Below are 60,948 nucleotides of genomic sequence, written 5' to 3'. Positions count from 1 at the left end.
CCCCTACACCTGCAAGCGCCAAACACAGAGGTGGCCCATGGTGCTGTGGTACAACATAATTGATATCGCCACCCTGAATGCCTACACCTTTTTCACGGCTCAGCACCCAGAATTCAAGAGCGGCATCACCAATGCACGACGGCTCTTCCTCAAAGAGCTGTCAAAGGAGCTTGTCACACCACACATGAGGAGTCGACTGGAAGGCTGCCCCCAACTGCAAACCCCGATTATTGAAGCAATGGAAAGGTGTGGGGTGACAAAAGCCACAACCCAGCCACAGGAAAGAAGCAGACAGGGCCAACCAAAGAGAAAGAGGTGTCAGATCTGCCCAAGTAACAAAGATCGCAAAGTCAACAATAGGTGTGGGAAATGCAATGTACCTGTGTGCAATGATCACAGCCAGAAACAAACTGCATACAGTGATGAGACAAGAAGGCAAAACAGGGAAAAGAGAGAGGAACTGTCAATGACTGGACAGTTACACACTTACATACACACACACACACACACACACACACACACACACACACACACACACACACACACACACACACACACACACACACACACACACACACACACACACACACACACACACACACACACACACACACACACACACACACACACACACACACACACACACACACACACACACACACACACACACACACACACACACACACACACACACACACAATGGATGTTCACATTTTTCTATTGCTGTTCTGGGTAATTTTCTTTTTCAAAAATGTTAAAAAGTGAAAAATAAAGATATTTCAAACATGAAATCATTCTTGTGTGGTCCTAAATATAACACTAAATATTATAAAAGTGATTATTCTTAACCAAATTGACAAAAATGGCATAAAAACACATTGATTCTAATATGGGTCATTTTTGACCCACTTATGGAAGAGTGTAGGGTCCAGTCACTCGTGCATCTAAGGGCTAGGGTGGGTAATAATCAGTGTCAGTGGGGGACCCAGGCCTTGTTGATAAGGCCGGTAAAAGAGGGGAAGAAAATGTTCAAGTGGTGAGAGGTTTTGGTCCTGATGAAGCGCAGCCTCCTGCCAGAGGGGAGCACTTTGAGGGGAACTAGTGCTGATGATCCGGGGGTCTGAGACGTGTTTCCCCAGTCTCAGATGCTGCTTCCTGTCAGACAGAAAGTCTGTGATCCACCTGCAGGAGGAGTTAGGCATGTGCAGCTGGGAGAGCTTGTTCTGGAGCAGAGTCGGCATGATGGTCCCTGCTGTGTCCAGGTGTTGGTAGAGGCAGTGAAGAGCCATGTTCACAGAGTTGTCTACGGACCTGTTGGCTCTGTAGGCCAACTGCAGGGATGATGGTGGAGGATTTGAAGCATGCTGGAATTTGACATGACTCCAGGTAGCTGTTAAAAATGTCTGTAAACACTGGAGACAGCTGATCAGCACAGTGCTTCAGGGCGAGGGGGAGACATTGTACGGGCCAGCAGCTTTCCCGATGTTACGTTTTTTGAAAGTCTGTTTACTTCTCTTATGGAAAGCAAACAGGGCCATATGATTTACATGCTTATAACAGACTGGAGAGCACACAGCTAATACTGAGAGTGAGTGAGTGAGTATCAGCCAATTGGTGTAAGCAGAACTGCTGCCGCAGAATGTAATGTTGATTGAACTACTAGTGGTAAACTGTAGGCACAGGAGCATTAATGACATATAGTACTGCAAGTATGAAGCATATCACAAGTGATTTAAAAACAATTATTCGGATATAGCTGAAGACAAAGATGTTACCACCCGGTAGACGAACCGCAGGCCTAGGCTTCTAAGATTGCTCAACCGTTAACTATTTATTTCTTGTTTTGGATATATATTTTTTATACTTATATAATTGCCACATACTGGTATGGATAATCGTCATGAATACTGCATACCATTATTTTTCTACCTTTGTTCTCTTTGCTAAGCTGTTATGTTTATTTTTGTTTGTTAAACTGCATGTGCACACATGGTTGGCCAATATAGCAGGTTCTGATTGTGAGGGTGCAGCAGCCATATAGAAAGTGGAATCATGGGTTTGTATTTTTTACTCAGAGTAGTTTCGATATTATAAAGAAATAAAACTGAAAGTTAACCCAAACTTCAATCGTTACTAGTTATCAGCTGGCGAATCTTACACAGCGAGAAAGATCCAAAAGTTCCAACAAGAACATTGTGTTGTGCAGTTTATTCAATGATCCAATATCATACAGTACAATGACAACGGTTCTCCTACTTTTTGCCATTTTTGCCTTTCTTGTGGCCTCCTTTTGTCTTTTCCCTGGTAAAAGTAACATATGCCCATTCAGTTGTGCTAATCCCACCTACACCAGTCTACAATATATACATAGACACCCTGTGCTCAAACCTGCCTTCAAAAAAAAGCATACTGTAAACAACTACTATATAAACTTACATAATGTCAGTAAATAAAAGGTATACATTAACAATAAACAGAATAAATGTTGAACTATTAAATAATATACATCAATGAGTAGCTCCAACACTCAGTATGGCTTCTTCTTCTTCAAAAATAAAGACTTCAACTTTAAGTCATCTTGAGAGGTAATATAATCAGAACATACGATGAGTCAGGTTAAATATGTGGCTTTAGTTTCCTTCCTAGGAAACGAAAGTCAAGGTGCAATAAGGCCATAGGATGATAACATGTTACATGGACCTGCCACGCCTCTGACGTTGGCTTTGTCAGCAGTGTGACCATTTAAAACTGCGTGCTCCTTAGCATCTCATCATTCACAGCTAAGCAGAAGCTGCAGGTCACTGACTTTATAGCAGCGAACCAAAGCCTCAAGACCAAAAACCATTCTTACATTTACAGAACTACTGAGTTGAGTAAACAGCTGAATGATGAGGTGAGTAGCTGCTTCTTCATTTAATTTCTTTATTTGAGTAATTCAAGACAATACACAAACCCAAAAAGGAGTTATTTAATGTCTTATTGAGTCAAAGGGGCCAAAAATATTAGTATTATGAATCATAAATCTAGTCAAAGACAAGATTTTCATTCCATCCTTTCTTTCTTCATTGACTTTCTTTTCTGTAACTCTGTTATTTTTCTTTCAATGAAGTCAAAGGTTCAACCTTTAAAGTTCATATATTCTCATTCTACAATTCAGGGTTCAGGGTATGGTAAATGTTAGTTGTGGTGAGGATGACTTCAAGAGTCTCACACCGAGGAGAGCAGCCCGTCTGTAGTTTGTTCGGATTTTTCAGTATCGCTTGCCAGATGGCAGCAGGATGAACACAATGTGGCTTCAATAGGTAGTGTCTTTAAAACTGTTGGGCTCTAAGCAGTCACCTTACATATATCACCAATTGGTTTGCGGTTATATCACGCATTAGGTTATAGCACACATTAGGGGATATAATCCTAGTGTTAGGAGCAGTGGGCTGCCATTATGTACGGCGCCCGGGGAGCAGTGTAGGTAACCAGTGTCTTGCTCAGGGACACCACGGTGGCACTTGGTCTTTCGGGGACTTGAACTGGTGACCTTCCAGTTCCCAGGCCAAGCCCCTATGGACTTCGCCACCACCGCCCATGATAATAACCTAAAGATGTTTTTTCTATTCTCCATCAGTGCTGCTCAGAGTCAAACACTGGTGTCCAAACTTGAAGCCCTGGAGTGCCACTTCACCTGGAATCTTGGCATCAGTAAGTCCTTACTCAATAATCGCAGAGACAACCTGGAGGACATTGGCACCAATGATGGAAATCCCTGGCTTGGTCACATTTACAACCTGCGGGGGTTCATTCAGTTCAAGCTGGGATCCAATGAAGAAGCCCAGAAGTTCTTCAACAAAGCTACTGAGTCCTTCAATAAGATGAGAAACGCAGATGAGGGCCCCTGGTTAGTGGTGAACTACGGGAACCTGGCTTGGCTGCACCATCAGCTGGAACACCAAGCAGTGAGCGAGGCTTACCTGTCTAAGGTCGACGCCATGATTAAAAAATACCCATCTCCATCCCAGAAGGAACTCCACCCAGAGACCTATGCTGAAAAAGCCTATACCCTGATGACGGTCAGTAAAGACAAAACACTTGTTACAGATTACTTCCAGAGAGCCATCGCAATGCAACCAGGCATACGAGAGTGGAAGACTAGCCATGCATTAGCTTTAATGTACAGCAGCACAGGGCTGGAAGAGGAAAATCTTGGAGAAAATGAGAATCGCCAAAGAACAGGATCCAGAGAACTTGTACCTCGCCGTTCACTACCTTGAGCAACGTGCTAAAAGAGGAGAAAGAATAGAAGCTGAAGCACGTGAATTAGCCAGAGAGGTTTTGAGAAGTCCTGTCAGCAGCTACAGTGGTTTTAAACCATTACTACGGGTTTACAAAAAATATATATCTGTTGATGAGGCCATTGATTTGGCAGAGGAGGCTCTGAAGCAGCATCCAGATGAGCGTTATCTGAAGAGATGTGCTACACTCTGCTACAAATGGAAGATCTTTGGAAACTGCAAGTACAGTCGTCCAAAGCAAGACACAATAGCCAGATCAATCACTCTCCTTGAGGAGGTGATTAAGCTTTACCCTGATTCTTCACTGGTGAAGAGAATAGACCTTGCAAACACATACACAATGTCCAAAGATGGCAAGGCAAAAGCTGATCAGCTATATGAGGAACTAATGGTAGAGAATGTGGAACCTGTAGACAAACAGATGATCTACAACAACTACGCAAGGTATTTAAAATTCCAAAAAGAAGATGCAACAAAGTCAATAAAATATCACATGAAAGCAGCAAAGATACCACACCAATCTCATTTTCGTGACAAAAGCATCACAACTCTGAAAGCGATTAGAAACAGAGGCGAGGACCCAATGGGAGAGATAAGGGAGTTTCTGGCAAACCTGCAAGAGCCATAATGTGTTTAACAACACTGGTACTAAAGTCAGAATGGAAATATAGGTATTGCAAAACATGTGTACATTCTTATTAATATCATCACCCTCACAATTGAACAAACATGTGTTTTTCTTTTGTTTTGGTAGTACACCAGCCGCAACACCCATACTTGTTGTGAACTCTTTAATGGAACGGACATTTCAACGTTAAACTAACAAAATGTGTAATTTTTTTAACTGTCTTATTTGCAGCCAGGTTTCAACTATGTTTTACACTTTAGTAGCAGATAAACGCTATTAAAAAATGCAAATGTGCTTATTGATGTGATGACAAAAGTTGACTGTTTGCATGTTTTTTAGGCTGTGTCTTAGTTGTTCAATATACAAACTATGAAATGTACATCATGTTTGCTAATGGATCCTTTGTAAACTAAAACCCTTTCAGCTACAACCACAAAAAAGTGGATACTTGTGGTGAAAATCATATACTCATCTATTTAAAAAGTGTTTATTGATTGTTTTGCCTGTAACTTTATATTATTTACAAGATTTCACAATAATTTCACAATAAGTGTTTTGGAATGAATACTTTCCGCATAACACAGGATAACAGTGGTTCCCTTAAAGGAAAAGCTAAGTTTAAACCCAAGTATTGATTCATTTATTTGTTATTGAAAACTTTATTGGAGCCATGTGTAAATAATACCTCAAAGAAAAGGTTTAGATTTTTGCATATTCATTGTCTAGTAATATGGTGAATGGTGAAAACTGAAACTTCAGCTGTACTTCAATGTGTTGTTTTACCCGAACATATTCCTATTAAATAAAATCCCAGAAGCATCAATCATAACTTTGGTCCTTCTTTTCCTCTGGGATCAAGCAAACTTCCAAAAACATACAACGAATTAAATCAGGGTTCTTAGTTCTAACAAATTCCATCCCAGAGTTTGTTGTGTGAACCACAGAGTGAGGCTGAAAGGCTGCAAATGGACTGAATAAACTGATATTGTCTGCATGCTGCTGGCACCTGGGGGCATTACCTTGATAAAAAATGATAGGCAAGGAAATAAAAGTGAGAGAAACATCACTCTTTTCATCCTCTTTGACTTTTCTTGTGACTATTGTTTGAACTCATTTGATGTTAAAAAAAACAAACTCAGTGGAAATATTTTTGAATTTCCTCAGAATAAATCACACTGAAGATGTACACTACAAAAACTGAATGTTGACTTCATTTCAACTTGATAGTATTGCTTTCAGATAACCTAACACAAGCACATGAAATCTGTTGACATAATACATTTAATTAAAGTGAACATTTCAGTTTTTTCAGTGAACCTAAAATATCTTGTTAACTCATCTCAGACAAATAAAAGGTGACAGTAAATACACATTACAAGAAACTGGTTAAAAGATACAACTTAAGAAACTCACAGTGAAATAATCTAATAAACTGAAATGTATGGAATTCGAAAAAACTAACCATGAGAATAAGAAACCAAGTTCATATCTTTGATGAAATATGGTGCAAATGTATGTATTAATGGTATATCTATCTGTGTTAGCTATCTATCTAAGTTATTGTCAATCCCTTTTTCCCTCCTCCCCGTTTCTTTTTCTCTTTCTCTAATCTTTGGATTTTTGTGTAGTTATTTAATGTATGTAAGTGCTGATTTTGTTGTGTATGCCTTGTAACCAAACACTTTCTTAACATTTAAAAAGATATACAAATAGTAATAAGGGATACTGGATGTACCCTTGTACTCCGGATGACACGTTGCCTGTCTTGATGGCACATGAGTAATCTAGATCATTAAAGTAATCTCAGTTAATGCATAACAGAGGAACTGATAATCCTGACATTAAATCTGCGCAATCACTATTATACAATACAATATTTTGGTTTCTGCGCCATAGATGGATCATTCATGGAAAAGAGTTAGGCTGACTGTCTACCTTATTAGGGTTAGGCTACAGCGAATACAATTTGAAAGACTTCAGTTTAAATTCTCAGGAACTTGATTTCTTTGATAAGATATTATATTTTTTATACTTATATAATTGCCACATACTGGTATGGATAATCGTCATGAATACTGCATACCATTATTTTTCTACCTTTGTTCTCTTTGCTAAGCTGTTATGTTTATTTTTGTTTGTTAAACTGCATGTGCACACATGGTTGGCCAATATAGCAGGTTCTGATTGTGAGGGTGCAGCAGCCATATAGAAAGTGGAATCATGGGTTTGTATTTTTTACTCAGAGTAGTTTCGATATTATAAAGAAATAAAACTGAAAGTTAACCCAAACTTCAATCGTTACTAGTTATCAGCTGGCGAATCTTACACAGCGAGAAAGATCCAAAAGTTCCAACAAGAACATTGTGTTGTGCAGTTTATTCAATGATCCAATATCATACAGTACAATGACAACGGTTCTCCTACTTCTTGCCATTTTTGCCTTTCTTGTGGCCTCCTTTTGTCTTTTCCCTGGTAAAAGTAACATATGCCCATTCAGTCGTGCTAATCCCACCTACACCTGTCTACAATATATACACAGACACCCTGTGCTCAAACCTGCCTTCAAAAAAAAGCATACTGTAAACAACTACTATATAAACTTACATAATGTCAGTAAATAAAAGGTATACATTAACAATAAACAGAATAAATGTTGAACTATTAAATAATATACATCAATGAGTAGCTCCAACACTCAGTATGGCTTCTTCTTCTTCAATAATAAAGACTTCAACTTTAAGTCATCTTGAGAGGTAATATAATCAGAACATACGATGAGTCAGGTTAAATATGTGGCTTTAGTTTCCTTCCTAGGAAACGAAAGTCAAGGTGCAATAAGGCCATAGGATGATAACATGTTACATGGACCTGCCACGCCTCTGACCTTTGCTTTGTCAGCAGTGTGACCATTTAAAACTGCGTGCTCCTTAGCATCTCATCATTCACAGCTAAGCAGAAGCTACAGGTCACTGACTTTTTAGCAGCGAACCAAAGCCTCAAGACCAAAAACCATTCTTACATTTACAGAACTACTGAGTTGAGGAAGCAGACGAATGATGAGGTGAGTAGCTGCTTCTGTTGTTTCTATCATTGTAAGAGTATTTAATGAATATCATAAAGATTGATTTATTGTATTAGTGAGTCTCAGGCAAAAAAAAATTAGCATTATGAATCCTAAAAGTCATCAGCAGAGTTTTTGTTCCCTCCCTTTCTTCTTCATTCTTAACCTTTTGACATTTAGGTCTTTTGTTTAGCAACTATTCTCGTTATGCAACCCTGTATTGCCAAATGACAATAAATGATCACAGCATCACGATGCCTTCTGGGCACATTCATTTGGAGATATCCATCCCAATTTTGATACAACTTGGGAAAGACATAGATTATCCTGCAGAAATGATATACTGCACATCAAGGAGCTGGAAATGTTGCTGGTGAGAGGGAATGGGAATAGGTTGGATGTGGTATTTTTTTTCCTTAGTAAGAGGCCGTACTTACACACTTTCGAGGTTATTGCATTAAGCTAGAGATTATGTGTTTTTTCACTTTATTTTATTTTTATTTTCTATCAGTTCTGCTCAGAGTCACACACTGGTGTCCAAACTGGAGGCCCTGCATTGCCACTTCACCTGGGATCCTGACCTCAGTAAGTCCTTACTTTTTCGTTGTAGGGACAACCTGGAGGACATTGGCACCCTGAATGGAAACCCCTGGCTTGGTCACATTTACAACCTGCGGGGGTTCATTCAGTTCAAGCTGGGCTTCAATGAAGAAGCCCAGAAGTTCTTCAACAAAGCTACTGAGTCCTTCAATAAGATGAGAAACGCAGATGAGGGCCCCTGGTTAGTGGTGAACTACGGGAACCTGGCTTGGCTGCACCATCACCTGGGAGACCAAGCAGAGAGCGAGGCTTACCTGTCTAAGGTCGACGCCCTGATAGAAAAATACCCATCTCCATCCCAGGATGAGCTCCACCCAGAGACCTTCGCTGAGAAAGCCTATACGCTGATAGCATTGAAGGGCGACATGAAACTGGCTATAGATTACTTCCAGAGAGCCATCAAGATCCAGCCGGACATGCTGGAGTGGAACAGCTGGCATGTCTTAGCGTCAGTGTATGCTTCTAAGCACAGCAGCACAGGGCTGGAAGATGAGATCTTTGAAAAAATGAGAATCGCTAAAGAACAGGATCCAGAGAACTTGTACCTCGCTGTTCACTACCTTGAGCAACGTGCTAAGAGAGGAGAAAGAATGGAAGATGAAGCACGTGAATTAGCAAGAGAGGTTTTGAGAAGTCCTGTCAGCAGCTACAGTGGTTTTAAAACAATGCTTAGGATTTTCAGAAAATATATATCTGTTGATGAGTCCATTGATTTGGCGGAGGAGGCTCTGAAGAACCATCCAGATGAGCGTTATTTGAAGAGATGCGCTGCACTCTGCTATCAAGGGAGTCTCATTTTCAGTTACAGTCGCCCAAAGAAAAGCATGCTAGACAGAGCAGTCAGTCTCCATCAGGAGGTGACTTCTCTTTACCCTGATTCCTCACTTTTGAGGAAAATAGACCTTGCTAATATATACGCACAGTCACATGATGGTCAGGCTAAAGCTGAGCAGATATATCAAGAACTGCTAGAAAGTGATCTGGAACTTGCAGATAAACAAATGCTGTACAACAACTATGCAAAATATTTAAATTTCCAAAAACAGGATCGCAAAGAGTCAATACGATATCACATGAAGGCAGCAGCGATACCGCAACAATCCTTCTTTCGTGAGAACAGCATCAAAGTTCTGGAAAAAGTCAGAGACAGAGGAAGGGACAGAATGTGCAGAGAGATAAGGGAGTTTCTGGCAAACCTGCAAGAGCCATAGTGCTCTTAACAGCACTTGTTCTAAATCCAGGAAAAAGTAGGCATCGCATTAGCAAAATAATGTGTACATCCTCATTTATTTGTTTAGTAAAAAAATAGAACATAAAAAAGTTAAAATAAATAAATTGAGAAGATTTTCACTTTGACAGAACCTTAGAAGCACACACAGTACAGTTTCCCTACATGTTTCTGATAAACGAAAGAACTGGCAGTGGCAAACACTACTGTTAAATAGAAAAATATAATGTAGTGTTCTGTGTTGTATAGGTTTTTGTTTAATTAAATGGTCTGCAAAGTATAAAATTCTAATGCTTTTGCGTTTTTTTTCAATGCAACACAACTGTATTAATCTATGCTGATGTGATTATAGGAAAGTAAAAGCATACATGAAACACCACTTTGGCCTTTAATAATATTATATTGTATTTGTATAGCACACGAGGTGCTTTAGTTCATTGGTTTCTTAGCACATGGGGAGGCATGGGCATCTCCAAGAGGAAGTAGCTGGAACTTGTGTAGGACATGTGTATTATCCCCCATGACGCCAAAGGTACTGACATGATGCCCCTAGCATGAGGCTAAACATCAGAGGGGTGATTCAGTGAACTGTGGTTTGAAAGCACTTTATTTTATTGATAATAAGTGATAGGAATCAGCATTAGAGTAAGAATACTCTCGATAAAGAAACAGTAGAAGTTTGGTAAAAAAGTTTTGGGGACATAGAAAGTTTTTGGGCTCTTGAATAAGTAGACATTTGTCAGTTTTCTGTGTTTTGGAATGCTAACTCTTATTTTCGTCAGCGTGGAAAAGGAACAAGAAGAGGGAAGTTCTGCCCCCTTGTGGGGAGCCTTTGCTGGTGTATGGTGTATCTGCTAAGACTCATTTATCTGTCGAACTAAATGTACAAAATATTAATTTGTTAAGTCAAATATGTCACCAGTTAAGTCACAAAGAAGAAGCATGTATGATAGACTTGTAACTACGGATGACAAGGACTACAAAATAAAAGGACAGAAAGGATCGGATTGGCCCAGTCAGGGCTGAATTTTAAAATAATGCCTTTTTATGGGGAATATGATCATGTATTGTTTATTTTATATTCTTATTTAATATATTTATATTTCTTAATGTTACGCTTGTTATTGTGATGTGAACTGTAAGAAATAATAATCAATATTATGTGTAAGTACAACACTGTCTTATTTTGAAAACTGTTTTATTTTGAAACAGTTTATTGTGTAACCGGATGTTGGTTTTAGCCTCAGATAGCATGTAGCTAATATTGTATTGTATATATGAGTAGAGGGAGAAGGACGTGTGGAGTTACATACTAAACACACTGCCTCTACCGCTCACTCATTGATGCTGCAATAATACTATTGCGTGTTTTGTTTTTTTTGTCAATGTATTTTGATTGAGGTTTTAAACATATACATAAACAAGCCCTTGAGAGAACACATAACAAATTGAGACAAAAATAACAGCAAATTATCAAATATAGATACACACAATCACACAACAGTACAAACACAAAAAAATATATATATATATAAAAATATATTTTTTTAAAAACCACAAAAAACATCCACAGTGATTACCCAATTACTTCACATCTCAGTCAGAGCCAAGTGGCACCGTCAGCTGTTCTACATAAGAAATAAATGGACGCCATGCTACATCAAATTTCGCCATTGATCCATTCAGTGTGTATCTCAGTTTTTCAATCTTAAGGAAAAACAGAACATCACAGATCCATCTACCAAACGAAGGCGGGCGGTCACTTTTCCAGTGTAAAAGAATGAGCCGCCTCGCTAGGAGGGAGGAGTAGGCCATACCATTTAATTGTGAACTTTGAACTGCTAGAAAGTGATCTGGAACTTGCAGATAAACAAATGCTTTATAACAACTATGCAAAATATTTATATTTCCAAAAACAGGATCGCAAAGAGTCAATACAATATCACATGAAGGCAGCAGCGACACCGCAACAATCCTTCTTTCGTGAGAACAGCATCAAAACTCTGCAGAAGATCAGAGACAGAGGCGAGGACCCAATGTGCAGAGAGATAAAGGAGTTTCTGGCAAATCTGCAAGAGCCATAAGGTCTTTAAAAGAACAGGGTAAACAATCAGAAAAAAACATGCACTATTTAAAATGATCTATACATATTAATTGATTGAAAATATATATCTAGGAGCAGTAGTACACTCGATTTTATGAAAAATGCTTTAATAACATAACAAAATATCTTCTGTTTCCATTTTCAATGTATTTTTTGTTACAAAACACTACATAACCTATAATTTGTGCTTTGCTGTTAGGTTTTATTAGTGTCATATAAAAATGTGATTGGTATTGCAATATATAATGGATGAATATTAATTCCAGATGAAACTGATTGTATGATTTTATGCCAACAGTGCCTCTATATTGTAAAGAACAATAAACATGCATTATGTAAACCAAGAAATGTACTTGTTTTTGGTTTCCTGATTGCTTTAGGGTTAATACATGCATATACTCTACACATAATTTAGCAGGACCATGCGCGTCGCCACAATAGTATTGGGGGGGGACACGTCCAAAAGTCGTTTGGACCCCCCCACATTTGCCATCAAAAATATGAGTGCATGACTGCTCTACTAGTCCAGCGTTCTTTCCATTGCTTCACAAACAAATCCGTTCCACTTTATCAGTAGGGGATTACCCATATCAACAGAAATCCACTCCGCGTTTGTTTTTTTTAACACACAGCAGCAGCAGCATCACGCTGCGTGATGCGCATATTCAAAACATTCACTGTTGAGAATCAGATCACGAGATGGACATACAGAATTTTTTTTCGAAGAAGAGGAAAGTAAGTCTGAGTTTTCCCTTGAGTTGCCAAACAGCTAAATTGCATTCTTCCATGGTCAAACACAGCCAGCTTTTCTAATAAGAATGTTAGCACCATTATGAGACATTCTCTGTCTATATTAGCAATATAATTAGCATACTAGCTAGCAATATTAGCAATATAATTAGAATACTAGCTAGTCAGTCACAAAGATCCTTCAGCGCAGCGCCCACCCACTGCACGTTGGAATCAACCAAATATGAGCTAGATATATATATATACTTTGTTCAGCTACTCAAGCTTAGAGCAGAGGGTGATGTTCTAAAGCAGGGCTATTCAATTACAAATTTAGTTGGGCCAAATTTTCAAACCAAGATATTGAGCTGGGCCAGACATTCTCGGCAGCCAGTAAGCAGCAGGTAATAACACATTTTAAAACAACACAAATGAATGTATTGAAAAACAAGTAATATTTATTCATTGTTTCCTTCTTAAATGGGGTCACATCTAACACAGGAACATCAAAAGTACATACAAAAATAAAAAAGCTATAACTACGCAAAATCTTTGGCAGTAGCAACGCTTTTTTCCACTTTTGAAATAAAAAAATAAACATTTGGTCATACCTGACCAAGGAACATCTCAAAGTGCATAAAAACAAACTAGTACACATTCGCAGTAACGTTTGTTTCCCTTTAGGAATAAAATTAAAAAATTGCTCACATCTTACCCAGGAACATGTCAAGGTACATAAAATTAAATAGTGCAAAGTATTACAAATAACACCAGTATCCATTTTGAAACAAAACAAAATATTTTGGTCATATATGCAGTGTCCGAACTACGGGGGGACTCGGGGGATCCGAGACCCCCTGAAACTGACACGAGATCCCCCGAAAACATGATTTGGGAAATGTTGGGGGGTCTCTAAAATATTGGCAAAATGTGTTTTATTGATATTGAAATCGTGTGTAACGGGAACCATTTGCATATCAGAAGTGTTGTGTTTACATCAAAGATAAAATAAACAGATATGACAACGACTGCAGTCTATCCCCATAATTTCTCACGAATTCTAGGCCTGTTTGTGTGTGGTTGTGCCTCTTTCCCATGCGCATTTTGATACAATGTATGTTGTGGGTGTGGCCGAAGTTTGAGAAAGTGTTTTTTTAATAATTCCGTCTTCAGTCAGATCGTGTAAGTGCAAGTGGTCAGCGTTAGCAATGGCTAAACGACAGCAAGGCACTCTTTCCCATTTTGGATTTTTTTTAAAAAGCAAAAGTTCTGAGGAACAAGATGTTGTTCAGTCAGCAGATGACAGTGGACAAGCGTCCGCAACCACGTGCATTACTGGAAACGCTGGACCCACGGTCAGCGTGCAGCAGGACCAACGGTCAGCATGCAGCATGCAGCAGGATCGAGCAGGCAGCGTGGAGCTATCTGCCGGTGAGTCCACGTCCGTGGCCCTCTCTCACCCGAGCATCTGGACGAGCCAGCAGTGGACAGAGTGGAAGTCTCGAAACCCCTGGCTGTATACAAAGGATGGCAAGTTGGGATGCTCTGTCTGCCGGGACACAAAAACCCTTTTATCGGAAATGGGAAGTGGCACACACCTGTCTGAGGAATGGATACACGGGGATGTAAGTAGCCAGACACAATTCGGGTTACGTAAAAAAATATACAAACATAGGGATAGCAACGCGCACAGAAGGGCAGTCGAGATAACAGAAACCAAGCAAAAGGACATTCTACCCAACAGAGTTACTGCGATTAATGCCAAAGCGACAGAAGAAACGGCACTGTCCTTTAGATCGGCCTATATGGTGGCCAAGGAAAGGCTAGCCTATCAGAAGCTACCTGCTATAATGAAATTGCAAGAGCTGAATGGGGCAAAAGTGGGTCCTGTGCACAAATCAGACAAATCATGTGCTGAAATGATTGGTCATATTGCGCAGGAAATGAGAAGAAAGTTAGTTTCAAACATAAAAGAAATGAATTCAAGAATCAGCCTAACCATTGATGAGAGCACAGTGCACGGACGTGCCTATCTCATTATTTATGTAAGATGTGACGTGAGTGGGAAAGGAGACGTGGACAATGTATTTTTGGACATTGCAGAGCTGACACAGGGCACAAATGCAGAATCCATTTTCAATAGTTTGAGACAGAGTTTGCGCCAAGCTGGGTTAGATGACGAGTTTTTGGGCCGGAACCTCACCACAGATGGTGCTGCAGTCCTCACCGGTAAAACCACTGGGCTGATTGCGAGGCTGAAACGCGATTTCCCCAACATACAGTCAATCCACTGTCTCGCCCACCGCCTTGAATTGGCTGTCCATGACTCACTCAAGGAGGTTGCTGGATGTAACCACTTTGAGATTTTCATCTCCAAGCTCTATGCTCTGTACCACCAGTCCGGAAAGAATGCACGCTTGCTTGAGGAGGCGGCTGCTGACCTCAATATGCAGGTTTTGAGAATCGGACAAATATTCACTATACGATGGGTGGCTAGTAGCTTTAACACCGTGAGAGCAGTGTGGAACAACTTCCCCGCATTAGCGCGCCACTTCAAAACAGCAAGTGAAGATCCAGGTCGAAATGACACAGAGAGAAAAAAAATCCTGGGGCTATACAAACATCTCACACACAAAGGGTTTTTAATGGATCTGGCGTGCATGAAAGATATGCTACGTGAGCTGCAGGGCCTATCATTAAAACTCCAGCGGAGAGACTTATCCCTAGTGGATGCCACTCGCCACATTCAGCAGACAGTGGATGTCCTGACAGCCATGAAAGAGAGCGGAGGGAAATCCACACTGAAGGCCGAACAACGCGCGTCCGTGGGCCTGTTTAAAGATGTGGAACTGTCCGAGAGCAGGGAGAAAATTAACCGGCGCCAGTTCTATCAGTCGGTGATTGACGGACTTAAAATGCGCATGCCAGAGTCGGACCTTGTCCAGATGTTGAAACCCCTGGAAAAGCACTTCTGGCCAAAAGACCGCAACTCGTTAATCATGTATGGAGAACATGAAGTACGGAAACTAGCGAAAACACTAGGCGAGTCGGCTAAAGAGGCAGCGGATGAGTTTCGTCGGGCAAAACACTGGAAAGTTGTGAACAGCAAGCAGGACATATCTCCCAACCTCGTCAGAGTGTGAAAGGGGGTTTTCGGCCGTCAATAATACGGACAGTAAAACCCGCAACAGACTGCGCGAGAAAAGCCTGTCATCGCTACTTTTTGTGCATTTAAATGGACCCCCACTGGAGCGTTTTGACCCAGCACCCTTCATCACATCATGGACCAAATCAGGTCATCGCATGTCCACGTCATGGGTTTCTGGACCAACAGCCAAGGAAGATGAGCCAAGGCCTTTGTGGTCTATTCTGCTTTAAAGTAAGACATGATGCATTTAATTATTCCTATATGCTGGGTTTGGAAACGCCTGATGGATTCGTTCATGTTTGTGGTGCCTATTTGTTTGTTGACGCTTGTTGCCGTGCAAGATTGGTTGCTTTATTGTGTATGCCGATGTGAACATGATTTCCAGTGATCTTTGGTGGATGTGTTGAGTAGGCCTATGTTGCCTGTGTTTTTCTTGCGTGTGGTATTATTGTTGACGCGATGTTGTTTTTGAGCATGCCAACGGACATGATTTCCCCTTATGATTGCAGACGCGATGCGTGTGTGGAGGTGTGGAGCCTGTGTGCGTAATTGCCGTAAAGCTGTGCTGTCCGCGTATGATTCTGTATGTAGGCTTGTGTTTTCGAGATCCGCGCTCTGAGTCAAGCGCAAGAGCAAGCGCCCCACCCCCGAGAGAAAAATGGGACCCCCCGAAAATCTCGGCATAGTTCGAACACTGCATATATGACCCAGGCACATCACAAAGTGCATGTAACAGAATTAAAAGGAACCATCAATTCTATCAAAGCTATCAGTGCGTAAACCCACACAAGTGATAACAGTAACTAACAGTAAATAACACATGAATACAACGTCTACTACTGCACACTGAGGGAACACGTGTGATTAGGCATGGCTTTGTTACACATCCCACATACACCGATCAGCCATAACATTATGACCAAATTAAATTATATTAATTTGGTGATTACTATTGTCTCTTTTAGGCCACCCTACTAAGATTCAGAGGGCCGAAAATATGGAGACACCTCTCAAGATAATGCACTCCAGTTCAACACCAGTTCAAAATACAACTTAAATAATCACCATGTAGTTTAATTAATTATTATTATCTTTGCAAATGCAGAATTAATGGCAGAGCTGTTGTATTGATCACATTAGATTGTACAAGTGGTCATGATGTTATGGCTGATCGGTGTATGTAATCTATAATCTGATGACCTTCTTAGTGGGAGAAGTGACATGTTTTGTTCTGAACAAGAGCATTGACTTTTGGCTCATATGATGTTAATGCAATCCGAAGGCATTGGTGAAGAGTGCTGTCAGTCAGAGAGCAGCGAGAGCTGCTTTTTATTGTGTTCATGTGTGAAAAGCTTGATTCACAGGTGTATGTTGATCCAAACATACTGAGCACGATAACTGCTACTTTCCTAACATTAGGGAACTGATGGACATTGACATCAGTCCAAAACTTTGCAGGCCCGTGAGTGCGAAGCTCCCGTGCCATGGTTATGGAGGACTGCATGTCAACTAGCTCGAGAATGAATTTCCCCTCGTCAATGGAAGGGACCACGTCCTTTGCTCTGGTGGATAAGTCCCCTCCTGTTGCAGCGGTGAACGGGTCTCTGGCAAAGTCCATCACCTCTGTGGGCAGAGGAAGTCCATCGAATCGACTGACAAAGTTCTCTTTCAACCTCGCAATAAATTCTTTCATCGTATCCGCGATTTGTCCCGGGGATGAGATGCAGTTGCGGAGTGTCGGGAAATGCAGCATCCGGCCTGTGGTCAAGTCAGTCGCGAAAAGGTCCAGTTTGACTTGGAATGCGCGCGTCTGTTCCACAAGTTCAGTGACAGTTTTGTCTCTGCCTTGTAGTCCCACATTTAGGTCGTTAAGGTGTTTGAATATGTCGCTCAGAAAGCAGACATGGGCCATGAAGTTGTCGTCCAGTATGCGATTTAAGTGTGTTTCTGCCTTTTTCTGCTTGCTGCTGCGGAGAAAAGTTGTGATCTCCTCTCTGAGATTGCAGAAATGCTCCAGTGCTCTGCCTTTGGACAGCCATCTGATGTCATTGTGAAGAAGCAGGTCGTGGTGCTCAGCGGACATTTCTGACAGCAGCATGCGGAATAAGCGGTGTTGGAGGCTTGATGTGGAGTGGATAAAATTAATTGTTGCCATCACGCTGTCCATTGTCGTTTTAAGCTCCCCGCTTAGTTTTGCGCACAACACCGTCTGATGCACAATGCAGTGCAAGGATATCATCCTTGGTGTAACAGCAGACCAACGTGCTGCCAAACCATTCACTTTTCCTGCCATAGATGGTGCCCCATCAGTCACAAGCATACACACACGCTTATATCCAGACCAGTGTCTTTGAAAAAAGCTGAAATTTTCTCAAACAGTATCTCGCCAGTTGTGTGACCTTCCAGCGGCAGTAGACCAAGCAGTTCCTCTCGGAAGCAATTCCCATCAAAAAAACGGACATATATGCACAACTGTGCGGTATCCGTTTTGTCTGTGGACTCATCTACAGCTATATGTAACACTTACTACCAGTTGTAGTGAAGTAGAGTTAGTTTGGACCAGTCTCTAGGTTCGTAGGGAGCAGTTGTAGTTAAAACAGTAGCAATAATAATTAAATAATAAGACACACCACAGACCATCAAGTAGTTTCAAATGCCGGCTTGTTTAGAAAAGTTTAGAAAAGTAGAAAAGTAGAAATTGGTACCATAAACAGACATACAATATATACAATATTCAAATAATTTGCATTTGAATGCAATTGGATCCAGTAGAAACAAGGTATTCTAATTAGGAAATGAAATGAGCATTAGTTTCACTTTTAATCTATTTTGGTTCAAGGAAATATAATTTACTTTAGATCACAATTAAAGTTGTTCTTAATTATGTATCTAGTTTTATTTCAAGAGTTAACTCAGTTTATGTTCAATAATACTTCAATAATAATTCAATATAGCTAATAATCAATAGTTAAGATTAATTATCTAAATATATTATTTCAGTATTTCAGTTCTAGTTTTGAATCTTAATTGAATCAAATAACACTATATCAAAATATAACTTCAATCTAATAAGACATCAGTCATGCTATTTATCTCAACAGGCCTATTTTAAATCAATGGGTCAAGTTTCATTTTGCTAGTTGCTAGTTATCAGCTATCTAAACCAGTGAGCTGGAGTTCTAGGTTCTAGCAGATTTAAACTGCATGGCATAACCAGAAACATTAGCATAGCAATCAAAGAAAAATAACAAATCCGGAAAATAACATTCACAGATACTATTCACAGTTCAGCAAATTCAAAACAACATTCAGTCTCAGGCCCGTAGCCAGCATTGTGGTGGGGGGGGATCTTTTCCCCCCGAAAGTGGACTTCATTTGGCTCCCTACTCCAATGCCCCCTAAATACACCAGCACACTTCAAATCTTTTAATTTAGACATATTTTATTCATCGTCAAGTTTGTTGTGAGTCTGTTGTTGCTGTCCTTCATTTTTTGTCTGTTGCTCCCCACTGTTAACATAAATGGACATGAATTGCTTCAATTGAGCTATCTCTATAGTCATTAAAACTTTAACAAGAATGAAGAATTTGATATAAATGTAAGTCAACTCAAACTTCCTACATCTGTGATTGTCTGTCTCTGTTGCTCACCTCGGTTGTCTGTTGCTTTCTTCCATTGCCTGTCTGTTGCTGCCCTCCATTGTCTGTCTCTGTTGTTGTTCTGTCTGTCTGTTGTTGCTGTCCTTTATTGTCTATCTCTCCACTGTTGACATAAATAGATAAGAATTACTTCATGAAGTACACTATCGGTATGGTCATTAAAACTTAAACATGAATTAATAATGATATAAATTGAAGTGTTCCAGAAAAGAGCTTTCAAACAGCATCAAAACCATCTCTTTGTAATTTAAATTGACATAATCAAGGTTGAATGTGTAGTGCCCTACCCTCTTACTTAAAACATTCTTAGTCCATTTCTCCCTTATATTAGTGCCAGATTCATGCAAATGCAGTTCTGGGGTTCTACCTTACCACTAAGAAGGCACACAAAGTTTGATTAAAATCTGTGTCGGTTGGGCCCCAAAGTGTCTGATTTCACGTGAAATGACCCACCCCCCATGTCTCCCTCTTCTTCTTCTATGGCTTCTATTGCATCAGAACGCTCATCAGCTCCAATCGTCTTGGGTGCATTTTTGAGTATAGATCGACAGCTTCATCCAGATCCAGAGCCATGTCGTAGTGGGTATGGATGAGAGCCAAGGATGACATGCGGTCCTCTCCCATGCTGCTCCGCATGAATGTGTTGAGTCTCCGGAGAACACTGGCAGACCTCTCACATTCGCAGGAGGTCACTGGCAAGGTGCATGCAATTTTCAGGAGTTTGAAGATGTTCGGATACATCATCTCATCACACTCTTTGATAGCTGAGGCACATGAGCTTGGTCTTTGGTGTAATGCTTTGACCTGCCACTTCAACTTCCACCGTTTCAGCTCCTGGTCAATGACCTCTGGTGATGGCAAGTCATCTTGGTACAGAGCGACTGCTTCAGAGATGTCCACCGTTACATCTGAGTTGCACTGGACAGATGGAATTAGGCCCATGAGCCTTGATGCGGTCACAGAGAGGGGACTAAATCTGGACTCAAACTCTGAAATGACATGGTCTAAGAAGGGTATCGTCATGTTCCGGAGATAGTACTCCTTCACTCCTTCAGCGGGTACATTTTCCCTGTGTTTCTGCCTTCCAGCTGCTCTCGGCTGGGTTGGTTCCACGTTGACCTGAGCAGCCATCCTAACTGCTTGTTCGTAGATTTGATTGAAGTCGTCGTCGATGGTCTCGCGGAGCTCCTTGTAGACAGACTTCACCTCATCAACCATGCTAAATTCCTCGATGATGTCGAGTGAGGTGCTTTGCAGTTTCACCGTGATGCCCGCCAGGTGGGATAAAACTTGGTATACGGTGAGGAATGTGAGGATGAATCCAAAGTTTTGTAGCCCACTCAAGAGACCATAGGCCTCTGCTTTGTACTTGCCCTCCCATCCACTGGTGACATCTTCACTGTACTCCTCTGTATGGAGACCCTGTGCCATGACTTCCAGAGCCTTAATAATGAAGACAAAGGCACTGTAGAAGTGACTGTAGGCATCATGCCGTGCTGCCCATCTTGTGCGGCTGAGGTCAATCAGGGGCTTCCGCTTTCCGGTAGAATGTGCCTCCTTATCTACAACCTCCTTGAGAAGGTGTTCCCTCTTCGGGCTGCAGGTGAAGAACATTACGATGTACTTCATCTTATCAATCATGTTGCGCACAACTGGAAGAGCACAAGAGCGTGCAATGACAAGGTTCAAGCAATGCCCATTGCAGTGCATATAAACTGCCTTAGGCGCATCCTTTTTTATCAAAGCTTGAACGCCAACATTTTCGCTGCTCATATTGCTGGCGCCATCGTACCCCTGGCCTCGACAGTCAGCAATCTCTATGCTTAGATGACTCAGCACATCTTTGATCGCGCTTGCAATGTGGCGACCTGTGATCCGTGGCAAAGTACAAATCTCAAGCAACTCCTCTCTGATATTTAAGTCTTTGTCCACGAAGCGAACACACATTGGCATCAGCTCTTCATTATGGGATGTGACCTCATCAGCTAGGACTGTGTACATCTGAGCATGCCTGACCTCTTCCACGATCTTGGCCTGAATCATGTGCTTCCCTATTACATCAATCATTTCATTTTGGCTTTGAGGTGATAGATATGTGGCATTTTTTAGCTTTGGTTTCTCCAAATGCTGCTTCAGCTTTTCATCGTGATTTGAAAGCAGTTTCAATAGGGCCAAGAAATTCCCAGGATTGCCACTACAATGCTGCTGCTCAGCTGATCCTCTCAGTGCAATGCATTGACGGCCACAGTAGAGAACAGCCTCTGCAACGCACTTGAGAATGTGCCTGTTCTCTTTGATGTTGGTCTCCTTTGCACTGTCCATACGGACTGATATCCGGGTATTGGGGTTTTCATGTGACTGTCGAAACAGTTTTGCTCTTTCAAATGCCACTAAATGGTTTGCTTTCGATTGGTGGCTTCCAATTATCTTCGTTTTCTTATGCCATTTACTGAAGGGCGCATTTATCAGTGAAGTTGACTGTTTCCTCTCTGTGGCATTGAGAAAGAGAGCACAGCATATGCAGAAAGCGCCATCGAGTTTCATGCTGTAAACCAGCCACCATCCATGCTCCTCAAACCAATCATACCTGAATGCCCTGTTGCACCCACCAATAAATGGAGTTGGGAAAATGAAATGTTTCGAAGGTCTGACGTGGTTTTTCACCAAATTGTACTTTTGGCCATCAGACATCTGACACACAGCCTGTGCTATTTCCTCAATAGATTTGGTTGCATCTATGAAGAAGCCAAGGTCACTGTCAAGTACAGAGCTCGGCTGGGCTACCTCACATTCTGCTGCCTGTCTCACTCTCACATCCTCAGCCACTTCAGGAGCTGCTGCATCTCTCTGCTCTTCCACTGCACTGTTACCTGGCAAGGCTGTTTCATTGCTGCTACTACTAGCTGCTGGTAGCTCACCCTCCACATGCTGACTCACTAAATAAATACAGCAAAAGAAAGACATTTAAGTCAATTTTAGAGTATTTCAAACCAGACATAATAATAATTTTATTCTCTGAATTATTTTATTTTCTATTGTGCACATAGAATTGTGAGGGTTTGGGTAATTTCATCAAGCAGATATATTGCATTTGTCATAAAACGGTTTTAACAAAAAGCACACACAACAAACGTCTGACAACAAACATCTGCACCTGAAACACAAACATCAGGTGCAGGGAAACTACACTGATTGACTCACATACACCCTATCCATGTTTAACCCCCTTTTTTTTTTACACCTCTATACTGTATTTTATTTACTATGGCCTTAGGAGCAACAGGCATGGTGACAGTAAAATACAGCCTAGCTGGAGCAACAGGCATGGTGACAGTAAAATACAGCCTAGCTTGATCATCAGCATTGCAAAGTGAGTTACTGAATGTTATTGTCACTTACATTTCTTAAAAATCAACTAATGGGCATAAAATAATTTGGCTTTAGTGTGGGGGGAACCCCTCATAAAATCCGTTTCACTTTCAGGAAAAGGTGGAGAGGCACCAATAGAGACCGAGGTCGAAACTGCACATAATAAGTTCTGTCATAGACATCTGAAGCCGCGAGCACAAAATGGTAACACTCTGCGTCAAGACAGTAGACTCAGGAGACAGACACTAGTCTAAAACAGACGGGGGGAACTGTCAGCTATGTGGCACTTGCAGAGCACAAGCATAACGAGATGGAGGGGGGGAGACATTGAAGCACCGAAGTCACGTTAACACGCCAAGCAATACACTTTTAACAATCCCGAAAATAGTTACTGTTACGTTCGCTATGTTTCCTACAAAATTGACAGTGGTATTTTCTGTGTTCGGCGAGGGATGGGGCTAGCATATAGTCTAATGGAGCTAGGCAACCACTGACAAGTAGCCTAGGTCAGTGAGTGTTCAGATGCAGCTAGGTCTAGCAGCTAAGTAGTAAAGAAATAGAAGCCCTGCACTCAGCAGCTTACCGATTTTGGTCCTTTTCTGGAATAAGTCACCAATGTTTTGGGACAATGTTGCCGCCGACTTCTTTCGTTTACGTTCCTTGTCTTCTTTTTTACCCATTTTCGCTATTCTTCTGATTCTTCTTTGTTCCTATGTAATAGGCGATTAGGCTAGCTACCAACAGAAATGGGGGCATTACCGCCACCGACTGGATTGGTGTAAAACAGTCTGAACAAAATGTGTAAACAGAAATATTAACCATTTATCTTACTCGTCACTTCTCTGAGTCTACTTTTCTTTTTTATTAGTCTGGATTTTGATATTGTAAATTTAGATTTGAATCATGTATATTCACCGGAGATGAACAATTCATTCATTGAATAGCCCACATATCTTGAGGGGCGTGTCTGTGTATGGGGGGAGGGGGGGGGGGGTCGAGTGCGGGAGGGGGATCGAACGAACCCTTCGATCCCCCCTGGCTACGGGCCTGATTCAACCGTCGTAAATGTATTTCAGCTTGACGTTAAAGTTCGTTACTCTGCATTCAATGCAGCCAATGGATGCTAACCACGTTGTGCAGTCCGTGTGGTGTGAATGAATCCACCCTTACCGCATCCACGTTGGCTAATATCTCACTAAAGGAATAAACTTGTGGTCGAAATAACGATGGCACCAAACAGTCCTACCGCAACTCTGATTCGAGCGATGTGTGTTCTCCTCCGAAATGCAGATGAAGCTGGAAGATGCCACTCGATAGTGGTTCAACTCTCATTGGGTATAGCTCGCCATCTTGTCTCATCAATCGTAATGTGGCTCGTCAATCGTAACGTGACTTCAGAACTCCCAGACTACTCGACAATTTCTCAGTCCAAAAAATAATATCAAAGTACAAATAAAACACAGTCTATCTCTATAGACGTAACGGTAACACAAAACACTTTCAAAAATGGAAAATAAAGGCTTACACAAAGTTTCTAGTCTATTGCTCACTGGTTCGATTTCAATAGCGATTTCTATAGCGTCTTGCTTCTTGAAAAGTTTTCTTCTTCTGATGTTTCACGCGTGAACAAACGTTACAGCCAATCTGATTGGCTGAAACAACTGTACTTTCTTAAAGTGACAGGATATCTATTTTAACTTAGAAGCTTACAGGATGAATTAACATGAATGAATCATTACTTTTAATCCTATTTATCAAACTAAATCATGGGCTTTTTATTTAAAATGATGAAATTATGTTTGATAATTATTCTTATTTATTAACCAGTTAATAACCAGTGTCTATTTTCAAGTGTCTATTTTCACCTGGGTTACATATAGACATCACCTCAGCTTTCCTCAGGTCTTCTAACAGTGTTTCAAACACATCTGTGGCAAGAATTTCCACCCTTCGAATGTTTGAGGTGTCTGACATGGGTACATGTTTAATAGCAGATGTCACACTCGTTTTAATTTTGTCGTCATTTATTACTTCATCCATGATGGCCAGCATGCAGTCTTTGACAGTTTCTGAGTCTGTAAACTGTCTTTTCCTTTTGGCCAAGATCCAGGAGACTCGAAGGGAAGCTGCTGTAGCTCTCTCTTGGGCTGTGCATGACCGTACCATGGTAGTACAGCTCCGGTTGTAAGATGGAACCAAACTCTGCACTTTTGCAGCCTCTCCTGGGATCCCTCGGGAAGGCTCGGATGGCAACTGATGTCCTCCTTCGATTGAACCTGCCCTTATCCTGCCTTCGCGGGCAGAGCTATGATGGGGCTGCCAATATGGCAGGTGGAGCTAAAGGCGTTCAGGCAGTCATAAAGGAGACACAGCCTCTTGCTCTCTACGTTCATTGTGGTCCTCATTGCATTAATCTGGTGACTCAGACAGCCTGTAGCACAAGCACTATTGTGTTTGATGCGCTGGATTTAGTCCACAAACTTGGCAACGTGTACCATCTATCTGGGCAATATAAGACAATATTTAAGGAGGTTACCCAGTCGGAAGAAGGGAGTTTCAGAACTCTGAGGCCCCTCTGCCCCACACGATGGCTCATGAGGGTGGTAGCTATCCAGGCAGTTGTAGATCAATATGAAAAGATTTTGGTCAGTCTTGAGGAAATGGCATCTGGTTCCTCTGACACTTGCATAACTGCAAGGGGGCTTCTGGAGAGGTTTCAGAAGGGGCACATTTTGCTCAGCCTGATTATGGCCCTTGAAGTTCTAAAAGAACTTGAATGTCTCAACCGCTCCCTTCAGAGCAAGACAGTGAGTGTCTCAGGGATGCTGGCTGCGGTTGATTGTGTGAAAAACACAATTCAAGTAAAGAGATCTGATGAAACATTTCATCGTATATATACCCAAGCCTGTGATATGATCCAGGAGTTGGACATTGAGGCTATCCAGACTCCTCATATCCGGAGACCCCCAAAGCGCTTCACAGGAAATGCACCTGCATTTAGACTACTTCCCCTGAGGAGTTCTACAGAATAGAATTCTTTAAAATGGTGGATGTAGTTGAGGTCCAGTTGACAAAGCACTTTGTCCAGAGCAGCTTCCAAACACTCAACATACTGGAAAGGGTGTTAATAACTGGAAAGGTGGAGGATGTGGATGTGGTCAGTTCTTACCCAGAACTAGACCAGCATTCTTTGGAGGTACAGCTGGCAATGTTCAAACTTCAGTATCCCTGCAGCACGGTCAGTGAAGTGTTGGATACCCTGAGAGCTATGCTGCCAGAGGTTCGAGGTTTGTTCACTCAAGTAGAAGTGGTGGTCAGGCTTCTTCTTGTTGTGCCATGCTCCTCAGCAGAAGCTGAGAGAAGTTTTAGTGCCTTGAGAAGGCTCAAGACGTGGCTGCGCTCTTCAATGTCTCAAAAGCGCTTGAACAATGTGACTGTTTGCCACATCCACCAGGAGCATCTTGACAAACTTGACTTAGGGGAGATTTGCCAGTCATTTGTGTCTGCAAATGACAAAAGAGGTCACACTTTTGGAGCCTTTGTATGATCTCTTACTTTTGTTCTTACTGTAAAAATCCTGCTGTAGGCATGATACAGATATTAGGGGAGAAATATGATTATAGGAGAAGATATAGAACATTTAATGAAAGGACAAAAAAAAGGGAAATCAACAATTTTGGGGAAAGGATGGAGATAGTAAAAGCAAGTCTTTAACAGGTTGTAAGGTTGTATTGAGTTATAGTTTTATGTTCTGCAGGGCACTGAAGAGGGTTAAGTTTGATTGTAATAGGCTCTGAGTAGACTAAGTACGCATTTTATGTTTCCTCATAACTTTTTTTTCAAGAGATTTTTTGTTGCATGACATTAAAATAGGGCTATATGTTACCTCCAATTTACCTCATTCTTTTCTAATTCACTCTTAGATTTTTTAAATCCTCATATTTTGCGCTCATTAAAAGAAAATAAAGTGCCAAAAAAGTTGTCAGTGTCAGTCCTCTGTGTATTACACCAAAACATAATAGTAGTCAGTAATTGCAGACCATGTCGGCTCCAAGGAAAAACAATGAAAGAGGGAGATCATTTTGAATGTAAAATGCACCAGAATGCGGGAAATTGAATCTACTTCTTTCAAAATTTTATGGGGGAGGACCCACAGACCCCCCGCAAAAATGTGTCCCCCCCATATTCAAAAAACTGCTGACGCCCTTGTATATATATATTTAGGTTATTATATCCAGCATGAGAATCAAGTTGTTAAATTAACTTCACCTTAAATAGCTTTGATAAAAACACATTTATATGATTCTGAAATGGGCCATTACGTATAAGAAGTAGAACAAGGAATCCTTAATCGTCCCACAGAGGGGAAATTTTACATTTGACCCATCCTAGTGTTAGGAGCAGTGGGCTGCCACATGCACGGCTCCCGGGGAGCAGTGTAGGAAACGGTGCCCTGCTCAGGGACACCCTTCCAGTTCCCAGGCCAAGTCCCTATGTACTATGCCACAATTACCCATACTTGTACATTTGTTTGTTTTACTTTTAGTATATTGTGATGCTGATACTTTAGTACTGCTTAAGTTAGATGCTACTTTTACTTAGGTAACATATTTGAGGACTCCTTCTACCACTATTCATGAGCGCTGTTACATTTGAGGATTTTTGAAAAGGTGTTCTTCTATCTTCCTCCACTAATCCGGGTAGGGCGCTGTATGCAAACCAGACGGTTATGTTTCGTGGCACTGTTTTGGTGTAGTACTACTTCCGGTTTACGATACATGAGCAATGCCTGTCTTTTTTGTCGATTTTAGAGAAAAATTAAACAAGTAGACTGTTTTGGACTATCTGTTAAGCTTCAGCAGGTTCGCTGTAAGTGATGTCAAACATGGATATCCCCAATTCCCCCGAAGGTGAGCAGAAACGTAAAGATGCTATGTATGAACGCTAGCTAGCATCCATGCTACGCCATTGCTATAAAACACAACACATTAGCTGCATTTAGCATCTAGCACCCTCAGCAGCTAAGTGAGTCTAACACATTGTAATATACGTGTCTTTAGCAGGAGAATGTGTGTGAGAATAAGTACTGGTTTGTGCCTCTTGAGATGTCTGAAAGCTTAATATCGAGTAAACTATTATTAAAAAGATCGCTCATTTACACTTAACACTTTTGTTACAAACTGTACTATTATTAAAGATTGATTATACAATCTGGATGAAAACTATTTCTCTGCTGCATGCATTTTCCCAAATTGCCACGTGTTTACTTAACCAAACATAATACGTATATATTGCTGCCTTTAAGTGACACATTGCCTTGCTATTCAATAAAATGAACATGCATCTCAAAAAGCGTCCACTTATAACTAAGTATATAGATGTTGCTTTTTGTCATTGCAGAAGAATAATAAATTAAATACCTTTTAAAATGGGTAACTGTAAAACATAATTGTTTTCGTGCAATGATTCCTGGATAACGATCTTGTAGAAAGTCTTGTTTCATAACAGTAATATAATGAGGACAGGGCACGTGCAGTCTGGATTAATATTCTATAAGTGAAGTAAAGAACAAGTTAAGATCATTTCTTCCTGTTTTTTCACTGTTTGTTGCTTAGCATTTAAAGAGATTTCACCAACTGCCCCAGCTCTGACTCTCCTTCTTTTCTTTTTTCTCTGTTTCAGATCAAGAACTGAAGAATGTAATAGACAAGCTAGCCCAGTTTGTCGCTCGTAATGGGCCAGAGTTCGAGAAGATGACAATGGAGAAACAGAAGGACAACCCCAAGTTCTCCTTCCTCTTTGGGGGAGACTACTTCAGCTACTACAAGTGCAAGCTTGCAATGGAGCAACAGCAGCGTATGTAGTTAAAGGAAAAGTCCACAGTGTCACCAGAATTTGCGTATCTGTCTGTATGTGGTTAGAATGTGTAGTTAATTTAGTGTTCAAAATCGTAAAGTAGTTCCAAACTGTGCACTTTTACTTTATGTAAAGGATGAATGGAATCAAATTGAAATGCAACTTGTAATGGTTCAAATTTAAGGGATCAAGGAAAATGTATTATAATTCTGCAAACACAGGGTTGCTCAGCAAAATGCATTTGTTTTTCTATGCCATTTATTCTATAGATTTTTCTTTTTTGCCATGTTCCGCCTGGACCACTGCAAAAAAAAAAATATATATATTTGATGAAAATACTTCATCAAAGAATCATTGTATCCAGCAACGGTTGGAAGACTTTGCTGCTAGAAATGAAAGTTACGTATTGTATCCCTAGTTCTATAAGCACAGACGGAGTGCTCTACTGGGCTCTACTGGACTCTATGGGTACTACCCTTCAGTAATGACATGCGAGCGTTCACACACTGAATTTATATCAACGTAGTCGGCCAATCAGGACGAACCTACCCGAATGCACCGTAGGCCTCACAGTATATAAGGCAGCTCCACCGCTGTCTGTCTTTTCTTCTATAAGCACAGGCGGAGCCCTCTACTGGACTCTATGGGTACAGTGGGTGGAGCCCCGATGCACGCCCTGTCGCCTCATAACATCGACCCACCACACTGCTCCTGATTGGCCTTTGGTTGACAGCCACCACACCCTACTTCTTACTCTCCGGTTGTGACCGTTGAGGAGTCGGGTCGTAGCTTACCTGTCTGGGTACAGCCTAATTGGCCTGGATAAGCCCCTAGCTCACCCCTGCAGGTGTTGGAGCAAGTGATAAAACACATTGCACACCACCTTTCCATGGTCCCAAAGGGAAACAAAGGGGGTTAGATACGGCTTACTGACCCACACTCCTCCCCCTTTTCACCAGTCCTGTGTCGCCCCCGCAAGCACAGTGGATGAAAAGGAGCCAGACATGTCCAAGAGATACAGCCACCCCACGTGCAGGTTTAAAGCCTCGAGCACCAATGGCAGTTCCCATTGCAGGGTGGAGACATGCACCACCGGGCATTGTCTCCTGACCCCCTGCAAAAAATGCTTCATAAGCGGTTAGCTAAAGACTGGTCTGTCGCCAAATCCCTCATGGCAGGACGAGATAGCTGTTGCATACACCTTAACTGTGGCATGAGCAAGCCCCCTGTCCACCAGTAGCTGTAAATAGGATAGAATAGAGCCCAATGTACAGGACAGAGGCTATATAGCCCTAATGCCCCTGCTTCTTGCGACCGCGCTCCCCAGAACTGAACCACCATTACTTGTGTCATTTCGGCGTACCACTGTGCTGAGCAGTGTTCTGGTGCTACCAGACCGACTGACAGCTGTTCTCATCTTACCCTCTCCAAGAGTGGGGGGGATGAGACGCAGCGGTGGAAGGGAGTAGAGCCGCTTCCTTGGCCATGGCTCACGTGCAACCGCATCCACCCCAAGGGTGGATTGTCCTGCAGAGCCAGGGAAAACCATAGGGGGCAGCTGGGTGTTTGGGCTGGTTGGCGAAAAGTAGGGCTGAACGATTTTGGAAAATAATGAAATTGCGATTTTTTTCCTCAATATTGCAATTGCGATTTAATATACAGTGGGGCAAAAAAGTATTTAGTCAGCCACCAATTGTGCAAGTTCTCCCATTTAAAAAGATGAGAGAGGCCTGTAATTTTTATCATAGGTATACCTCAACTATGAGAGACAGAATGAGAAAAAAAAATCCAGAAAGTCACATTGTCTGATTTTTAAAGAATTTATTTCAAATTATTGTGGAAAATAAGTATTTGGTCACTAACAAAAGTTCATCTCAATACTTTGTTATATACCCTTTGTTGACAATGACAGAGGTCAAACGTTTTCTGTAAGTCTTCACAAGGTTTCCACACACTGTTGCTGGTATTTTGGCCCATTCCTCCATGCAGATCTCCTCTAAAGCAGTGATGTTTTGGGGCTGTCGCTGGGCAACACAGACTTTCAACTCCCTCCGAAGATTTTCTATGGGGTTGAGATCTGGAGACTGGCTAGGCCACTCCAGGACCTTGAAATGCTTCTTGCGAAGCCACTCCTTCGTTGCCCTGGCGGTGTGTTTGGGATCATTGTCATGCTGAAAGACCCAGCCACGCTTCATCTTCAGTGCCCTTGCTGATGGAAGGAGGTTTTCACTCAAAATCTCACGATACATGGCCCCATTCATTCTTTCCTTTACACGGATCAGTCGTCCTGGTCCCTTTGCAGAAAAACAGCCCCAAAGCATGATGTGTCCACCCCCATGCTTCACAGTAGGTATGGTGTTCTTTGGATGCAACTCTGCATTCTTACTCCTCCAAACACGACGAGTTGAGTTTTTACCAAAAGGTTCTATTTTGGTTTCATCTGACCATATGACATTCTCCCAATCCTCTTCTGGATCATCCAAATGCCCTCTAGCAAACTTCAGACGGGCCTGGACATGTACTGGCTTAAGCAGGGGGACACGTCTGGAACTGCAGGATTTAAGTCCCTGGCGGCATAGTGTGTTACTGATGGTAGCCTCTGTTACTTTGGTCCCAGCTCTCTGCAGGTCATTCACTAGGTCCCCCCGTGTGGTTCTGGGATTTTTGCTCACCGTTGATTTTGACCCCACGGGGTGAGATCTTGCGTGGAGCCCCAGATCGAGGGAGATTAGCAGTGATCTTGTATGTCTTCCATTTTCTAATAATTGCTCCCACAGTTGATTTCTTCACACTAAGCTGCTTACCTATTGCAGATTCAGTTTTCCCAGCCTGGTGCAGGTCTACAATGTTGTCTCTGGTCTCCTTTGACAGCTCTTTGGTCTTGGCCATAGTGGAGTTTGGAGTATGACTGTTTGAGGTTGTGGACAGGTGTCTTTTATACTGATAACGAGTTCAAAAAGGTGCCATTAATACAGGTAACGAGTGGAGGACAGAGGAGCCTCTTAAAGAAGAAGTTACAGGTCTGTGAGAGCCAGAAATCTTGCTTGTTTGTAGGTGACCAAATACTTATTTTACTGAGGAATTTACCAATTAATTCATTAAAAATCCTACAATGTGATTTTCTGGATTGTTTCCCCCATTCTGTCTCTCATAGTTGAAGTGTACCTATGATAAAAATGACAGGCCTCTCTCATCTTTTTAAATGGGAGAACTTGCACAATTGGTGGCTGACTAAATACTTTTTTGCCCCACTGTACGATTATTTTTTCAAGGTCCTCTTCTCATGTATTTTTCAACAAACACAAGCAATAAATCAATCGTGATTACAATCGTGAACCTCGTGAGGTAGCAACAGTAGCGAGGCACGTTCTGCACAATACCTGATGTTGCGCAGCATCTTCCTTTTTAAAGCCAAAATAATTCCACACAACTGACGTGCCGCCCCTCTTTGGTACCAAACTTCCAGCCGTGCACTCTTCTGATGAGCCTGAGGCCATTGTGCAACAGGTTCAAGCACAGCGTTGACTTCTTTCCCTGCCTGCTCGGCTTCGCTCGGCTCCGCTCGGCTCGCTCGCAAGTCACGTGACCAGATCACGTGACCAGTCAAATCGCAGCCTTTGCGGTTGGAAAATCTTGTTTGGTCATATCGCGATATTATCGCAAATGCAATTAATCGTTCAGCCCTAGCGAAAAGGTCCACCTCCACTTTTCCGAACTGGGCCCGGATCTGTCTCACCACATCCGGGGGAAGCACATTCGTCTGGCAGGGGCCCGTCTCTTCACATTAGGGCGGCCCCCCGTTCTCCAGTCCCGGAATGTGGAGGGCCTCCAGAGATAACACATTCTCTGAGAGGCCCACAACCAGAGGTACTCCACCGTGCTCAACAAGGCGGCGGAGTGTGACTGTTGATGTAGACCACTGTGGTGCGGGTGTCGCTCCTCACCAGCACATGTTTTCCCTGTATTAAGGGTTTGCAGTGCTGTAGGACTACTGCCTTTAGCTCAATAAGGTTGGTGTGGTGGGTCTCTGTCCGAGGCAAGGCACCACCTAGAGCTCTCGCTAGGCAGGTCCCCCCCTCATCCTGTCACGGACGCAGCTGTGAAAACCATGACGTAGGAGGTCACCCGCCCCTGTGGAGTCCCCCTTTGCAGATGCTTTGGGGACTCCTAGTATCTTAAGTTGCCCTCCACTGCGAGGGGGGCCTCCCGAGATAACAGTCAGTACACAGCTGAGCCCCCATTCCCCACAACACTGTGTTCGGGGACGGGAAAGCAGTTGTGGAGCAGCAGCTAAGAAGCTGTAGTACTCTCGGTTGGTCCTCTCCCCTGCCAAATCATCCAAAAAAGGAAGATTGGCCCATGGGGGACCGACATGGAAAGGGCCGAGCCTCCGCGGAGCTCCTTGAACGCACCGCGCCCAGCTCTCGCAGGGGCGCACGCCCCGTATTAACGCTGTGTCCACCTTGACGGCAAGATGCGTCAATCGAAGCCACTATACCAGCTGGGGCGTGTTTTCTGACAGCAACACGCATGTTATAAGTGTTCCGCAACACGCACAGTAGTTTGAGGGCACTCTCTGCGGTTAATACCCCCACGTGAACGCGCCCAACTGCTGCCTCCTGATTCCACTGTGGTCAGGGACATCACACAGCCAGCAGTTTCGGCCACATCGTGGATTGAGTTATTCATTTGGCCGTTTCTGCGGTCCAAACAATCACTTTGCCCCGGTGAGGTGGGGGCATCTTGCTGAGGGGTAATCAGCGAAACGCTCCGCACACCGGTGTTGTTGGCAGCCGCGGCTAGCTATGCTACCAACCGGAATATTTTGTCGAAATATTCCCGTGTCTCCCTGTTACGCGGCAGTGGGGGCAGAGCTTTCCTATTCTCCACCCACCCCGCTGCCTGTGGGAGTAGATGTGCTGCCAGGCACTCAAGCAGAGCTGGTGGGCATCAGCACCCGCCATTCGCCCAGGGCAAGAAGGGCAGCAGAATCTAATCTCGGCATTTGCTCTTTCGAGGCAAGACTTCTTTCATATGATCTATTTTTTTTTAATCAGGTGTTGTCTCGCCGCTCGCTGAAGAGAAAAGGATGACAGACAGAGGTGTAGCTGCCTTATATACTGTGAGGTCTATGCGTGCATTCAGGTAGGTTCGTCCTGATTGGCGGACTACGTTGACGTAAATTTATTGTGTGAACACTCGCGTGTCATTAGTGAAGGGTAGTCCCCATAGAGTCCAGTAGAGGGCGGAGCCTGTGTGAAATAGAACTTTAAGCTATGACTGTTTCACTAATTCACGAATAACAGCTGTACAGACTTTTGACTGAGTTTGTGAAAGAAGAATGTTTGTTGTGGTTCGTTTTGTATTTTACAATAACCACCGGTTTTTAAAGAGGCCCTATTTTGAGGTTTTCCCTTTCCTGTAGTCTGTTATATAGGTTTTGGCGCATGTAAATGGTCTGTAAAGACTAAAATCCCAAAGTCCCCTCCCCCCGGCTGCCTCCATTGGACTCCTTTGCTTATTTCCTTAACACAATGACATCAATATGTAGCACTCACACTTCTATTGGCTAGCACTCTAACACACAACATGATAGGCTAAGGGGCTGGACATCTCTTAGTGGTTGCCAATCACAACAGAGCTTGCCAGCTAATCAATCAGAGCAGAGCAGACTGGGCTCTGGTTTCAGACAGAGGGTGAAAAGAGGTGCTGCAGGACAGGCAGTAATTTTGAACATAAAAGCATGTAAACATGTCACAGTAAAGACACACTATCTAATTATGAAACCTGGAAATGAGCAGAATAGGGCCCCTTTAAAAACATTGTGATATAGTTTACCAAACCATCTCCACCACCCGCAGCTGATCTTGATTCAACTTGGGACCAGCCTCATCTTATTTTGCCTGCTTTACATTTTGAGCTGCGGTGAAAGGAAAAAGAACAGTTCTTGTCCTACATATTCTTCGAAACACACAACAGTACTCCCAAGGGAATGGAAAATGCTCCCTTGATCAAAGTCAGAAATCTTTTCTTTGTCCCTGAGCAGGGACATTTACATAGACGCAAATGAATAATTACTAAGGTTAGATACATTTTTTCCCAAAAGATGAGAAAGTAAGAAAGGAAAATAAAAGGAAGCACTTAATTAGAGCGTGAACTACTGCGCATGATGTTGTAATTCACAACTAGGAACTGAAAGAAAGAAACAGATGTAAAAACAGTAAAGTGGTTTAACTGTAGTGTATTGTATTTACTCATAGTCTTACCTCATCTAATTACAGTTTCTTTTAAGGATGTACAGCTGATAAAATCCCTGGAATTATTAAAGCACAGTGTTGTGCAGGGTTGCATGGAGTTTTTCTGACAGTAATGTAATACCTCTGAAATGCATTAAAGTTTGCTTTCTCCACTTAGATCCCTCTACCCACGATGGGGAGGAATATAAATCTGAAGGTATTTATTTGGAACCAGATGTGCCAGACAAATTCAGAGTTCTATTCGGAAAGTGACATTTTTATTTTTCACATTTCTGCTGGATGATCATGTTGATGCTTGAAAGCTTTTTTCGTTTGTTTTCAGTTTCATTTGTGTTGTTGATTTGTTTTTTCCCTTTTTGAGTTTGTGCTGTTTGTTTTAAAGTTTGACTGAAGATATGTCAGATGTTTTTTATTGATGGTGCTCATCAAAATGTGCTTCATCCTTCATTTTGAAGCTGACTGGTATGATAAGACAAGCAGAAATGTGTACAGTTATCCAATATTTCTGTTATGTTTACAACCCTTGGCGAATCAGTTTTGTAATAATTTGTGGAGGTTCTAACTATACTCTGTATACACAAGGTGCTAACATGTTTCCTTTCAGCATTTGGTTTCTTCGTTTTAAATACTTTTCTGTCAACAAGCCACGCATTGTTTGCCTTTTGTGTGTATGTTTTTTTGTACTCTTTCTCTGTATGGCACCTGCATCACTTCAGCAGCAAACATTCCAGCCTCAGCCCAAAAATCAAATCATTACCAACTCCCAGACTTCGAATTTTCATATTCTCTGTTTTCTTTTATTATTTTAGATATGTACCAGGGGGCCAAAGACATGGTTGATATCCTTCCTCCTCCAATGGCGATGATTGCCCCTCTTCCAATTCCCCCACCTGCTGCGCCTTCAATGGAGGAGCTGATCCAACAGAGCCAATGGAATCTGCAGCAGCAGGAGCAGCATATGCACACACTCAGACAGGTAACAGCAAGAAAGTCATTGATAGATAACAAGCCAAATAAGCAGTATGACAGTGGCAAGACAAATGTGAGTTATTTTGGTTACATTTTTCAGTGTAATTCCTGTACTAAATGTCTCTAGTGGTGGAAGTATTCAGCTATTTTACTTAAGTATGAGTTATAGTACTGCAGTGTAGATATACAAAAAAAAAAGTTAAGTAAAATTCCAAAAGTTTTAGCATCGATATACTCAAATGACCAAAGCTAAAAACAACAAATGTTCCAGTAATACTTTTTTTTGTAATATACATATTATATGACAGGATTATAATTAGTCATCCATTACTGTGTCCATCATCTTTAAGGGACCCTTTTGAGCTTTCAGGGTTTTGCCTTTCCTTTTGTGTGTTTATATAAGTTTTTGTGCATGTAAATAGTCTGAGGGAGGGTCCCTCACAATCCCCCCATGCCTGAAACCTTTCCACTGGACTCCTTGTTTAGTTCAGCAACATAATGACATCACTGTTTATCACTCGCTCTTCTATTAGCTAGCGCTTCAACACATTGTACGTTATAGGCTAATGGGTGGGACATCACTATGAGGTTGACAAATCACAACAGAGCAGGCCAGCTAAATATGAACCTGACAATTTTTTCTTCGTAATATGAACCTGCAAATTATATACCAACTCATCTTATAAAAATTGTCAGGTAAAAAGTAAAATATGTACCTCCAAATTGTAGTAGTAATAACAGTATAAAAAGAAATATAAAGTAGCATGAAATTGAAAAACTCAAGCAAAGTACCTGAAGTATGTATTTAACCACAGTACTTAAGTAAAAGTACTTCGACCACTGGTCTTCCCTGACAAGAACTTGCACTTTATCTCCTGTTAAGCTCCTGTTACACTTAATGAGAACAGAAAAGGGAAAATGGTAAACAGCGTTTTTTTAATGTCTTCTAAATGTAGGAACAAGTGACTGCAGCCATTGCTCTGGCTATGGAGCAGCAGACCCAGAAACTGCTGCTTGAAACCCAGTTGGACATCACAGAGTTTGACAACCTGCTGCAGCCCATCATAGACACCTGCACCAAAGACGCCATCTCTGTAAGCCTTTCAAGTAGAGATTTAGATATAATTATGTTCATAAATTCCTAATTGAATTTTAAAATGGATTTACATGTGTCCTTCCTCTCAGGGTGGTAAGAACTGGATGTTCAACAACGCCAAGACTCCACAGCACTGTGAACTGATGACATCACATCTCCGCAACCGCATCACTGCTGACGGAGCGCATTTTGAGCTCTGCCTACACCTCATCTATTTAACCAATGATGTTCTCCATCACTGGTACACAAACCCAAATACATGAATTAACACATGTCTCACTTTACTCCTACACTTAGGGAGTGTTGTATAGCTTCAATAAGCCTTAACATGATCTCTTACCATGTTGAAAGTGAAAGAGCACCTACGTATTCATTTATGTGTATAATACCATTTCACAAACATATTGAACAAGCATTCATTTTGAGTAAAAGCAACCATTGCTGAGGAATTACATTTTGAATTTAAATGAAATGTTTTTATTAAAAGTATAGACTGTATAATGAAACCGCATTGAACAAAAGTGAAAATAATAATACAATTTTGTATCAAATATTGTAATAAGAGGGTTCAAAGTGACAGATTTGATGAGAGATAATTGTTGAGCAGCTTCATTTTATCTGTAACATTTTAAACGTATTCTCACAGCCAGCGGAAGCAGCAGAAGGACTTGTTGGCAGCACTGCAGAAAGTCGTGGTTCCCATCTACTGCACCAGCTTTCTGGCTGTAGAGGAAGACAAGCAGCAGAAGATCACCAGGGTAAAGATCAGCTTTGTGTCCATTTTTAACAATCACAAACCTTCACAGATTGCAGGAGTTTTTCATTCTTGGCTGTACAGTTATGGAACACTGAATCTGAAAACAATACTTAGATAAAATGGAATTGGATCAATAATAGTCTGGCCAGCTTTTAGTTCAAGGCAGTTCAAATGTGGGGCTTGCTTTTGTTAATCAATGTTCTAGTGGTATATGGTTTAATAAATACCATTATGTCATTACAGTCTCAGTAAAATATCAACCAAATGCAAATAAGTCTGCAGTCCAACTCTTAATATGTAAATAGCTAATTATAAAAATAATATATTTATTCAGTATAGCTCCTTTCACAGAAATAAAATTCACAAAGTGCTTCACAGCTTCACAAAAAATAAGACCACAGAAACATGAATACAATAAAAAGATGTGCCAGAGTTTAAGGTTAACATAAGTACATAACACATCACACACATCTCAAGGAGACACAAAGGCCAATGTATAAAGATGGGTCTTCAGTTGTTTATTTAAAGCTTCTACAGAGACTGCAGACCAAATGTCTACAGGGAGAGAGTTCCATAGAGTTGGAGCCCTTACTTGAAAGGCACGGTCACCTTTTAGTTTTTAAACGAGGCTGTGGGACAGCCAATAATCCCTCATCAGAAGACCTAAGGGACCTACTGGCGATGTAGGGATGGAGAAAGTCACTTATTTATTCTGGTGCTTTTCTATGCAGGGCTCTAAAGGTAATAACAAGAACCTTAAAATGAATTCTGAAACGGAAGGGGAGTAATGATCCTAAATTGCTATCATGTGAGTCATCCTGCTGGACCTGGTTAACAGCCTTGCAGCAGCATTCTTGACCATTTTAGACAGTTCAGAGATGACTTGCTGAGACATGTGGAAATGGAGTTACAATAATCCAGCAAACAATTTAACAGTGTTTGCTAATGTGGGATGTTTTTGTGTATGGGACATGTTATATAACAACCCTAACCTGTTAATAATACATCTAACTGAAAGAATGTCCACACTGATAGTATGTTTTTGCATGTACTTTTAACACTGAAGATTTGTCCAACGACAGAAACTGAGAAATAATGGTGAAAAACTAAGAAAAAAAGAGATTAGGAGAAATCGAGTTAGCAGCTAAGGATACGCATGATCGAGGCACCATTAAAAAAAGATGATCTAGGCCGAAATGTCAAACAAAGTATGATGAGTAGGGGAACTGAGGATGGCGGAAGAAATAACGGTGTCTACGTGATAGAGAAAGTCAAGGTCAAGAAGGAGGGCCTCCTGCTGCCTGGTACCTGAGACCGTCCTACGCTTAAGAAGGCGTAACAACTGAGAAGAAATGTTTATAAGAAGAAGCTAGATAAGTGTTAGTGTTGTGAAGATTTCAAAGACATCCGGCCCAACTTCAGAGGTTTCTCCACAGCACTTCCTGCCTGTAATGCTATTATTCACCTGTTGGGTAGATATTATTAACCTTAAGTCTAAACTTTCTTCCCCCCTTATCATTCCCATTCTGCTTCATTCAAGTTGTTGCAGCTGTGGGAGAAGAACGGCTACTTTAACGAGGAGACCATTCAGCAGCTCCAGAATCCAGCACTGGGCCTCGGACAGTACCAAGTGAGTGGAATACGATTTAAGGCTCTACTCTATGTAGTAGTGCAAAGAGAAACTCTGTTAAAGTTGTATCATCCTCAGGCTCATCGATATTTTTTGGTCTTGTTTCGGTTGTTTTGCACCTGGAGATTTAGCTTTAGATTACAATTCATGATAAGTTGTCAATCTTTTTAAGTAAGTGCCAAATATTTTCATCATCAAATAATATGTTAAAGTAAAAAAAGAATATATTTTCAGTCAGCATTTGAAATAGGATTTTTTTAATGGTTTTATTGACATTTTAGTATTTTAGAGTTGTGGAAAAAACAAGACATTTAAGGACATTATTTTGTCTGAACAACCACCGTTTTTTCCTCACCATTTTCGGTCATCTTTTTAATCGAAACACTAGTGTGTTTTTATTGAATAATACACTTGTAATAGTGGTTAATCTCAATCCCTTGCCCTCTCTCTCAGGCGTCCCTGATCACAGAGTATGCTGCAGTGGTGCAGCCGATCCAGCTGGCCTTCCAACAGCAGATCCAGGCTTTAAAGGCCCAACATGAAGAGTTTGTTACCAGCCTAAAGCAGCAGCACCAGCAGCCACAGCCTTCGTCTGTAGCACAGCTAGGAACCCCTGCTGAGCCTGAAAAGACCCTGCCTTTGACCACAAAAGCTGGTGAGAAGACAGACAATGATACATGACAGGAGACTGATTGTTTACACACAGCTCTGGAAAAAATCAACACACCACTCTTAAATCTTTATCTCTACAGGTATGGCAGCCATCCCAGTGTCTGTTGAATTCCAACACAGAGAAATGTTGTCAGTAGTTTATAGAATACAATTTTTTTTTTAAATGTTTTAACTCAAACACAAACCTTTATATAGTAAAAGAAGAGAAACTGATAATGCTGCAGTGGTCTCTTAATTCTTTTTGGAGCTGTATGTAGAATAACCAGAATTCGCTCCCATAAGAATGGGAGATTATAAGAAAGTTTTGCTGTATACAGTTATGCTCCGTTGCATGTGTGCTTGTGCTGTAATGTGTCGCTGTGTCTGTTTTGTGAAGGCGAAGTGAAGCCGCCCATCTCGGGTCCTCCACAAGGGGACTTTGACGGTGCTCCATCCAGGCCACAGGACCCCAGCAACCCAGGTGGATCCTCAGATATCCCCTCTAACAAGGCTGGGTGGTTTGATCCCCAACACATGGGCCCCTGGAACCCAAACCAACCGGTAAACACGTGTATTGCATTTGCCGATTATAGGGGTAAAAAAGTTTAAAAATTGAGAAGTTCATGAGTTCAGAGACATGAGTGTGTGCTGTGCTAGTCCCGGGGCTAGACCCTTTACTGCAGCTGTGTGATATAAGGCAGTACTCTTTCTGACTCTTCTCTGCTTCACCAGCCTCCTTTCGACCCAAACCAGCCTCCCCCTCCCTGCCCTCCCTGGAACAGCCATGAGGGGATGTGGAACGAGCAGAGGGACCAAGGAAACTGGAGTGGAGGTCCTCCCAGAGAAGGAGGCCCCTGGACTGGTCCAGGTGGGTCTGACCAAGGCCCTCCTTCTTGGAACTCATATGACCAGCAGCCACCATGGGGGAACCAGCCTGACCAGCCTCCATGGGGCCAAAGGGAGCCCCCATTTCCTCCACGCATGCAGGTCTGTGGTGATGATCATTGGCTTTGCATTTATTTATTTGACCTGCTTTCATTTGCCTCAAATATATGGGGTTTGTTGCTGATTAATGATTGTATCACCTTTTTACAGCGACCTCCCCATTTCAGAGGGCCCTTCCCTCCGCACCAGCAACCACCTCCTTTCAACCAGCCCCCACCTCCGCACAATTTCGGACGGTTTCCACCGCGCTTCATGCAGGAAGACTTTCCTCCCAGACACCACTATGACAGGCCGCCATACACCCCCCACCGCTTTGACTACGCTCAGGGAGAATTCCCCGGAGGTGAGTTATAAGGCACATCGTATTGATCGTGAATTTCACCTAACGCTGGGGTGGATTACATTCAGGCCCGGCGTCAGAACAAATCTACAGAGAGGGCATGTGATTTTCATGGGAGGGCACACAAAACCTTAATGTGCCGTGGGGAACAATATAGATAACATAACACCGCATGGTCAACAGCATTGCGTAAAGACGCACACGTATCGCAAATACACACAAATAAAAGGCAACGTAGAAACCATTTTTGCAATGGCAGCACAAACACACTGGTAACACAGCACTCATGAGCAAGGCACAAATCCGCAATAAAAACATGACAGCAACAGCTTAGCTTGGGCCTTAAACTTGGGCAACCGCTGACCACAGCAGCAAATATATTTATGTAAGTATACAGAGAACGCCACATTATGCAGTTTGTAATGTGGTGTGTAATACGCAGTAAGCACCGATATACACTGCCCGGCCAAAAAAAAGGTCACAAGCCTGTGGGGGCAGTGCTATGATCTGGGGTTGCTGCAGTTGGTCTGGTCTAGGTTCAGCAACGTTATGTGCCCAAAGAATGAGTTCAGCTGACCTGAATATACTGAAGGACCAGGTTATTCCATCAATGCATTTTTTCTTCCCTGATGGCACGGGCATGTTTCAAGACGACAATGCCAGGATCCATCGGGCTCAAATTGTGAAAGAGTGGTTCAGGGAGCATGAGACATCATTTTCACACATGGATTGGCCCCCACAGAGTCCAGACCTGAACCCGATTGACAATCTTTGGGATATGCTGGAGAAGATTTTGCGCAGTGGTCCGAATCTCCCGTCATCAATACAAGATCAAAAAAAATAATGCAACTCTGGACAGAAATAAATGTTATGACTTTGCAGAAGCTCGTGGAAACGATGCCACAGTGAATGTGTGCTGTAATCAAAACTAAAGGGTCCAACAAAAATTAGTGTGACCTTTTTTTTGGCCGGGCAGTGTATAATGGCATGCACATGTTCTACTTACTGCTTGCTGATAAAGCTGGAGACGCCGTTTGCCTGAAGAATGGAATCACCTCAGCAAAGTATCCTTCCACTCATCCCTGCATTTCCTGGTCAAGTCCTTTTCAAAACCCAGTTGAGTAAAGTGAGCTTTCCGCTGGTGCAGCATGTTCCGTCTGTGATCACTGAAAATGTTTTTTAGGGCTGAAAACGAGTTCTCACAGGTAGCAGTGGAGGCCCCGAAAGTTAAGGCAGACCTAAATGCCCCTATGACACTTGGCATGGCTTCTAGCGTCTTGTGGAAGGTGACAAGTCCATTTTCCATCATCTGGGGACGTAGAGCCTTCCATTTGTGTGCGGAGAAACTGTCTGGCCACAACACACTCGGCTTCTACAAGCTTAGTGCTGGTCAATTCCAACAGGGGAAAGACTTTGTCTGTGTTCAAAAAGAAATCACTCTCAGGATCAAGTGATGCCAGTGATTCCATGAGTGTGCTGTTGCGCTCTCCAAAGCATCGTGCCATCTCTCCACGCACTGCATCAATGCATCTGTAAAACAGTCTCAGATTTTCTGTTATTGTGTCGTCCTGGTCAATCCGTGCTCCCGTAGTTTGCTCTAAAACGTAATCTTGTAGCATTTTGTTTTCTGTTGTGCGTCTCGTCTTACTTTGGGGAGGGTTATTTGTGTCCTCTGCTCCACACTGATCCCATAGCGCACCAAATTCGGTTTCGGTGCGCAGGCCCGTAACACACTGTGTGGCTGAGTTCACCAGTTGGACAGCTGTCAGGAGATCCATGTCTTTCGATTGAAGCATTCTATTGGGTGGTTCAAGAAGCATCAACATCTTGTTCATCAGGAGTGCAATAAATCTGAAGTTAGGCTCTGAGATGGCACTGAGCAGTCCCACAGCTTCCACTCTCAGATCTGCTGGAACGAGCGTGCACGTTGAACTTCTGTCAACAGCTGGGAAATGTGATTTATTTATCACTTGCACAGTAGCCAAATGACCGGTCCAGCATTGGTCAAGCAGACGTTTTAGTGTTTCCCCTTGATAATGAGCCGCGACTGTGGGTTTTCTGATGAATTTGTACTAGAGGTTACACACATTAAAACAAGTCTGTGATGAGCTGTTCAGCTGATGATTGAAGCAGTGTACGTATTGGATTTCCCTCTCCAATTTATCCTGAAGGACTTTCTGTACTCCACCATGTTTTCCCGACATCAGGGAGGCCCCGTCGTACACTTGTCGTACACTTGGCACAAAGGTTCTTATTTCCTTACTTGTTTCCTCGCGCATCTGTCTCTTTCCACAAACTTTCACAGGAAATTTATTTAGTTATTTTGATGCGGCATGTCTTAGCAGTCCTTTATCATTCTGTAATGCGTGCTTCTAGTCGCAAAACCCTTTGGCAGTAAATGGCGCATCCGATGAAGTATTGGCTTAAAATGTTCTGCAGGGGAAACAAAAGGCTGCGTCTGCTTTTACAGAATATTCAAGCCGTGGTCTGTTGTTGTACCATGCAGTGGCAATAGTGCGCTTCATTCCTGAAAAGAATCTCCCTGGAAAATGATCCAGTTTCACCTGGTTGGGTTTATTAATCCCGAGATCATCTGGTCTTTGAGCGGTTGCTGGCCAAATAATAACGGAGGAGGAGGAGGATTCTGGCGGGTGTCGTACAGGGTGCGGCAACGCCAAGGAGCTGGTCATCGGAGGTGGCCGCCTTGATGGGTCAACGATTGGGCACGCTAACTCAGCCTCGGAATGAGCTGAGATGATCGGGTACAAGCTAGCAGCGTTAAGGCTAGCTACTGCTACGGCAGGTGCAGGATCGCCAGCAGCACCATCGGCTGAAGTCCTTTCATCATGATTTGTCGTCGTTAATAAATCCTTAGTCCTTCTAGTAGTTTTAAGCCAATTCCTGATGTGCATTCGTTTCATTTTTAAAAGTAAGGGTGCAACTCCAGAATAGGCGGGACGTAGTAGTGGGAGGTAATTTTTTTTCTGAATAGTGATTGGTCTAAATGTGGGCTAATCACAAATCACAACGGTTTTTGGGGGGGAGGGCAGAAATGTCAAATGGGAGGGCCTCTTAAAAGAAAGCTCATATTGAACGTAAACAAAAAGCTATTTTAAGTTCTCACAACTCTCAGGCTAGCTGCTTGTGGAAGATTGGAGTGATATGTAAGGGGTGCATGAGCATAAATTAACACACAGAAAGTATCATTACAGTACTCTGCTTCAAATGCGTCTGGAAAATGATCTGTTTTTGAATCAGCAACATCACAATCAGCCTTAATATCTGCAGGAGAGGAAAAGAGCCGGTTAGCATTAGCTATTAGCATCTGCTGGGCTGCACAGTCCTGAAGTCAAAAGCAAATGCTAACAATGGAAGCTCTGGTTGAGTTGAATTATGATGCATTCATGCTTTTTAAGTGAGTATTGGACAACGGTTAATTAAACTGCTATCATGTTGTGTTCAAATGTTGTTTTGTACAATGTGGTTTTTTTCAGGAAACTTAAATACCTAAAGTTATTTGATGTTTGGTATTGGGACATTCCAACCTTCAATTGTGTTAATTTACTTTTCCCTGTTGCAGAGATGCCAGGTCCTCCTCCCCACCACCATCCAAATCAAAGGATCCCTCCTCCAGGTATGGGGCCCGAACATCCTCCCTGGGGTGGAAGCCAGCACCCGGATTTTGGCCCGCCACCACACGGCTTCAACGGCCATTCCCCACACGTACGTCATCGACAGCATCCAGTGCAGGACGACCCCAGTCTGGTGCCTAACGTCCCCTACTTCGACCTGCCTGCTGGTCTCATGGCTCCTCTGGTCAAAGTAAGCCATCTGATTCTCATTTAACGACAAGAGCATGACATCAAGTTAGTGTTGTTGGTGCTAGAAGAAAGCTGTGTGATTGAATACTGCCACAGGAGACTGAAGAAGTCCTCGGGAGACAGACATGAAAATCAATAATGGTTAAAGGCCAATCACTTGCATTTCTTTTGTAATGTCTTTTGATCAGCTTGAGGACAGTGATTACAAACCTTTGGATCCTAAAGACATCCGGCTGCCCCCTCCCATGCCACCTAGCGATCGCCTGCTGGCTGCTGTGGAAGCTTTCTACAGCCCTCCATCCCATGATCGGCCTAGGAACAGGTACAAACACACCTCAACCAACTCAGATTTTAGCCAAACCTCGTCATGTACCAAATGGTCCGTCCCTTTGAGTGGCTGTTAGGATGAAGAACCGATGCAAGCACTTTTCTGTCATTTGGTCGTTTCACTCTGGATGCATAGGTATTTATTTGACTGAATGTTAAAACATTATCCCCTCGCCCTAGGGGACATGTATTGAATTAAACACATTCCAATACACTATTGACATTTCTGAGTTAAAAAAAAACACACATTTTCAGCTGATATATTCTACCACAAGCAACATTTGTCCTTTACATTTTTAACCAGTGGTGGTCAGTGGTGTTTTTTTTGTGTGACATATCTCGTTTAACAAATGATGTTGTTATCAATTATCCCCTCTCAGATAAAGGCTTTTTTCAGTTCTGCATTTATATTTAAGGATACAAAAAATATGATTTTCACATGAACAATGTATTAGTTTGCTAGGTATGGATCACCCTAAAATCCTCAAATTAGTTTCACTGCTAGCTTCTGAGAGGAACCGCTGTAGTTCAAAGGTCAAAATGGCTGTTTCTTGGTCCTACAGTGAAGGCTGGGAGCAGAACGGCTTGTACGAGTTCTTCAGGGCCAAGATGAGAGCCAGGAGGAAAAAGGGACATGAGAAACGGAACAGGTGAGTTCCTCTTCATCTGAAATCTCTGGCTTTGTGGTTGACAAAGACACAAAAAGTGTATATTGGCGTAGAGACAGAATGAGAACAAATAAATCCAGGAAATCACATTGTAGGATTTTTAATGAATTTATTTCAAATGATTGTGGAAAATAAGTATTTGGTCAATAACAAAAGTTCATCTCAATACTTTGTTATATACCCTTTGTTGGCAATGACAGCGGTCAAACGTTTTCTGTAAGTCTTCACAAGGTTTCCACACACTGTTGCTGGTATTTTGGCCCATTCCTCCATGCAGATCTCCTCTAAAGCAGTGATGTTTTGGGGCTGTCGTTGGGCAACACAGACTTTCAACTCCCTCCAAAGATTTTCTATGGGGTTGAGATCTGGAGACTGGCTAGGCCACTCCAGGACCTTGAAATGCTTCTTACGGAGCCACTCCTTCGTTGCCCTGGCGGTGTGTTTGGGATCATTGTCATGCTGAAAGACCCAGCCACGCTTCATCTTCAGTGCCCTTGCTGATGGAAGGAGGTTTTCACTCAAAATCTCACGATACATGGCCCCATTCATTCTTTCCTTTACACGGATCAGTCGTCCTGGTCCCTTTGCAGAAAAACAGCCCCAAAGCATGATGTGTCCACCCCCATGCTTCACAGTAGGTATGGTGTTCTTTGGATGCAACTCTGCATTCTTTCTCCTCCAAACACGACGAGTTGAGTTTTTACCAAAAAGTTCTATTTTGGTTTCATCTGACCATATGACATTCTCCCAATCCTCTTCTGGATCATCCAAATGCCCTCTAGCAAACTTCAGACGGGACCTGGACATGTACTGGCTTAAGCAGGGGGTCCCAGCTCTCTGCAGGTCATTCACTAGGTCCCCCCGTGTGGTTCTGGGATTTTTGCTCACCGTTCTTGTGATCATTTTGACCCCACGGGGTGAGATCTTGTGTGGAGCCCCAGATCGAGGGAGATTAGCAGTGGTCTTGTATGTCTTCCATTTTCTAATAATTGCTCCCACAGTTGATTTCTTCACACCAAGCTGCTTACCTATTGCAGATTCAGTTTTCCCAGCCTGGTGCAGGTCTTCCATTTAGTCTCTGGTCTCCTTTGACAGCTCTTTGGTCTTGGCCATAGTGGAGTTTGGAGTGTGACTGTTTGAGGTTGTGGACAGGTGTCTTTTATACTGATAACGAGTTCAAAAAGGTGCCATTAATACAGGTAACGAGTGGAGGACAGAGGAGCCTCTTAAAGAAGAAGTTACAGGTCTGTGAGAGCCAGAAATCTTGCTTGTTGTAGGTGAACAAATACTTATTTTACCGAGGAATTTACCAATTAATTCATTAAAAATCCTACAATGTGATTTCCTGGATTTTTTTTCTCATTCTGTCTCTCATAGTTGAAGTATACCTATGATAAAAATTACAGGCCTCTCTCGTCTTTTTAAATGGGAGAACTTGCACAATTGGTGGCTGACTAAATACTTTTTTGCCCCACTGTATTATATCATACCAACCATCCACTGATTAGAAATCAGATTTAAGTCATTTCTTTTCCAGCAGCTACACTCAATATTCTAATTAGGTATTTTTTGAGATTTTGGAATGTGGAAGTCCAAAAAATAGGTTTATTGCGATTAAGTCTCCAATACCACTAATATTGAACTTTTGTACAACATGTTACCGGACACTTCACTTACCAGCCCAATTTTGTATCAACATTTTTGTGGCGTTATGATAATTAAAGATTGCAGAGGGCTTCCATATCCGGTGGGGAACATCTCGCTGTTGGTGAATTAAGAGGCGCCCCTAGCCCACGTGTTTATGATGTACATTTTAACCCTCCACCCTCTATGGCTCACTTTTTCTCAGTGGTCAGGGAGACAGCCACTCCAGGAGTCCGTCCCACAGCAGAGGCAGATCTTCATCACGCTCCAGCTCTCGCTCCTCTAAGTCGTCCAGATCACGGTCCCGCTCGTCTGGATCCCACTCTCACAGCCGCTCCCGCTCCTACTCACGATCCAGGTCTGTAAACAATCCCTATCACCCGGATATTTGTTTGTTGATGTGTCAATATGTGTACACGAGAAGGGACTTCCGTTTCTCCCTGTTGGCTAGAAAGTAAATTAAGCATTTGTCGAAAATACAGTTTGAATGTCTTTGTCTAATTTTCTCATGGGTGTTCCTTTACCTGCCTCTCTTCAGGTCCAGGAGTAGATCCAGATCATCCCGTAGTCGCTCTCGCTCCAGATCCAGGTCCCGTTCACATTCACCCTCCAAGACACGTCGTGGCCCCAAATCCCAGAGCTCTTCCCCTCCGTAAGTCCGCTTTCCTGTTCTTTGAGTACATCATTTTTTAAAAGACCCCGGTTATTCTTACTGCATTAAAGATGGCTTCCGCTCCTGCTCTTCACAGCTCCACCTCAGTGTTGGGGGCTGCTCCCTCCAAACCGTCTGCAGACAGCAGACTAGGGGAAGAGAACAAGGGCCATCAGCTGCTGATGAAGATGGGTATGCTCTTGCTTTTATCTCCTAATGAACAAGAATATTAAAGCTGCTTGTATATACATTTTATCCTGAAATGTACAGAGTGTTTAAGGGTGCTTGGGAGAAATAAAACCCATACTCTCTACTGATCTCTATCTTTTCTCCTTTTGTTCTGCTGCAGGCTGGAGTGGTTCAGGTGGATTGGGGGCCAAAGAACAGGGCATTCAGGATCCAATCAAAGGAGGAGACATCAGGGATAAGTGGGACCAGTATAAAGGTGTTGGGGTGTCACTGGACGACCCTTATGAGAACTATCGTAGGAACAAAAGCTACAACTTTGTTGCGCGAATGAAGGCACGAGAAGAAGGTAATAAGACTTAATTTGCTTTAACTTATTATTTATTTTTTACAAAAAAGTACAAATTACAATGGGAGATGCTTATAAAATACATCGTTTTACCCTTATATATATATTCACTCATGTTCTCAACTCAACTGCCAACAAAAACTTCTAGTAAATACGTTATTTACCAAATATAAGATGTTTTTTTTTATTTAGGTATTCTGTTTGTAAGGATGGTGTCAATTTCAAGAAGTATGCATTAACAATTTAAAAAAGGGAAATGATGTTTCAAATCTTGTCATTTTTAAAGGAGCCCTTTTGATTCTTTTTCCCTTTTCCTGTAGTAATATAGGTTTTTGTGCATGTCAGTGGTCCCCAAAAGGCTAAAATCCAGAACTTCCCTTCAAATCCATCACATCCAAATGATTGGATTACGCTTTTTGAATCAACAATTACATTGTTGTGCTCTTTAGATTTAAATCATACATTTTCTCTTTCTTTTTTTCTTTATTCAGTCAATCGGGAACCTACGGAGGCCCCTCCAACGGAATGACTTCATCAAATATCGGCAGACATCTCCTCATCTTATTCGTCACCACCTCCACCAAGGATCTAAACCTTCAGGGTCAGCCGTCAAATCATTCCTCTCTCCTCCGAGTGATGATACAAAGTGCCACCACACGTAAGAAGCCTGTAGAGGGGAAAGCCTTTTGGTTCTCAGTAAAAAGCGTGGATTAATTTGAATTACAGTCGAATAAAAAGGATGGTTTGCAGCAATCACTCTTTCACTCCCAATGTTTCAGACTATGTTCTGGCAATTTGTTAGGATTGGTGATGTAACAGTCTCTAAAAGGAACAACAGACATACTACATTTTGTAATAGCAACTGTTCAGGCAGTCTCAGTCAGATAGCTGCAGAAAAAAATAGGGCAAATGGTATAATGTTAATGTTATATTATGAACAACTTTTATTGATCACCATACATTTAAAGATTGGAGGAAACATCGAATGAAATGGTTTATTATATAATAAATATTAATATTAAGGCACTGATTTTCAAAGTGTCAACTGTTATTGAAAGAGATACAAATAACTTTAATTTGGATTCTATTGGTTTCATTCCTTCCGCTGAACCTGCTTAGGTATTTGGTCAGTCAAAGAATCAAATTTTGCCCTCATGGTTTATACACTTAAAGTATTTGTATTATTTGAATACAATTTTGAAAAGAATCCTTGAAAAAAAGAAAGCAAACAGCTCTTTTAGACCAATCCCATCTGACTGATCCACAGATCTTACGACTGTATAAACAGGCTTCATTAAAACTGCTCACTGTGGGGGGGGGGTCAGAAATCTCACTGGTAGATAGATACCTTAGAACTTTTTCAAACTAAAATGTAAAAAGTAAATATAGCTTAAAAAAACGTTGGCGACTTTTCAGTCTTTTGACCTCTTCAATGCTGATATTGTGATACTTTCTCGTATAGATCATGCTTTGGAATTGTAGGTCTGTCCCTTTGTTGTAGTTCTGAAACCAACCCCACATCACAAAGCCCTGAATGTGAAATCTGTTTTCTACTCCACAAACACACTGTCAAGACATAACCTTAATAAATAGAACTATGAATACAAATGTGCCTTTGCTTTCTTTACTGTATAAATATTATTGAAAACAGCATGCACAAGTCTGCAAAGTCTTACTCTTAATGGTATGAGCCCCTTTATGACATATAAAGAAAACCAGAGTAAACTGTCGGGCTCAGTTACGTTAAGATCTCACTGTCTCTATTTTTAAAAAAAGATCACTTCACTTTTTTTTTTCTCTAGTTTAATTTTATTTAGGTTAAGTATTTCATCATTCAAACGGCCCACGTTTTTTATCCATATATCACTCGGGCCTTTGTTCATATTACTTTTAAGAACATACACATTTTTTTGCCCTTGTACTTAGTGAATAGAGGTTTTAAGAATTGTAAAGTATTAACATGACAAATTACATTTTTGGGGGGAAGGGGCATTGTTAGTTTGTCCAAGCCTGTTACATGTACCACTGAAATCAGCTGTTTAAGAGGGCCACCGACTACTGTAAGTTATTTATTTCCCACTGAAATTTCTTTCATTTTCATTTAATTTTGCTGTTTAAAGCATTATTAGCGCTTCTATGAGTATTATCTAAACCTTTCAAGGTTCAAGGTTTTATTGGTCATATGCACAGCATATATAACGTATATGTTGGCAATGTAAATCTTATGTCGCGTGCTCCTCCAACAACTCCACATACATGGTGCAAATAAGATAAATAAAATAGTGCAAAAAGAGAGAAGAATATTTACAATAACAACAATAAAGATTTGAGGATGTGAAATATATACATATGTGGAATACATTGAAAGTATTTAAACACTTTACACTGTTGAATGAGGAGGTATGGACAGATGCATATATTATGTATAACATGTATATGGCAGATATGTAATATATATATATATATATATATATATACACACACAGTGGGGAGAACAAGTATTTGATACACTGCCGATTTTGCAGGTTTTCCCACTTACAAAGCATGTAGAGGTCTGTAATTTTTATCATAGGTACTCTTCAACTGTGAGAGAAGGAATGTAAAACAAAAATCCAGAAAATCACATTGTATAATTTTTAAGTAATTAATTTGCATTTTATTGCATGACATAAGTATTTGATACATCTGAAAAACAGAACCTAATATTTGGTACAGAAACCTTTGTTTGTAATTACAGAGAGCAGACATTTCCTGTAGTTCTTGACCAGGTTTGCACACACTGCAGCAGGGATTTTGGCCCACTCCATACAGATCTTCTCCAGATCCTTCAGGTTTCGGGGCTGTCACTTGGCAATACAGACTTTCAGCTCCCTCCAAAGATTTTCTATTGGGTTCAGGTCTGGAGACTGGCTAGGCCACTCCAGGACCTTGAGATGCTTCCTACGGAGCCACTCCTTAGTTGCCCTGGCGGTGTGTTTCGGGTCGTTGTCATGCTGGAAGACCCAGCCAAGAGCCATCTTCAATGCTCTTACTGAGGGAAGGAGGTTGTTGGCCAAGATCTCGCGATACATGGCCCCATCCATCCTCCCCTCAATACGGTGCAGTCGTCCTGTCCCCTTTGCAGAAAAGCATCCCCAAAGAATGATGTTTCCACCTCCATGCTTCCTGGTTGGGATGGTGTTCTTGGTGTTGCACTCATCCTTCTTCTTCCTCCAAACACGGTGAGTGGAGTTTACACCAAAAAGCTCTATGTTTGTCTCATCAGACCACAAGACCTTCTCCCATTCGTCCTCTGGATCATCCAGATGGTCATTGGCAAACTACAGATGGGCCAGGACATGCACTGGCTTGAGCAGGGGGACCTTGCGTGCGCTGCAGGATTTTAATCCATGACGGCATAGTGTGTTACTCATGGTTTTCTTTGAGACTGTGGTCCCAGCTCTCTTCAGGTCATTGACCAGGTCCTGCTGTGTAGTTCTGGGCTGATCCCTCACCTTCCTCATGATCATTGATGCCCCATGAGGTGAGATCTTGCATGGAGCCCCAGACTGAGGGAGATTGACCGTCATCTTGAACTTCTTCCATTTTCTAATAATTGCGCCAACAGTTGTTGCCTTCTCACCAAGCTGCTTGCCTATTGTCCTGTAGCCCATCCCAGCCTTGTGCAGGTCTACAATTTTATCCCTGATGTCCTTACACAGCTCTCTGGTCTTGGCCAATGTGGAGAGGTTAGAGTCTGTTTGATTGAGTGTGTGGACAGGTGTCTTTTATACAGGTAACGAGTTCAAATAGGTGCAGTTAATACAGGTAATGAGTGGAGAACAGGAGGGCTTCTTAAAGAAAAACTAACAGGTCTGTGACAGCCAGAATTCTTACTGGTTGGTAGGTGATCAAATACTTATGTCATGCAATAAAATGCAAATTAATTATTTTTGTTTTAGATTCCGTCTCTCACAGTTGGAGTGTACCTATGATAAAAATGACAGACTTCTACATGCTTTGTAAGTGGGAAAACTTGCAAAATCGGCAGTGTATCAAATACTTGTTCTCCCCACTGTATATATACATATATATATACATACATATATATATATATATACATATATATATACATACGTATATATATATATATACATATATATATACATGTGTATATATATATATATACATATATATATACATGTGTATATATATATATATGTAAATATACAAATATATATGTATATATATGTGTATATATATATATATATGTAAATATACAAATATATATGTATATATATATGTATATATATATATATATATGTATATATATATATATATATATATATGTATGTATGTATATATATATATATATATATATGTGTGTGTACTATAAACAGATGTGAGTAGACATTCACACAGCTCAGGAGTTCAGCAGTCTTATAGCCTGTGGTATAAAACTGTCTCTGAGTCTGGTGGTCTTGGTCCGGATGCTGTGGTACCGTCTGCCAGACGGCAGCAGACAGAACAGATTGTTGCTGGGGTGATGGGGGTCCTTTAATATCTTACCGGCCTTCTGGGTGTAGAGGTCCTCCATGGATGGCAGCTCCGTCCTGGTGATGTGCTGAGCAGTTTTCACCACCCTCTGTAGAGTCTTACGGTTGAGGGCGGTGCAACTGCCATACCAGGCGGTGATGCAGCCAGTCAGGATACTCTCGATGGTGCACCTGTAGAAGTTGCAGAGTATCCTGGAGTCCATGTTGAACTTCCGCAGCCTGCGGAGGAAGAAGAGCCGCTGTCGAGCCGTCTTGGATATGACCCTGGTGTGATGTGTCCATGTCAGGTCCTCACTGATGTTTACCCTGAGGAACCTGAAGCTGCTGACTCTCTCCACAGGAGTCCCGTCGATGGTGATGGGTGTGTGTGCCTCTCTCTGCCTCTTCCTGTAGTCCACAATCAGCTCCTTTGTTTTGCTGACGTTGAGATGGAGGTTGTTGTCCTGGCACCAAGATGTCAGGGCTCTGACCTCCTCTCTGTAAGCCGTGTCTTCGCTGTCTGTGATCAGGCCGATGACGGTCGTGTCGTCAGCAAACTTGAAGATGGTGTTGGAGCTGTGTGTGGCCACGCAGTCGTGTGTGAACAGGGAATAGAGGAGAGGGCTGAGCACACAACCCTGAGGGGCTCCGGTGTTGAGGGTCAAGGTGGAGGATGTGATGTTCCCCATACGCACTGCCTGGGATCTGCCCGTCAGGAAGCTCATGATCCAGTCACAGAGGGCGCTGTTGAGCCCGAGGTCCCTGAGCTTGATGAAGAGCTTGGAGGGCACAATGGTGTTGAATGCTGAACTGTAGTCAATGAACAGCATTCTCACATAAGTGTTCCTCCTTCAACAATCTTATTTTATTTGTAAAAAATAACAAACTTTATCCTATCCAAAAAAACTTTATGATATTATCATTTCTTAATCATTAAATGTAATCACATTTCCTAACGTCAAATATGACATAAACAAATGAATCTGCAGTAGTCGGCTTCCACCATTACTCCACCTAGTGGCTAATTGAACCATTGCAACTTCGTTCTTCTACTCACATTCTCACATAAGTTTTCCTCCTTCACCAATTTAATTCAGAGGTAAATCTTGTACTTTTACTCCACTACATTTATTTAATTACTTACTTACTTACTTACTCCTCTTCGTCCCCTATGAGACATAAGGCTTCAATGAGCTCTCTCCATGCATTCGGTCCCTGGCAGCATGTTGGGCCTTTCCCCATGACAGGTTCATCTGTTCCAGCTCTTGTGTCACAGTTCTGCGCCAGGTGGTTTTGGGCCTCCCAGATTTTCTTTTACCTGGTGGTGTCCATCTTAAGGCCACTTTTGTGATGTGGTCCTGCTCCATCCTCAACACATGTCCCAGCCATCTCAGGCGTCTGTGCGTAATCTCATTTATTTAATACCTTTAGTTACTTTACAGATTTGGATTAATGATGGTCAATATAAACAACCCTTAAATCAGACTTTAGTTCACCTGGAGTAAATTCACCAGCTACCCTGCAGTATACAAAGTCATTCAAACTAGCTGCACCTTTACCAGCTGTGAGAACACTCTAATGATCAATAATTATAATCAAAATATATCATATAAATTATTCTGGTATGGGCAAATCTGCATAATGAATACTTTTACTATTGTTACTAGTATATTTTGATGGCAAGACTTGATTTACTGATAGCAGGACTTTCACTTGTAACAGAGTATTCCTACACTTTGGTACTATCACGTTTACTTACAGTAAGAAGTACAAGTACAATATCTGAGTACTTCTGTTGCTCGGCCTTGCCTAATTGCGAATGCACACCTCATGCCCCTGACATTGGGCCATCAAATGTGGCCAAGTGGAATACTTGGAAATAAAAATACTTTAAAGTAAAATGACTGTTATTATGAAGGTACACATAAAAACATGTTGACTATGTTATAGAAACAAGAGCAACGGTCACTTGCTGCTTCAACTCCATCTCCCTATGCTCTCAGTGCGAACTAAACAGAAAGACTGAGAGCGCTGGGATCAAAGAGCCACCGTCTCCTGATCAAACAGCCTCCTGTTGGAAAACACACAGGCTTCCAGTGTTTGTAGCCTACCGCTGCGGAGGCTCTTGTGTTCCTACCAAGCTGACAGTAGCTGCACACACCTGTTACAACTGCACAGGAATGTGTTTGTTTTTACTGTTCTTCAGGCCTACTGAACATACAAGCAGCGGCAGGAAAACAACACGGACCCATGTAGCCTCTTAGCCGTGACTTCTGTAAAGTTGCATGATACTACAACCAACAAAATGTTGTTGTATGTAATCTTGTTTTTGTTGGCATTTAACATAGCTCAGTAATCTATTCCAGTGTAAAATTGTCAAATATAAATACAAATCTAATCTCTGGTGTGTACAGCCTGGATCAGAGCGCTTGTTCAGGTTGGCCCACTGTCACTGTTGTTAGAAAAGTTACTAAAATGTCAGTTCCATTGACTGATTATAACAATGTGATCGCATGATTCCTTCCAATATAATTAAAAGATCTGCTGTATGCTATCTAGCTAACGTAGCTAACCTATCCATCTCAAATATACTGACAAAACACTTACAATTATGAAACAGACCAAGTCTGCCAATGCCAACAGGGACAGATGGCCCACTTTATAATACCTGACCATCACCAGCTTTTGTGATTTGAGCTTCTTATAGCGTTTTTTTATTTGCAGCATTTTGTTTATGCAGCTCCTTAAGTAAATGTTGTGCATGTGTTTTCAGGTTTGTGAAGATGTTTGCTTATTTGCTTGTGTTTTGGCACATTTGTGTTTTTATATTAGTATTTTTTTCTGAAGCTGCATTAGTTTCGGGACATTGTAGCGGGTTTGCACCTGTCGGCCACCATACTTAACCGATATAAAACACAGAAATGTTTATCTTAACATTCCAATACATTTCTCAATAAGAAAATCTAAATTATGTATCTAACGTTAAATATAAAGTTATATTATAAACAACTTTTACTGATCACCATATGTTTAAAGATTGGAGGAAACATCGAATCATTGGCGCGCGCACACACACACACACACACACACACACACACACACACACACACACACACACACACACACACACACACACACAGACAGACACAGACACACACACAGGGTTATGGTTATGGAAGGGCCATTTGATAAGATCAAGCATTAAAATACCACAAAATAAAGCAAAGGAGTAACTTCAATGAGTACAATTAAATATAAATGACATATACTGTATTTAAGACAACAATAGCATTAATATAAAATTGTGGGGTTAAAAGACACATCCTGATGAGGAAAATACTGAGATTCATATCTGGTTTATAACTATCCAACTGAGGGGCAACATACTGTCAACCATATCCTAAAAAAAGACCAAAACCTCTTCAGTCTACTTCAGCTGGTCTGTGTGTTTTGTGCAGTGAGCGCCCTCTCATGGTGAAACCCTGTAATTGGATGAAGGGGTTTGTATACAGTTTGCATCTAAACACATCCTTTGAGGAGCAGGCTGTTTTTTTATTTCTTAAAAGAAACACTTTCGTTTCTTAGAGTTCCTGTTAATGCCTTCTGATTTATTATCACAAGCATGACATGCATGACGCAGCTGGTGAACTCTCAAACAGCAGTGGGGTGAAAAAATCAGGAACATACTTTTGAATATTTACAGTACAAAAATCTGACCCACCAGCAGTTTCATTACATCGTACCACCTTGTCTCTCTTTTGCTGCCCTTTTCTGTCTTCCTCCCCAATCTGAATTTCTGCCCCGACTCAAAAGCAAAGGCGATGTTGATCAATGGTTCTTGAAGTGGCGACCCCCAAGAAAATGATCAGGTTGGTGTTCTATGTCTCATATGGATTCATCGCTGATCCAACCTGGTTTTCTGTGTACGGTACGTAACATCACCAGCTACCTGCAAAATGCAACAGTATTTTGTTTAGGTTCATCATCTTGCTCTGCTTGGAGATCATTCTGTTTAATATACAGTAGCTGTTTGTACCACTTTATTCCTATCCTCATTCATTCTTCCCATCCTCTCACTTTGCCTCCCATGATAGCACAACCTCACCTCTGAAACCGGACTCCCTTTGAAGCCTTTGAAGGCTGCTGAGAAAATATTATCCCTCTCACATGTACAAATAAGTCCATTTAAGTCAATATCCTCCATGTTGCCACGGTAGTATGCAGTGGAGCCCCTGACTGCTTCATCAGATGCGGACCTCTTGTTGGGTCCCTAGAATCAGTAGAAAGCTAAACATTTTTCTTGTGTTTCCACCTTATTGGAGTGTTTGATGATAGGGGGGCCTGTAAAACAGATTGTCTATTCTTTTCTCTTCTTTATGTCTGGCTGTGCTGTTCAGGTGAGCTGCATGCTTAGGATTCCTGAGTTATTCTGCATTCCGTCAGTAGTAGATTCCCACGAGCTGCAGGATGTTTCTATCACAGAGCTCTCTCGTAGACTCCAGCAGCTAACACCGACAGGACAAAGCCGCTACAAATCATCTGATCTCTGCATAGCAGGCGTGCCTGTGACTTAGCCTGTAATGCTCTCATAGTGTGTCTGTCACTCAGACCATTATGCTATATAAATGTCATCAGCCCATTGTCTTCTCCATGTAAACAACAATCATGTACTATTGCGACAGAGTTATTTGAGGTTAAGAGCAGGTGGTGGAATTCTCCTTGATGCTTGTTTCTATTTGCCAGGTAAGATTGGTCTATAGAATCGGCAGCAGTGTTCAAGGGGGTACATTTGTTTTAAAGGTTAGTGTTTTTTTGTGAAACTGCTAAAAAATAACACAGTAGAAATGTGTGAGTTCATATAGCTCATGAAGAACCCCTCATTTTTACCCCAGACCATGTCACTTGGGGGAAAACGTCACAACAGATTTGTTTTTTGGATCCTGGGAGAGGACATGAGTGGGATCAGTTGTCTAGACAGCAGCTAGTGCATACCTGTGGGATACTTTCAGGCTGCAAACAAACACCAAGAAACACACACATACACACATACAGAGAGTAACACAGGTGTGGGACCAAGAGTAAATGACAAACGAGATAACCGCCAAGGATCTAATATTCCACAGGCGAGTTTAGGTCACATGTTCAGGTTACCTTACCAAGCATTCACAAAAAAAAGGATACATACACCTGGTTGTAAATAGGTACAGTGTTTAAAATAAGATGTGCCTTCACTTAATATTTTATTTGAAGGGAATCATCAAAGAAAGAACATTTAAAAAATATCATACATTTAAAAAACGTCCTTCCTCTACGTCACATACCTTACTCTGCTACTGTAAGTGAGGCTTCATGCGAACATCTGAGCTCTGTACTCGATCACAACAATGCAAACATGTGGTGTTACAGGTTCCTGTTCTCCGTGTTAGGTCAGCTTAGGTCCCCTGCCCTCAATGCTAATGATAGTGATGGGATCGACATGATTATAGTGAAAGAGACTATTGACTGTATGACCAAACCACTAAGCTATATTTTCAATCTTTCTTTTAATACAGGTACTTTTCCACACAGAATGAAAATAGCGAAGGTTATTCCAATTTTTAAAATGAGAGATAAACACAGCTTTACTAACTACAGACCTGTGTCTCTACTTTCACAATTTTCCAAAGTGCTTGAAAAACTGTTTGTACAAAAATTAGATACATTTATTGAAAGGAATAATTTGTTGAATGAGAGTCAGTATGGCTTTCGGGCAAACCGATCTACAGCTTTAGCATTAATGAAAATAACAGAAGAAATTACAACAGCAATACAAAGTGAGAAATACACAATAGGCATATTTATTGATTTAAAAAAAGCATTTGATACCATAGATCATACCATCTTCATTTCTAAATTACATACATATGGTGTGCGAGGAATAGTTCTAAACTGGTTAAGTAGCTCTTTAGATAACAGACAACAGTACGTAGAGTTTGCTGGTAATACATCTGAGAGTATGAACATTGAATGTGGAGTTCCACAGGGCTCGGTCTTGGGGCCTAAACTTTTTCTTTTGTATATCAATGACATATGTGAGATATCAAAGATACTGCTGTTTGTGTTGTTTGCAGATGACACCAATTTGTTTAGTTCAGGAGATGATTTACAGGTTTTAGCAGAAAGCATTGTAAATGAAATGGCCAAACTTAAAATATGGTTTGATAAGTTATCTTTAAATTTGAACAAAACGAAGTTTATGGTTTTTGCTAATAAAAAAAAGGGTGAAAAAGTTTCACTGTCAATAGATGGAGTTTGTATTGAAAGAGTGTCTGAATTTAGGTTCTTGGGTGTGACGATGGATGACAAATTGACATGGAAATCACATATAGCACAAAGTATGTGTTAGATTAGAAGGCAATGACAATTCTGTACTGCTCACTGGTTTTGCCACACTTTAGCTATTGTGTTGAAGTGTGGGGCAACACCTACATGAGTAATATAAATCCATTGTTTATGTTACAGAAAAGAGCACTAAGAATTATTCATAAAGTGGACTTCAGAGAACACACAAATAGTCTGTTTATCAAGTCAGGACTTTTGAAACTTAAGGATTTAGTTGAGTTCCAGACACTACTAGTTATATTCAGGGCAAAAAGCAAAGTATTAGCAGAACATTTACAAAAAATGTTTGTTTTTAGTTCAGAGGATGAGGACCGAAGAAGGAAATTTCATTTTAAGCATCAGTATGCACGGACTACTTTAAAGCAGATGTGTATTTCAGTGGTTGGAGTCAAACTGTGGAATTGTCTACAGAATGATTTAAAGGGTTGTATAAATATTTTTCAGTTCAAGAAAATGTATAAAAAAGAGTAACTAAACTTTATGAAGTGGCAGGTAATCTGGTTCCTTAGTTGATTGTGAATTAGTGTACATGTCGCTTGTTTCTTTCCTCACCTTACTGTAAGTATTTGTTGTAAATAACTATAATTGAAAGACCATCTATTTTGATTGTTTACTTATGTTTTGAGTAAGGGGCAGGCGAAATAAGATGTATTCTTCCCCCTGCTCCTTTTTGCTCATGGAAGGTGTAAAGAGTTGTGTTTTGAATGTGAATTGATTTTCTTTTCTTTTTTTTTCTTATGTTGTGCACCATCATGAGTGGAACAAATAAAAATGAAATGAAATGAAATGCAAAATACACCTGCTGTAAGTAATGCTCATTAGGCAACAAATATGGATTCATCCGCTGTTGAAAATAGTCCCACAGGAGCCCCTTTTAATTCCAGTTTGATCATCATAGTTTTAGGAATAAAAAAATGTTTTTTTTAAGGGTTTATTTTAATTTGCACCCTCTGGAAACTTTTGATTTGATAAAGTGTGTTGTAACAATACATTGTACGTGATAGGCTAAGGGGCTTGTGTTTATTTGGTTATATCAAATTAACTGCATTTTGTTGTGCAGCCCTGTCTTTTATTAAGACAATCCATCCATCTTCTC

At 41.5% G+C, this 60,948-nt stretch overlaps 3 protein-coding genes across 5 annotated transcripts; all 3 read left to right on the top strand.

Annotated features, from left to right (window-relative positions):
- Positions 1–2,783: 2,783 nt before the first annotated feature.
- Positions 2,784–5,719, top strand: LOC134869824 (interferon-induced protein with tetratricopeptide repeats 1-like). Its single transcript, XM_063891748.1, is given in 3 exon segments — positions 2,784–2,893; positions 3,620–4,171; positions 4,173–5,719. Coding segments are annotated over 3 exon segments (1,299 nt in total). The 5' UTR covers positions 2,784–2,885; the 3' UTR covers positions 4,912–5,719.
- Positions 5,720–7,833: 2,114 nt separating this feature from the next.
- On the top strand, positions 7,834–12,252 carry LOC134869115 (interferon-induced protein with tetratricopeptide repeats 1-like). Its single transcript, XM_063890545.1, has 2 exons — positions 7,834–7,972; positions 8,484–12,252. The coding sequence occupies exons 1-2, from the start codon at positions 7,965–7,967 to the stop codon at positions 9,781–9,783; spliced, it is 1,308 nt and encodes a 435-aa protein (XP_063746615.1). The 5' UTR covers positions 7,834–7,964; the 3' UTR covers positions 9,784–12,252.
- A 15,289-nt stretch (positions 12,253–27,541) lies between these two features.
- Positions 27,542–50,565, top strand: cherp (calcium homeostasis endoplasmic reticulum protein). Of its 3 annotated transcripts, none has more exons than XM_063892085.1 (20): positions 27,542–27,719; positions 28,492–28,665; positions 35,080–35,118; positions 35,732–35,898; positions 36,848–36,985; positions 37,077–37,228; positions 37,634–37,745; positions 39,285–39,374; positions 39,828–40,029; positions 40,423–40,586; positions 40,758–41,012; positions 41,121–41,313; positions 44,891–45,132; positions 45,320–45,453; positions 46,022–46,108; positions 47,976–48,128; positions 48,309–48,422; positions 48,520–48,614; positions 48,772–48,957; positions 49,449–50,565. In XM_063892085.1, the coding sequence occupies exons 1-20, from the start codon at positions 27,686–27,688 to the stop codon at positions 49,484–49,486; spliced, it is 2,769 nt and encodes a 922-aa protein (XP_063748155.1). In that variant the 5' UTR covers positions 27,542–27,685; the 3' UTR covers positions 49,487–50,565. The 3 variants fall into 3 exon arrangements, with proteins under 3 accessions (XP_063748155.1, XP_063748154.1, XP_063748156.1); XM_063892084.1 differs by having other exon boundaries at positions 35,080–35,166; XM_063892086.1 differs by lacking the exon at positions 35,080–35,118.
- The last annotated feature ends 10,383 nt before the right edge of the window (positions 50,566–60,948 follow it).

The sequence above is a fragment of the Eleginops maclovinus genome, chromosome 9 (genome assembly GCF_036324505.1).
Source record: "Eleginops maclovinus isolate JMC-PN-2008 ecotype Puerto Natales chromosome 9, JC_Emac_rtc_rv5, whole genome shotgun sequence".
Classification (NCBI taxonomy): Eukaryota; Metazoa; Chordata; class Actinopteri; order Perciformes; family Eleginopidae; genus Eleginops; species Eleginops maclovinus.
This window is presented reverse-complemented; position numbering and strand designations above follow the sequence as displayed.

Coding starts and splice junctions, on each gene's coding strand:
- cherp (XM_063892084.1), top strand. CDS start 27,686: ATGTCAAACATGGATATCCCCAATTCCCCCGAAG. Junction 27,720..28,491: donor TATCCCCAATTCCCCCGAAG/GTGAGCAGAAAC, acceptor TCTCTGTTTCAG/ATCAAGAACTGAAGAATGTA. Junction 45,133..45,319: donor TCATGGCTCCTCTGGTCAAA/GTAAGCCATCTG, acceptor TCTTTTGATCAG/CTTGAGGACAGTGATTACAA.